Source organism: Phoenix dactylifera, chromosome 1 (genome assembly GCF_051530095.1).
Source record: "Phoenix dactylifera cultivar Ajwa chromosome 1, Ajwa_hap1_PhDact_Kaust_v1.1, whole genome shotgun sequence".
Classification (NCBI taxonomy): domain Eukaryota; kingdom Viridiplantae; phylum Streptophyta; class Magnoliopsida; order Arecales; family Arecaceae; genus Phoenix; species Phoenix dactylifera.
Genome location: NC_143190.1, coordinates 31,814,386 through 31,885,916, shown reverse-complemented (window position 1 = coordinate 31,885,916; position 71,531 = coordinate 31,814,386). Strand labels below are relative to the sequence as shown.

General features: G+C 44.1%; 4 protein-coding genes and 1 non-coding gene across 5 annotated transcripts in view; 3 read left to right on the top strand and 2 right to left on the bottom strand.

The window, feature by feature from the left end:
* The window catches only part of CRR7 (chlororespiratory reduction 7), a 3,094-nt gene extending 1,397 nt beyond the window's left edge, over positions 1-1,697 (top strand). Inside the window, exons 2-3 of the mRNA XM_008806912.6 lie at positions 102-232; positions 1,199-1,697. Coding sequence (XP_008805134.3) covers positions 102-232; positions 1,199-1,471 — 404 coding nt within the window. The 3' untranslated portion in view covers positions 1,472-1,697. The remainder of the gene's footprint in view (positions 1-101; positions 233-1,198) is intronic.
* Positions 1,698-2,270: 573 nt separating this feature from the next.
* Positions 2,271-29,787, bottom strand: LOC148715156 (uncharacterized). Its single transcript, XM_089930471.1, has 3 exons — positions 29,251-29,787; positions 28,496-29,169; positions 2,271-2,343 (listed from the first exon to the last, which is right to left on the bottom strand). Exons 1-3 carry the CDS (start codon positions 29,446-29,448, stop codon positions 2,271-2,273), a joined length of 945 nt encoding a protein of 314 aa, XP_089786597.1. The 5' UTR covers positions 29,449-29,787.
* A 9,076-nt stretch (positions 29,788-38,863) lies between these two features.
* Positions 38,864-41,756, bottom strand: LOC103708029 (premnaspirodiene oxygenase-like). The gene is made up of 3 exons (XM_039126133.2): positions 41,541-41,756; positions 39,805-40,756; positions 38,864-39,700 (listed from the first exon to the last, which is right to left on the bottom strand). Exons 2-3 carry the CDS (start codon positions 40,708-40,710, stop codon positions 39,086-39,088), a joined length of 1,521 nt encoding a protein of 506 aa, XP_038982061.2. The 5' UTR covers positions 40,711-40,756; positions 41,541-41,756; the 3' UTR covers positions 38,864-39,085.
* Positions 41,757-58,836: 17,080 nt separating this feature from the next.
* Positions 58,837-58,946, top strand: LOC120109185 (small nucleolar RNA R71). The gene has a single exon (XR_005510190.1). It is a non-coding gene; the product is annotated as a small nucleolar RNA R71 (small nucleolar RNA).
* Positions 58,947-67,184: 8,238 nt separating this feature from the next.
* Positions 67,185-71,157, top strand: LOC120104323 (uncharacterized). The gene is made up of 12 exons (XM_089930539.1): positions 67,185-68,118; positions 68,198-68,442; positions 68,559-68,762; positions 68,865-68,957; positions 69,047-69,148; positions 69,245-69,637; positions 69,745-69,809; positions 70,041-70,078; positions 70,172-70,249; positions 70,360-70,427; positions 70,539-70,704; positions 70,863-71,157. The coding sequence occupies exons 1-3, from the start codon at positions 67,950-67,952 to the stop codon at positions 68,715-68,717; spliced, it is 573 nt and encodes a 190-aa protein (XP_089786665.1). The 5' UTR covers positions 67,185-67,949; the 3' UTR covers positions 68,718-68,762; positions 68,865-68,957; positions 69,047-69,148; positions 69,245-69,637; positions 69,745-69,809; positions 70,041-70,078; positions 70,172-70,249; positions 70,360-70,427; positions 70,539-70,704; positions 70,863-71,157.
* The last annotated feature ends 374 nt before the right edge of the window (positions 71,158-71,531 follow it).

Below are 71,531 nucleotides of genomic sequence, written 5' to 3'. Positions count from 1 at the left end.
TGAGGAAAAAGCATTTACGGCTTTTTCTTTTTCTTTTTTCTGGTCCCGCATATGCCTGTTATTCTTGACATTGCTGTTATGCCATTACTTCCTCGTTGTAGGCAAGCAGTCATCAAGATTTTTCAGAAAAACATCTTTTAGACAAAGGTTATTTTGGCTAGCTGGTGATGTGTGCCCCCTGGTCAATTTAGAACTGCCACAAATGAGGGAACATCACAAGCTTCATATAAAGGTACAGCATACCTTCTGCTCAAAACTTCATCCTGATAATCGTATATCATTTGTCGCTGATCTATGAACTGTTGCTTTTTATGGAAAATAGGGTTGGTTTTTCATATGTGAGACTGGATATTGTGGTTAAGGAAATATATAAACTAGAATGGCTATGTATACATTTTGATTGCCATAAAACTTATAAGAGGTGAATGTGACCTGAATATGGTACGACTATAGATCTTACTAGAGGTATAGCTGAAGCATCTGATAGGCATACATGTGCACTTAAATGTATCTACATGTCATGAATTGTTAAATCTATAAAGTACCGCAATTAAAGTAAAAACAGAATTACACTTCAAATATTTAACAAACTTGGTTACTTGGTACATGGACTAAATTGTAGAAATAGGATTTCAGTTTTATTGCCAATCCCATGCCTGGATACTTATTTTCTTTTTAATCGAACATGTTTTTAGTTCAGTTGAATGAATAACAAAAGACATGCAAAATCTTGAGTTGGTAGAAGCTACAAAAGATGCTACATTACCATGTTTCAGGCCAAAAGCAGGTTCAAGACTGCGTTCCACTGATGGAAGACATTCAGCGTATGGTGCTGAGCCACTCAGTACCATTTTTCTTTTCATTTTTTTTCCTCCCATTTTGATGAAACTATGGATCATCCCAATAACCTGCAAGATAGAAGCTAGAACGAGTTTCGCCTGACATTTTGTTTGAATCGCTACCTCATACTCCTGGTTCTTCTTGAGGTTTTGTGCATATGTATTAAAAGTAAATCAGCATGGATAGATGAACTCTCTCTCTCTCTCTCTCTCTCTCTCTCTCTCTCTCTCTCTCTCTCTCTCTCTCCCCGTTCTTACGTGCATTTTCTGCACTCAAATTGTGTTGCTTTTGCAGATTAAAACATGTTGCTATTTCTAATTGCAACATCTCATATTACTGACTGAGAAAGCATAAGCAGGTTTCTGCAGTTAGGAGGAGAAGGGCATATTTACAATCTGATACTTATGTTCTGCTGGAACCTGGAAAAAGTGAGGAATTCGTTTCAGAGGAAGAACTTAGGGTCAGGCTGAAGGGCTGGCTGGAAAATTGGCCTGGCAATGTCTTGCCGCCTGATCTTGCAAGGTTAGATAGTATTGATGCTGCCGTTTCTCACCTTGTGAGGTCTGTTTGTGAGCTTGAGATTGACGGTGAGGCTGGCTCCATACAATGGTACAAAGTTCAGCTGGAATGAGAGGGGCCTTTAAAGCATGTCATGAACATGATACAACTGGGTGGAAAAGATCCCTATTAGGTCAGCATTCATGTATTAAAGAGTTTCAAATACATGCATGAAAGCTCATGTAATCAACAGTGGTAGCAATGGACCTTTTGGGTCTTATGCATCGTAAACCAATATGGTTATAGCTGTAAGTCCCGCATGATGCAAAATACAATAGTTTCGTTCTTTTTCAGATTCATTTATATTCTGCATGCTTTATTCCTATAATTCATTTGCATACTGGAAAGTACCATCATCCAAAAATCTTGACTTCAATTATAATACATATATTTGGACTAGAATACAGAACAGGACCTTTTTGATAGAAAATTATTGCAGATTAACGTGCATAAATGTTTTGAGAACTTAAAGAAATGCAATATACAGCAGTTTCAGAAGGCCATGTACTGACAATATCTGATAACGCAACAATTGAAGTTTCTACCCTTTGTTTCAGGCTTCACAGGAACATGGAGTACAATTAAATACTTAAATGCAAAATTTCATCGGAGAAATTTTAAAGAGCTTGGTAGTGGACTAACAGAAGTTAAATTCTGAATTACTCAAATCTGTGCCTGTGGCATACTTCAGTCCTGAAGACTTCTGCATTTCGCTATCATGAATCTAGTATCTGGAGAAAAAGAAAACAAAAACAACCGTATTTGGTTTTACCAATCAGATCATTGGCGACTGGTAACAGTTTATTAACGCCTGTTCCTGATCTGGGCTTTTCAAAACTAGTACAATAAGTAGTATTTTGCTTGTCCCGAAGTCATGCTGTTCTTAATGTTTCCAGCGCAAGAACCTTTTGACACAGGGAATTGAAATAATCTGAGCTTAAAATCCTGTTAAACCATATGAAAAATAAAGAAGAACAGGAACATAGAAAGATGAAAATAGACAAATAGTTTTCTTTCTTTTTCAGGTTGATCAGAAAATGCAACATACTGAAACTTTCTGCAAAGTCTCTACCCGTCTGGGAACTCAGATAACTGTTGGTTTCTCATGGATCTAAAAACTGAAGGTAGTTGCCGTTGAATATTAAGAGAGTGAAAATTGGGAGATGGGAGTGGTGGTCTAGGAGATGTGCATGAGTCCACCTTCAATGTGAAATTACCTGCTACTTGAAAAAAAAATAGATAGTTAGATTGTTTCACAAACAGATATCCTAAATTCCAGCAGCATGATTGTTTTTTGAATGAAATTTCTGAATGACTAAATAATTTCTGATGTTGTTAGAGGTAATAATGCCGCTTATCACATGATAGATGATATATTAATTGATATTAAATATAATAAAAAATAGAGATGGATAACATTATTGAAACTTTTGGAGTTTAAGTATGTCTCGCCAAAAGTTGAGGCGTATTGCTATAATTTTTCCAATACTTAATCCTATCCAATCTAGTTTACATTAGTTAATTATTTTATTTGTTGCATGTAAATATGTAATATATTTTCAAATATGTTAATGTAACAGTTTTTGGGTGCCTTTTTTGGAATTGAAGATCCCAGACCTATTTATGGGCTATATATCAACACTATTTACTTAGGCCCAGCCCTAGCCTGACTCAGTCTTCGAGCCTACCTTCCAGACTCAAGCTTGGCCCTTGCTCAAACTTCAGGACCATTTTTTTAATTTAAAAAAATTAAAAAAATACTTTAAAATATTTTAAAAATACTAACTATGAATAATTAAATAGTACTAATAATCTTCAACATATCTATTGTACCATTAGGTTTATATATCAACAATAATTGTTAATAAAATCTACAAGTACATCAAACATAAATAAAGAATGCAAGAAAACTAAAAAAATTCGAGCTAGGCTAGGCTTTAGTCCCCAACTTTTAGCTTGGTCTGTTTACTAATTGAGTCTATTTTCCATGATCGGCCTGACTTGCCGGGCCTAAAACCTTTGGCCCAATCCCTCTAAAAGGCTTCCTGCCCAAGTGGGCTGGGTCTAGATACCAGACGAGACAAGTAACTCGTTTATAGCTCTATCTTCCCTGTTACGCACGCAAAGAGTACTCCAAAATAGAGGTGGGAAAAATAATAAGTTGTGGAGTGATTGATTAAAACCCTATTTGATTTTGATGAGCTCAAACAATTGAGTATATCTTTTGATTACTAATGAATTCAATTGAGTGTTTCAGTGAAAATCTTGTCTAAGTGTTTCTAGACTTGGTTCAAGATATTTTGGATAAGTTAAGAAGTCAGTTTGAACCAAAGTCTGAGACTCGAGTCGACTCCGGGATATTACGAGTCGACTCCAAGCGTATCAGAATCACTGGCACGGGCTCGAGTCGACTCCGGATCATTACGAGTCGACTCCGACTGAGAACTGACAGACGAACAGAAAGACTCAACTCAAAACCTGTCAGCGAGTCGACTCCTGAAGTGCGCGAGTCGACTCCGATGAGAACCGAGTCGACTCCGGAGTAGTATGAGTCGACTCCAAGGAGTTACAGACAGAAAAGTCAGAGAGCGATTTTCGACCCTGAGATTCGAGTCGACTCCTGTGGAACGCGAGTCGACTCCGATGGTTGGCAGGTCGACTCCAAAGAAAGCGAGAGTCGACTCTCAGTGGTACACAAGGCAAAAGTCAGAGAGCAGTTTTCGGACTCTGAGATCCGAGTCGACTCCCGCAATGCGCGAGTCGACTCCGAGACAGCGCGACCCCAAAAAGACAGAAGACCGAATTATTGTCTCTGAGAGCCGAGTCAACTCCCAGACAGCTCGAGTCGACTCCAAGGCAGCGCTACATCAAAAAGGCAGAAGGCTGTGTTTCGGTAACTAAGAGCCGAGTCGACTCCGGAACAGTTCGAGTCGACTCCAAGACTGGACGAGCCAAAAGACAGAAGATCGGGAGTTCGGGCTCTGAGCGCCGAGTCGACTCCCAGGATTGTCGAGTCGACTCGAGTGGGCCAAGTTGAAAAATTAGCTCCATGGACTTCATGGGATGAGCCGACTCCGAAAATGGCAAGTCAGCTCCAGAAGTTGGCGAGTCGACTCCGGGTTAAGTCGAGTCGACTCCCACTCGCGGAGGTCACTTTAATTCAAATCCGGAATAGTTGCCGAGCCGACTCCAGAAAAGCTTGAGTCGACTCCCGCTACAGCCGAGTCGACTCCAGATCGCGCGAGTCGACTCCGACCCCAACGGACATATTGTCAGGATGTGCAGAGTATGCAGAACGGGCAGAAAAAGGTGTCTAACGGCTAGTTTCCATGGGGGATGGCTTAAATAGCCACAGAGGACTGTAGCAAGGCAGAGAAGCACTATTCCACTCAAAGAAATCAAGCATCCTATCTCTGCCAACTGGTTTTCAACAGAAAAGAAGGAAGAGCGCCATTAACTCCATCCAGCTACCTCTTCCCAGCATTTAAAGAAGTCTCCTCCTGTCTTCAAGTCGACCAGACATTCAAGAGGAGACTCACAGTTCAAGAAGCCCTTCTCTACTCCAACTCAAAAGTGTTTGAGGGCTCTTAAATTCTCTCTAGTTTATATTGCTGTATATCTGCTTTTTAGAAGCTCTGTTTTTCTGTTTGTCCTTGTTCTTTCCATCTTGTCTTTGCTTGATTCAATCAGGGGATTGAATCAAGAGTGTAGAGGTTGGTTGGTGAGCCGAGGGTAAAACCAACGTGTAAGGGTTCGATTGTGATCCCGGGAAAACAATCGGGATGGTTCTAGTCGGTGAGCCTGGAAAAACCGACCGAGTTCGTTGTGAGCTCGTAAAACAACAAGTTGGGTTGTGAGCTTGTAAAACAACCAGCTGTAATCCAAGGGGTTATAGTGAATTCCCAAGTGAGACTTGGGGAGTGGACGTAGGAGCAAGGGTTAGCTCCGAACCACTATAAACATTGTGTTTGTGATTGCTTGTGTCTCTCTCTCTCACTCTCATTTCACTCACAGCACATAGCAACTAATTAATCATCTTGCAAAAGTATTAATTAGTCATCCTCAAATGTTTTAATTGCAAAATTATTTTAAAACCCAATTCACCCCCCCTCTTGGGTTGTCTATCTGGGCAACAAGTGGTATCAGAGCCTAAACTCTTCTACCCTAAGAGTAAAAGATCAAAATGACAACCCCATTTGGATCTTCCCACATTGAGGGTCAGTCCACCCAAAGACCCCCATTCTTTAATGGATCCGACTACTCATATTGGAAGGCTAGGATGAGAATATTTATCCAAGCCCAAGACTATGAGATGTGGACCATTGTAGTAAATGGACCATACATCCCATCCATCTATGTAGAGGGTGTCACTGTACCCAAACTCGAAAAAGATTGGGATGACCATGACATGAGAAAGGCACAACTCAATTCCAAAGCAATGAATGTGCTTTACTGTGCATTAGATAGGAATGAATTCAATAGAGTCTCTACTTGCAATTCTGCAAAAGAGATTTGGGATAGACTTGAAGTGACCCATGAGGGCACGAATCAAGTCAAAGAATCCAAAATAAACATATTGGTTCATAAGTATGAACTATTTAAGATGGATTCTAATGAAACAATCACTTGCATGTTCACTAGATTTACTGACATTGTCAATGGCCTAAAAAGCCTTGGCAAAAACTATACTAACAGTGATCTTGTCAGGAAGATTCTTCGCTGTCTACCAAGGTCATGGAAAGCCAAAGTGACGGCAATCCAAGAAGCCAAGGACTTGAACAAGCTACCACTTGAGGAGCTTCTTGGATCCCTAATGACGCACGAGCTAACAATGAAGCAACACAGCGAAGAAGAGTCCTCCCATAAGAAAAAGGTAATAGCTCTCAAATCTACATCATCTAACAAAGACTTGTCTTGCAGTAGCAGCAGTGAAGAAGAAGATCACGAGGGAGAGGATGATGAGGTTCTTCTCGTACGTAAGTTCAGAAGATTCATCAACCAAAAGAAGTCCTTTCATCAAAGGAGAGGCCCCTCAAATTTCTATCGAAAGGATAAAGGTAAGGAAAGGGAAAATGAGGGGATTGGATGTTATGAGTGCAAGAAGCCGGGACACATCAGAGCTGAGTGTCCTTTACTGAAGAAGAGGAGCAAGTACAAGAAGAAGAAAGCCCTTGTCACCACCCTATCGGACTCCGACACATCATCATCATCATCGGATGAGGAACAAGGAGAAAAGGCCAATTTCTGCTTCATGGCCAATGAAAATGAGGTAACATCCGCATCACATTTAGATTTTACTTTCGATGAATTATATGATGCTTTCAATGAATTAATGGATGAATACAAAACAATAAACGTTAAAAACAAAGAACTAAAAGTAACTAACCAAACTCATCTCCGTAAGTATGATTCATTAGTTAAGGATAAAGATATTCTTATCAAAGAAAATGCAGAACTTAAAACAAGTAACCAAATCTTGATACAAAAGAATAATACCTTAACTAAAGAAAATGAAAGGCTGAACAAAGAAACATTAGAACCCAAAAACAATAAACATATAAATGAGAGTCTCACAAAAGTACTAAATGATCTAAAAGCAGAAAAACAAACACTAACTAAAGAACTTGAAAAATACAAACCCTTGGTTGAAAAATTTACATATAGTTCTGAAAAATTGAATATGATACTTAATAGTCAACGAGCGGTATTCAATAGAGCGGGTTTAGGGTATAAACCTAAACATAAGCAAAAACTTCTTAGTAACTTCTTTGTTAAAGCAGGGGAAAGTAAAACTAAGAAAATAACCTGCTTTTGTTGTGGAACTTTAGGACATAAAGCAAATGTGTGTAATTATAGGAAAGGGAAAACTAAAAGAAAAATTAAGAGGGTTTGGGTTCCAAAAGGAACCAACATTACTAACCATGAAGGACCCAAGAAAACTTGGGTACCTAAGATTATATGATTTGCTTGTGTAGGAGTGTCTTGCAGCCAAGGTCGACAAAAATTGTTGGTACTTGGATAGTGGCTGCTCAAGACACATGACGGGTGACAAGGATCAATTCTTCACCCTTGAAGCTAAGAAGGGAGGTGTTGTGACTTTTGGAGACAATAACCAAGGTCACATCATTGGTATAGGTAAAGTACAAATTACTCCTTCAACTTTTATTGATAATGTTCGATATGTTGATGGTCTTAAGCATAATTTATTAAGCATTAGTCAATTATGTGATAGAGGTTATAATGTTATGTTTAAACCATCACTATGCATCATAACAAACCCAAATGACAATAGTTTAGTTTTTAAAGGAATAAGACGTGGAAATGTGTATGTTGTAGACCTTGAGGATCTTGCCAAACACAACCCATGTTTAGTTGTTAATGAAACTAAGGATAATGATGCTAGTTGGTTATGGCATCGTAAGTTAGGTCATGCAAGCATAGACACCATATCTAAACTAGTTAAAAGAGATTCTGTGATAGGTTTGCCAAAATTAAAGTTTGAAAAGAATAAAATATGTGAAGCATGTCAATTTGGCAAACAATCAAGGAACTCCTTTAAATCTATATATTGTGTCTCTACCTCTAGACCTCTAGAACTACTACATATGGACCTATTCGGACCAACTAGAACCACAAGTCTAGGTGGAAATAAATATGGTCTAGTTATCGTAGATGATTATTCTAGATATACTTGGGTCATGTTCTTAGGCCATAAGGATCAAGCATTTTCAATTTTCAAGAAATTTCATAAAGAAGTAACAAATGCTAGAGATACTTCAGTAATAGCTATTAGAAGTGACCATGGTACCGAATTTGAAAATCATTTATTTGATGAGTTTTGTAGTAAAAAGGGGATAACACACAATTTCTCTGCACCTAGGACACCACAACAAAATGGAGTTGTGGAGAGGAAAAATAGAACTCTAGAGAAAATGGCTAGAACTATGTTGTGTGAAAGTAACCTCCCTAAGTACTTTTGGGGAGAAGCCATCAATACTTCTTGTCATATATTAAATAGAGTTTTATTAAGACCCATCATAAAGAAAACACCTTATGAACTTTGGAAAAACAGAAAACCAAAAGTGAACTATTTTCATATTTTTGGATGTAGGTGTTTTGTTCATAATAATGGGAAAGATAATCTAGAAAAATTTGACTCTAAATCTGATGAGGGTATATTCTTGGGGTACTCCACAACTAGTAAAGCCTATAGAATCTTTAATAAAAGAACCCTAGTTATAGAAGAATCCATACATGTTGTTTTTGATGATTTTAGTGATATCTCTTCTAGCAAGAGAGTTAATTTTGATGATGATGGTGAAATTCTTGAAGAGAAGATAGATGAGATGACATTACAAGATGATAATCAAAAATTAATTGGAAATGCATCATCAAGCCAAGAGGCTATTATGGATCATGGGCTGACTAAGGCTTGGAGGTTTGCTCACGGGCATCCTAAGGAATTAATTCTAGATGATCCATCTCAACCTGTTAGGACTAGAGCATCTCTTAGGAACTTAAACAATCATCTAGCTTTCGTTTCACATTTTGAGCCCAAACACATAGAAGAAGCTGAAAAAGATGTAAATTGGATAAATGCAATGCAAGAAGAATTAAACCAATTTACTAGAAACAAAGTATGGAATCTAGTTGAAAGACCTACTGAATATTCAATTATAGGTACTGTTACGGGGGAACTTAGCCACCATGCCCCACGTGACCGGCACGCGCGCCCAGGAAGACTACGGCTGCCCCTTGATCCAGCAATCCGACCTCGGGTCGGATATCTTCGGCTCCACAGTCCGACCCCGAGTCGGCCGCCCCTTAATCCAGCAATCCGACCTCGGGTCGGATATCTTCGGCTCCGCAGTCCGACCCCGAGTCGGTTGCCCCTTGATCCAGCAATCCGACCTCAGGTCGGATATCTTCGGCTCCGCAGTCCGACCCCGAGTCGGCTGCCCCTTGATCCAGCAATCCGACCTCGGGTCGGATATCTTCGGCTCCGCAGTCCGACCCCGAGTCGGCTGCCCCTTGATCCAGCAATCCGACCTCGGGTCGGATATCTTCGGCTCCGCAGTCCGACCCCGAGTCGGTTGCCCCTTGATCCAGCAATCCGACCCCGAGTCGGTTGCCCCTTGATCCAGCAATCCGACCTCGGGTCGGCAATCTCTTGACAACAACAGACTGTTCTCCTGAGGCACGCCGCGGCCCCCTGCTCCACTACTCCCTGCAACGGCCGAATCCGGCGCTGCCCCACGATCCCCTGTAACAACCGTACGAAGCAGAGCTCCACTACGCCCTGCCATGACCGTACCCGGCGCTGCCCCACGACGCCCTGTAACGGCCATGTCAGTGGCAACTCCATCGTGCCACACGATGACCAATCCCCAGAAAAACCCCCCAGCCTGATATATATGGGGCTGGGGAGGAAGGGGGAGGGTAAGCAAGATTCTCCATAGCATCATCTTACCTGCTACCTCTCCTTCTCCTTCGATTCCCTCTAACTTGATCGTCGGAGGGCCCCCACTACCCCAGTGGTGGCGCGAGGCTTGCTTGCAGGTTTTCCGGCGGAAGGTGGAGCGCAACCAAAGCAATTCAAAGGGAACCCCGTTCACACCGCTGTGCCAATCGTTCTCGGTTTGGACCCCCAGCAACAGTTGGCGCTAGAGGAAGGGCCCCGGATCTCAGAGCGATCGTAATGGCACGGCGAGGTGGTCGTGGAGCTTCCAATGCTTCCGGTCGCGGGGCCTCTCGCGCCACTGGCCGGGAGGCTGCTGCATCTCCAACACGCTCTCAGCAACACTCCACCGCCCCACCGCCCCACCGCCCATTCAGATGGTCGAAGCCGCCCAGTTCGACCAGCTAACCCAGCAGGTTCGCACCCTCGCGGAGGCGGTGCAGAATCTGCAGGGTGCGATGTCCCGGGCGCCGCAGCGGGCTCAGGAGCCGCTGCTGCCTGAGCGTTCGCCTGTCCTCCTCAACCCGCGCTCCTTCCTCTCCCATGGGGAGGAGCGCCGGCGCGAGGAGGATTCTCGAGCACGCTCCATTCTGCCGGGACCTTCCCACCGGAGCTGCGCGGGGTACGAGAGGCGGGCCCGGGCACATTCCCAGACCCCCCAGTCCTCGAGGAACCCGCGCTCCAGTCGGTCCCCCTCTCGCCGCTCCTTGTCTCCCACCCACCGGTCGCGCTCCCTGGACCGGCGGGTGGACAATCTCCACCGACAACTCCAGGTCCTGAAGGGCCATTCCAAAGATCCCTTCGCCGACTTAGAGATCTCCTCCCAGCCGGCGCTCGCCTCGAGGATCCTGCGGACCCCGAATCCGCCGGGGTTCAAAATGCCGGCGATCGAGCCCTATGACGGGGCGGCGGATCCACGGGATCACGTCGAGAGTTTCAGGACCCTTATGCTCCTCCACGGAGCATCAGATCCCCTTCTCTGCAAGGCTTTCCCGGCAACCCTCCGTGGCCCGGCGAGGGCATGGTTCGCCGGGCTAGAGGCTGACTCAATCCGGTCCTTCGACCAGTTCACTCGCCTCTTCATCACTCATTTCGCCGTCAGTAGCCGGCGGCGACTGGTCTCCGACTCCCTCTTTGATGTCCGGCAAAACGAGGGAGAAAGCCTGCGGGATTATTGTTAGATGTATGCCCTAGAAGCCAATTTGGCTGACACATTGTTGATTCTAGGGACATAATTTTGTACTTGACTATTTATTATTGAATAAATAAAAGGCATCTTTTCATTCATATTATTTATGTGTCTATGAATCGTCCAAGAAATTAATAAGATGATGATACATATTTTCAAGAGTTGAGAATTTGAGCCATGTATCATTGGTGATTAATTTCTAAATGCTCCTGATCAATGGATCATCACGAGGACGGTGATCGATCCGATCAGTGCACAGATCACTTTCCTTCTGGATGGACGAGACTTGAGTCCACAGTGTAGGGACACTGAAGTGATAGTGCAGGTGCTTGTTAGAGAACAAGGGTACTGAGCGTGACCAAGACAAGAAGTCACTTGGATGTCTATCCACTCGTCAGTAACTTGCTTGATGTTGCAGTAGTGTGACTGGTCCTTTGACCTGCGGTGCTTCGGCTACTCACAGTGAGGTTATTGTAGTTTGACTGCACACATACATGGTCTCTAGCCATATGGATCCATGCAGTGTAGATTGGCTGCAGTAGGTTCACTGTAGGAGTAGGGTATGCACCTATAAGGAATCTATCGACCTTGATAGAAGAGGAGTGATCCTATGTGATTTGTTAGACTGAGTTCTAAGACCTTGGCCAGGGCAGTAATATAAAGTGGAGAAAGAGTTTTCCACTATCGAACTCGAGTCGAATAAATCTTGACATATGACAGACGATGGGGTTTGACGAGTTGTCCATGACCTCCGTCCTATAGGGATCCACGATAGTAGGACTGTATCACATGTTAACTGCACCTAGAGGTTCATCATTCCATTCTGCTGGGTAGCCACTACATGCTGCTAGGTGTCACTGGTGGATGGTGGGACTCATAGGGATTATCTTGATGATCGATAAACCCTAATGAGTTGAGTTGGAATCGTTCCAACCCATTGAAAGGAGTTTTCAATGATATAGTGATAGAGATCACAATATATCTCACTACCAGTCAGAATAGAACCTATGGGGTCACACACACTAGAAGTATTGACTGATCCGATGGTTGAAATCGTGATTAGGAATCACAAGAAATCAATTTGATTGATAAGAAATTGAAGAAGGAACAAAGGAAATTAATTAATTGGACTTAAACACAAATCCTACTTCGGGTAGGATTCCTAGAGTCCTAATTGGATTAGGACTAGGAATCCTAGTTGGAGTAGGACTGGGATTCCTATTTGGAATAGGATTCCTACAATCCTAATGAGATTAGGAATTTTGAATTGGATTCCTACTTGGAGTAGGATTCCTAGAAATCCTAATTGGATTAGGACTTCGGATTCAAATGGAGTCCTAATTGGATTAGGACTAAAATTAAACAAATCCTAATTGGATTAGGATTCCTTAAGTCTAAATTAATTAATAATCTAATGAATCAACATGACTCCTAATTGGATTAGGATTGAAGAGTTCAATTGAGTCATGGTTCATTCAAGTCCTAATTGGATTAGGACTAGCGTAGATTGAACCCAATATGGTCAATCCTAATTAGATTAGGACTTAACCATAAGAGAGGCACCCAATCCTCTTTGGAAGAGGATTAGGGCAACACAAGAAGGAGGGATCACGCCCCTCCTCCTCTCCTTGTGTGCGGCATGAAGAGAGGGGCCGGCGCCCCCCTTCCCGCTTTGGAAGATTGTCTTGGAGCTCCTAATTGTTAGGAGCTCCACTCCTTAGAAAAGGAGGACTAGGGCCGGCCCCAAGGTAGAAGAGCTCTCCCTCTCCTTGCAGCCGTGGCCTCCTTCTCCTCCTTCTCCATCTTCAGCCGCAAGCAAGGAATCAAAAGAAGGTGATTGGCGGCCCTCCTCCATCCTTGCTTTCTTCCTCCAGCGCAAGGAAAATAAAAGGGCTGCAGTCAGGCTTTGGTTCTTCTTCAAAAGATCCTTCTTCTTCCTCCTCTCTAGTGCAATCAAGAGTTGATTGAAAGAGAGGACATCAGCCATCAAAGCTATCTTTGCAAGGGAGCTAGCACCCCGGTGAGATAGAGAGCTTGAATCGGATCCTGCTTCGTGTGGATACCCGTAGAGGCCGGACGTTTGAACGGCTTCAAGCAAACCCTCTTCCAAAACCACGAATTCAGATTTGCGGTGATCATCTATCCGCACAAGGTGAAGATCTGATCTTCCTAATAGTTTTAAAAGTCTTAATTCTTACCTAATTACGAAAGGTCTCGAAACAACGTTCATGCGATGAACGTCGATCCCGCACATGCCTCTTCCGCTGCCATCTGATTTAATTTTTGAAATATCAGCGGCATGGGCGGGTTCCCAACAGTGGTATCAGAGCCTAGGCTTCGTAGATTAAGGTAAGAATTAAATATCTAAAGGCATATTAGATCTGAAAATTGAATGATCATGCATGCTGAAAAATTCTGCATGCAGATTTTTCAGGGGTGCTGATTTTTTGCATGCTGATTTTTATGTGATAAAAAGATGATTCTAATTGCATTGTTAATGGGATTACAAAGTTTAGAATCATGATTAGCATGATCAGCGACCTATGTCATGATATAATCAGTTAGTTTTCAGATCTGAAAATTATAATTGTTGCATACGGTGATGATCATAGGATTCAAACCCTTTTGGTATCAAATGTAATGACCTGCGATGTGATCTGCGATGTCATGTAATTTTTCAGATGCTTGCATGCATCTTGTTTGATGTTTTGAGAGGCCTGCGTGCCTCCTAAAAGGAGATGTAAATTATTTTTATTTTTATTTTACATCTGGTTGTATTTCTGTGATGTGATGTACATCAACGATCAAGTTGAAGCAAAGGCATGAGATGAAAGGTGATCTAAGCGGTTGATGGCGATGGGATCAAGAGTTGATCAAGGATCGAATCAAGGAGGCTTGGAACCAATTCAAGAGTTGAAGACCACTTGATCGATTGATGTGCATGTGCTTGTAATACGACCTAATTAGAATCCATGATCATCACCTAGTTAAAGTTTAGCTTTAATTTGATGCTGCGATTATAACTGCCTGTGATGTGCCGTTTGCATGTGATGTAAATGCGAGTCGGGTAGATAGGTTTACATGTGATGTAGCAAACCCAATTGAGACCTAAATCAAAACCTCCTCAATCAAGTCGAGAGTGAACCGACATGAGCAAGTCATATTAGATTAATTGATCTAATTGGTGTCTAGAAAAGCATGAAAGGTGGTTACTTAATTAGGACCTTACTCTCTGAGTAAGGGGAGCCTCCCACCTGCTTACCTGGCCAATTGTTCGATTACCTCTTATGAAGGGCTCAAGTTGCAAACACTAAGACCTGATTAACCAATATTAAGTCAATAGGTCTTCCACTGTAGTAGAGCTGCTAAGGCCTTTCTGATGTTGATTTGTCTCGGCTGGACACAGTGGTCAAGTTGCATCGGGGGGCTGGACCTCTCTATAGACATGAGATGTTGTAGGGTAAAGGTGAGGTTGGGCACCAATAACTGTTAGGTGAGGACCCAATGACGACTTTATTCCTACGGTTATACGGTGGGTCTGACTTAACTAAGAAATGGGACCAATAACTGTTAGGTGAGTCTTCATGGCTTAGAGACCAAGTTACACTGCAACATGCTTGAGAAGCATTGTACAAGAGTTGTACACTCATCCATCTATGTGTCACCAATAACTGTTAGGTGAGGTGGCATGTAAATCGGTGGGATCGCAGTACCCACTAGAAACCCTAGTCGTGTGGGATTTCCGTTTCCCTACCAGGGGAGTGTGAGGGATTCGAGAAAATAGTGGGAGTTACATTTGTTCTAAAAGACCATAGAACAGATTAGGATCAAGTACAAAAGTCTAACTAGAATTTTTACTCTCTGCAGATACAATGTCAGCTTCAAACCCTTTGACCCGTATTCTTGAGACCAACCGACTGACCGGAACCAATTACAAAGACTGGCTTAGAAATCTCAAAATTATTTTGGACTGTGAAAAAATAGGCTACATACTCGATTCAGATATCCCTACACTACCAACACGTCCTACTGATGTTCAGCGTGAGATGCATAAAAAGTGGTTGGATGATGACATTAGAGTAAAATGCTATATGATGGCATCCATGTCTAATGAACTCCAATGCCAGCATGAAAATATGAAGACTGCTAGGGACATACTAGCACACCTGCAAGAGTTGTATGGTGAGCAAAGTCGCACAGCTCGTTTTGAAGTGTCCAAGAGACTTTTCAAAGCGAAAATGCGCGAAGGGCAGTCTGTCCATGATCACGGTCTGACCATGATCAAGGACCTAGAGGAGCTTGAGAAGCTCGGTATGGACATGCACAAGGAATTACAAGTGGATTTGATCCTACAGTCACTTCCTGATTCATTTGGACAGTTTATAGTAAACTACCACATGAATAAGATTGAATGCACTAAGACTAAACTCATAAACATGTTGGTAACTGCTGAGGGAGCCTTGAAAGGTTCAAGGGGCAATGTCCTTGCTGCTGAGTTGACTTCTGGTTCCAAAAGAAAGTCTACTTGGAAGAAAAAGAAGCCTGCTAAGAAGCAGAAGAAAGACAAGAAGCCAAAGAAGGAAGTTCAAAAGAAAAAGGCTAACGACAAAGGAAAATGTTTCCACTGCAATGTCGAAGGCCACTGGAAGAGAAACTGTCCTTCATACCTCGAGAGCTTGAAGAACAAGAAAGGTGACACGCCTTCAGAAGGTATAGACTTGCTCATAATTGAAACTAATCTAACGGTTTCTTCTACTTCTAGTTGGGTTATAGATTCTAGTTCTAGTGCTCATTTGTGCACTACCATGCAGGGTCTAAAGGAAAGTAGAAGGCTGGCAGAAGGTGCGGTAACCCTTCGGGTTGGCAACGGGGCAAAAGTTGCTGCTGTGGCTGTAGGCACCTACCATCTGCGACTACCGTCTGGATTTAGTTTATTACTTAGAGACTGCTATTATGTACCTGCTGCTAGCAGAAATTTGATTTCTGTTTCATGTCTAGCACAGGAAGGTCATGTTTTTACATTTGACAAAGACTGCTGTTCTATTTATTTAAGAAATAAAATAGTCGCACGTGGTTTCATGATTGACAGTCTCTATCATTTACATATGGATGTATCTGTGAATGTTACCGAGCAAGATGTGAGTGCCAAAGGATCCAAAAGATCCAGAGATGAGATAAACCAAAGATATTTGTGGCACCTCAGGCTTGGCCATATTGGAGAAGACAGAATGAACAAAATGGATAAAAATGGGCTTTTAGGCGCATTGACTTCCGAGTCATATCTAGTTTGCGAGTCCTGTCTTCAAGGAAAAATGGCTAGACTGCCCTTTGTAGGACATGGGGAGAGGACCACTGAAGTACTTACCCTAATACATACAGATGTATGTGGCCCATTCGATGTGCTAGCCAGGGGACGTTATTCTTACTTCATTACCTTTACCGATGATTATTCACGGTATGGGTATGTGTATCTTATGAGACACAAGTCTGAATCTTTTGAAAAGTTCAAAGAGTTCAAGAATGAAGTAGAAAAACAAACTGGAAAACCTCTTAAGGCTCTTCGATCAGATCGAGGAGGAGAATACCTTAGTGGGGAATTCCGGGACTATCTCAAAGAAAACGGCATAGTCTCACAATGGACACCTCCGGGTACACCTCAACTCAACGGGGTGTCAGAGAGGAGGAATCGGACCCTATTGGATATGGTCAGGTCCATGATGAGCTTCACTGATCTACCTATGTTCCTTTGGGGAGATGCCTTACTCATAGCGATTTATTTATTGAATAGAGTTCCCTCTAAATCCGTTCCTACCACACCGTATGAGATATGGCATGGTAAGAAACCAAGTCTGGGTCATCTCAAGATTTGGGGATGTCCGGCCCACGTCAAGAGACTACAGGCGGACAAGTTAGAGGCTAGGACCATAAGTGCTCGTTTTATAGGATATCCTAAAGAGTCATTAGGATACAATTTTTACGTCTCAGAGGATCACAATGTGTTTGTGAGCCGTCATGCCATCTTCTTGGAAAATCAGTTTATCCTTGATAGAGGCAGTGGGAGGAAAATTGAGCTTGAAGAGAAAGTCTCTGAAAAGCAACGAGTCATGGATCCTATTGAACCCATTCATATAGAGCCAGTACACGATGTCCCTCGACCACCTCGTAGATCTAGTAGGGTCTCCCATCCTCCCGATAGATACTTAGGTATACTAGAAGAGGATACCGAGGAAATGTTCCTAGTGGGAGATAGGGATCACATACAGGATCCCAAAACCTACAACGAGGCGATATCTGATATCGATTCCGAGAAATGGCTGGAAGCTATGAAGTCAGAATTAGACTCCATGCATTCCAACCAAGTCTGGACCTTAGTAGACCCACCAGAAGGTATTGTACCTATTGGATGCAAATGGATCTACAAAAGGAAGATAGGTTCGGATGGAGAGGTAGAGACCTATAAGGCAAGGCTTGTGGCGAAAGGGTATAGTCAGCGCGAAGGCATTGACTATCAGGAGACCTTTTCACCTGTAGCCATGCTAAAATCCATCCGAACATTGCTTGCCATTGCAGCATTTCATGATTATGAAATCTGGCAGATGGATGTGAAAACTGCTTTCCTGAATGGATATCTTGATGAAGATATCTATATGGAACAGCCTTTGGGTTTCACTTCCAGTGATGGAGATCACAAGGTCTGCAAGCTGCAAAGGTCCATCTATGGACTAAAGCAAGCATCTCGGAGTTGGAACACTCGTTTCGATGACGCAATCAAAACGTTTAATTTCATCAAAAACGAAGAGGAACCATGTGTTTACAAAAAGGTTAGTGGGAGTGCTGTCGTTTTTCTCGTATTGTACGTAGATGACATTCTCCTGATTGGGAATGATATTCCCATGCTAACCTCGGTCAAAGTCTGGTTGTCAAAAGAATTCTCCATGAAAGACCTTGGGGAAGCATCCTATATTTTGGGAATAAAGGTCTATAGAGATAGATCTAAAAGGATGCTTGGCCTTTCACAGAAGATGTACATAGAGGAGGTGCTGAAAAGGTTCAGCATGGAAAACTCCAAGAGGGGTCTCTTACCCCTAAGGCATGGAATTCATCTCTCCAAGAAGATGTGCCCCAACACATCTGAAGAGATTCAACGCATGAGCAAGATTCCCTATGCATCGGCAATAGGAAGCCGCATGTATGCCATGCTATGTACACGACCTGATATAGCCCTTGCTGTGAGTGTCACAAGCAGATATCAGTCGGATCCAGGCAAGAAGCACTGGATAGCTGTGAAGAACAGTCTTAAGTACTTGAGAAGAACTAAGGACATGTTCTTGGTCTTTGGGAGAAGATCAGAGTTGAAGGTAGAAGGATGCACACATATTGATGATAGAAAGTCTACATCAGAATATGTGCAATTGTGATTCAGTAAATTGGAAGAGTTTCAAACAACCGATCATTATAGATTCTACCTTAGAAGCTGAATGTTAAGCCGTATCTAAGGGTGCAGTAGAAACCTTCTGATTAAAAGTTTATTGCAGAGTTAGGTGTAATGTCATCAGATGCCATAACACTTCACTGCGATAACATTGGCACCATAGCACTAGCTATGGAGCCATGGTCTCATCAGAAGTCCAAGCACATAGAGCGGCGCTTCCATTTCATACGCGACTATGATGTAGAGGTGCAGAGAGTAGACTCCGCGGATAACGTGGCGGACCCGTTCACTAAGCAGCTGAGTCAGCAAAAGACTGAAGCCCACCTTGAGAAGATGGGCCTAAGATATATGACCAATTGGCTTTAGTGCAAGTGGGAGATTGTTAGATGTATGCCCTAGAAGCCAATTTGGCTGACACATTGTTGATTCTAGGGACATAATTTTGTACTTGACTATTTATTATTGAATAAATAAAAGGCATCTTTTTCATTCATATTATTTATGTGTCTATGAATCGTCCAAGAAATTAATAAGATGATGATACATATTCTCAAAAGTTGAGAATTTGAGCCATGTATCATTGGTGATTAATTTCTAAATGCTCATGATCAATGGATCATCACGAGGACGGTGATCGATCCGATCAGTGCACAGATCACTTTCCTTCTGGATGGACGAGACTTGAGTCCACAGTGTAGGGACACTGAAGTGATAGTGCAGGTGCTTGTTAGAGAACAAGGGTACTGAGCGTGACCAAGACAAGAAGTCACTTGGATGTCTATCCACTCGTCAGTGACTTGCTTGATGTTGCAGTAGTGTGACTGGTCCTTTGACCTGCGGTGCTTCGGCTACTCACAGTGAGGTTATTGTAGTTTGACTGCACATATACATGGTCTCTAGCCATATGGGTCCATGCAGTGTAGATTGGCTGCAGTAGGTTCACTGTAGGAGTAGGGTATGCACCTATAAGGAATCTATCGATCTTGATAGAAGAGGAGTGATCCTATGTGATTTGTTAGACTGAGTTCTAAGACCTTGGCCAGGGCAGTAATATAAAGTGGAGAAAGAGTTTTCCACTATCGAACTCGAGTCGAATAAATCTTGACATATGACAGACGATGGGGTTTGACGAGTTGTCCATGACCTCCGTCCTGTAGGGATCCACGATAGTAGGACTGTATCACATGTTAACTGCACCTAGAGGTTCATCATTCCATTCTGCTGGGTAGCCACTACATGCTGCTAGGTGTCACTGGTGGATGGTGGGACTCATAGGGATTATCTTGATGATCGATAAACCCTAATGAGTTGAGTTGGAATCGTTCCAACCCATTGAAAGGAGTTTTCAATGATATAGTGATAGAGATCACAATATATCTCACTACCAGTCAGAATAGAACCTATGGGGTCACACACACTAGAAGTATTGACTGATCCGATGGTTGAAATCGTGATTAGGAATCACAAGAAATCAATTTGATTGATAAGAAGTTGAAGAAGGAACAAAGGGAATTAATTAATTGGACTTAAACACAAATCCTACTTCGGGTAGGATTCCTAGAGTCCTAATTGGATTAGGACTAGGAATCCTAGTTGGAGTAGGACTGGGATTCCTATTTGGAATAGGATTCCTACAATCCTAATGAGATTAGGAATTTTGAATTGGATTCCTACTTGGAGTAGGATTCCTAGAAATCCTAATTGGATTAGGACTTCGGATTCAAATGGAGTCCTAATTGGATTAGGACTAAAATTAAACAAATCCTAATTGGATTAGGATTCCTTAAGTCTAAATTAATTAATAATCTAATGAATCAACATGACTCCTAATTGGATTAGGATTGAAGAGTTCAATTGAGTCATGGTTCATTCAAGTCCTAATTGGATTAGGACTAGCGTAGATTGAACCCAATATGGTCAATCCTAATTAGATTAGGACTTAACCATAAGAGAGGCACCCAATCCTCTTTGGAAGAGGATTAGGGCAACACAAGAAGGAGGGATCACGCCCCTCCTCCTCTCCTTGTGTGCGGCATGAAGAGAGGGGCCGGCGCCCCCCTTCCCTCTTTGGAAGATTGTCTTGGAGCTCCTAATTGTTAGGAGCTCCACTCCTTATAAAAGGAGGACTAGGGCCGGCCCCAAGGTAGAAGAGCTCTCCCTCTCCTTGCAGCCGTGGCCTCCTTCTCCTCCTTCTCCATCTTCAGCCGCAAGCAAGGAATCAAAAGAAGGTGATTGGCGGCCCTCCTCCATCCTTGCTTTCTTCCTCCAGCGCAAGGAAAATAAAAGGGCTGCAGTCAGGCTTTGGTTCTTCTTCAAAAGATCCTTCTTCTTCCTCCTCTCTAGTGCAATCAAGAGTTGATTGAAAGAGAGGACATCAGCCATCAAAGCTATCTTTGCAAGGGAGCTAGCACCCCGGTGAGATAGAGAGCTTGGATCGGATCCTGCTTCGTGTGGATACCCGTAGAGGCCGGACGTTTGAACGGCTTCAAGCGAACCCTCTTCCAAAACCACGAATTCAGATTTGCGGTGATCATCTACCCGCGCAAGGTGAAGATCTGATCTTCCTAATAGTTTTAAAAGTCTTAATTCTTACCTAATTACGAAAGGTCTTGAAACAACGTTCATGCGATGAACGTTGATCCCGCACATGCCTCTTCCGCTGCCATCTGATTTAATTTTTGAAATATCAGCGGCATGGGCGGGTTCCCAACAATTATCTTACCCGCTTCAACAGGGCTACGCTGGAGGTCCGGAACCTGAGTCAGGAGGTAGCTCTTTCAGCCCTGAAGCGTGGCTTCCGGAAGGGCAGACTCACCTTCTCCCTGGACAAACGCCTGCCGCGGAGCTTCCCAGAGCTGTTGTCCCGGGCGAACCAGTATGCGGACGCCGAGGAGGCGGCCGCCCACCGGAGCAAGGAGGCCGCCGCGATCCCTCAAAAGCTTGGAAAGAAAAGGCGGAAAGAGGCACGCCAGAGGAGGAGCCCGACGCCTCAGCATCGGCGCAGAAGCCCGTCGCCGGCGAAGAACCACGGCGCCCCACGCCCTCGTTCTCCGCCCCGACGTTTTCACCGGTACACCCCTCTCCTAACCCCCCGGGCCCAGATCCTTATGGAGATCAAGGGGCGGGAGGACCTCCCGGCCCCAAGACAGATGCGGAGGATCCCTGGGAAGAGGCCCTCCCGGGCGTACTGTGAGTACCACCGAGACCACGGCCACGACACGGAGGACTGCTTCCAGCTTCGGGACGAGATCGAGGCTCTCATCCGCCGGGGGCGTCTCGGTCGATATGTGAGCGACCGACGTCCCCCCGCAGACCCGCGTCCGGCCGACCCGGCCCCTCCGGAGCCTCGGGAGCAGAATCGACCCGTTGCGGGCGTGATCCACACTATCACTGGGGGCTGCCCCCGGCCCGTGAGGAACTCAGGGGGCTCGACGGAAGCGTCAGGGGCGGCCGTCGCAAAGAGGCAGAGGGTCGGCAATGTAATCACCTTTTGTGATGAGGATGTAAAGGGGGTTCAGACCCCCCACGATGACACCATGGTGATCTCCCTCACTATGGCAAACTATGATGTAAGGCGTGTTCTTGTGGATAGTGGAAGCTCAGCTGATATCTTGTTTTACGAGGCCTTCCAAAAGATGGGCTTGTCCAGACAATTGTTGCACAAAATATCCACCCCCCTCATAGGATTCACCGGTGACGCTGTCCCGGCGGAAGGTGTCGTTGAGCTGCCTGTGACTGCGGGCGTCGCACCCGCAGAAGCCACGGTGCGACTCGGGTTCTTGGTCGTCCGTGTTCCCTCGGCCTACAACGCTATCCTCGGACGACCCGGACTGAACGCCCTTCGCGCGGTGGTCTCTACGTACCACTTGCTCATGCGGTTCCCCACGGCGGTCGGGATCGGGGAGGTCCGAGGCGACCAACCGACCGCACGGCAATGTTTCCTAGCGACCCTCAAAGGGAAGAAGCCCGCAGAAGCCCTAAGCGTCGAGTCCCTTGATGCCAGAGACGAGGTGGCCTTGCGGCAGGGGGAGCCGGCCGAGGGTGTGGTCGAAGTTCCCCTCGAGGAAGGCCGCCGGGACCGGGTGGTCCGGGTCGGCGCCAATCTCGACCCGGGAGCTCGGGCCCGGTTGGTGGAATTCCTCCGAGCCAATGCCGATGTATTTGCCTGGTCGGCGGCCGATGTACCTGGGATCGACCCGGAGGTCATTTCTCACGCCCTCAACGTCGACTCGACCCACCGGCCAGTGAAGCAGAAGAAGAGACACTGTGCCCTGGATCGGATCCGGGTGGTCGACCAGGAGGTAGACAAACTCTTGGAGGCAGGATTCATAAGGGAGGTGAGTTACCCCGAGTGGCTGGCAAATGTTGTACTTGTCCGGAAGGCGAGCGGGAAGTGGAGGATGTGCGTCGACTATACCGACCTGAACAAGGCGTGCCCTAAGGATAGCTTCCCGCTTCCGCGGATAGACCAACTGGTCGACCCGACTTCCGGATATCAGCTGCTGTCTTTCATGGACGCCTTCTCCGGTTACAACCAGATAATGATGGCCCCACAGGACGAGGAGAAAACTGCCTTTATAACGGACCGGGGGCTGTACTGCTACAAGGTAATGCCCTTCGGTCTGAAGAACGCTGGCGCCACTTACCAGCGCCTCGTCAACAAAATCTTCAAAGAGCAAATCGGCCGGAACATGGAGGTATACGTGGACGATATGCTGGTGAAGAGCCACCAGGCAGACCAGCACATCGTGGATCTGGAGGAGACTTTCACCACCTTACGGAAGTTTCGCATGAAGCTGAACCCAGCGAAGTGCGCCTTTGGCGCTTCGGCCGGGAGGTTCCTTGGTTTCATTGTCAACCAACGGGGTATCGAAGCCAACCCGGACAAAATCAAGGCCATCCAAGGTATGTCCCCTCCGACCAAAGTAAAAGAAGTTCAGGAGCTCGCTGGAAGGGTCGCCGCGCTCGGACGATTTGTGGCAAAATCGGCCGAACGCTGCCAACCATTCTTCAAGGTGTTAAAACGCCCAAAAGACTTCCTCTGGACGGCCGAATGTCAAGCAGCATTCGACCAGCTCAAGGAATACCCGGCGTCTCCTCCCCTACTGTCCAAGCCGCAAGAAGGGGAGATGCTCTACCTCTATCTGGCGGTCTCCCCAACCGCGGTCAGTGCGGTGCTGGTTCGGAAAGAGGCAAAGCTCCAGAAGCCTGTGTACTACATCAGCCGGGTCCTACGGGACGCCGAGATGCGGTATACGAAGGCCGAAAAGATCGCCTTCGCGCTGCTGACCGCGACCAGGAGGCTCCGCCCCTATTTCCAGGCCCATTCTGTCACCCTCTTAACTGATCAACCGTTACGACAGATCCTCAGCAACCTCGAGAATGCGGGACGGCTGGTGAAGTGGGCAGTAGAACTCGGTGAGTTCGACATCCGCTACCAGCCTCGACCCGCCATCAAGGCCCAGGTGCTCGCGGACTTCCTCGCTGAGTGCACGGTGCAGGAGGCGGAACCTAGACCGCCGGAAATGCCCAGCCTCGACCTCCCGACCTGGACGCTTTACATCGATGGGTCGTCGAACCCCGAGGGTGGAGGGGCCGGGCTGGTCCTTACCAGTCCTGATGGAGTGATAGCCGAGTATGCCTTGAGGTTCGGATTTCCAGTTAGCAACAACGAGGCGGAATACGAGGCCCTAGTCGCAGGACTCAAACTCACCGGGGAGCTCGGCATCCGGCGTTTGAAGGTCTTCACCGACTCCCAACTGGTGGTCGGGCAGGTCCGTGGGGAGTTCGAGGCCCGGAGCCCGACCATGCAGAACTACGTCCGGAAGGTGCAAGCACTCATTCCCGACCTCGGCAGTGTCGACATCCAGCAAGTCCCCAGAAGTGAAAATGCCAGGGCCGACAGGTTGTCCCGCTTGGTGGGCGCAGAGGCGCACAACTTGTCGAGGGCAATCTACCTAGAGACCCTGGATGCCCCGAGCATCGGCGAGGCTGGAGCGGTGATGGCGATTGATCCGGAGCCGTCTTGGATGGACCCGCTCGTTGCCTACCTCGCCGAAGGGATCCTCCCTGAAGACGAAGATCAAGCTCGGCGACTCGTCAAGAAGTCCGCCCACTACGTACTCTATGAAGGGAGGCTGTATCGGACCTCGTTTACCGCCCCCCTCTTAAGGTGCCTCCGCCCCTCGGAGGCGGCCTACGTCCTCGGCGAAGTCCATGAGGGCGTCTGCGGATCGCACTCGGGGGCTAGGTCCTTGGCGCACAAGATCATGAGGCAAGGCTATTATTAGCCTACCTTGCTGGAGGACTCAAAGGATCATGTACGGAAATGCGACGCCTGCCAGCGCCACGCCAACGTCCAGAGAGTCCCTTCTGTCCCCTTGGCACCAATCACCGCACCCTGGCCCTTCGCACAGTGGGGAATGGATATCCTCGGACCATTCCCCGTCGCTTCCGCCCAGCGGAAATTCTTGATTGTTGCAATCGACTACTTCACCAAGTGGGTGGAGGCAGAGCCGCTGGCCACTATCACGGAGGCGCAAGTCCGGAAGTTCGTGAAGAAAAACATCATTGTCCGATTTGGGGTACCCCGGGTCCTCATCTCGGATAACGGTCGACAGTTCGACAACAAGCATTTCCGTGACTTCTGCGAGGAATTCGGGATCGAGCATCGGTTCACATCTGTGTCGCATCCCCAAACCAACGGTGAGGCCGAGGTGACAAACCGGACAATCCTCCAAGGAATTAAGGCGCGAATCGGTCGGACGGGGCAAGCTTGGGTCGAAGAACTCGAGAACGTCCTTTGGGCGTATCGGACCACGCATCGGACCCCTACCGGGGAGACGCCTTTCAGCCTAACCTATGGCACGGAAGCGGTTGTCCCCGTGGAGCTCGGACTCCCCTCGCCCCGGGTGGCTACGCACCGACCCGAGGCCAATTCGGAGCAGCTCCGAGGAAACTTGGACCTCTTGGAAGAAGCGAGGGAAATGGCGCAGGTTCGGATGGCGATGTATCAGCGGAGGGTGGCCCGATATTATAACTCCAAGGTCCGACCAAAACTTTTCAGAATCGGAGATCTGGTGCTAAGGCGAGCCAAAGCCTCTCAACCCGCGGAAGGTGGGAAGCTGGCGCCAAATTGGGAAGGCCCGTATAGGGTTCGCTGGGTAAACCGACCTGGCTCCTACCAGTTGGAGGCCCTAGATGGTCGAGAAATTCCAAGGAGCTGGAATTCCGCTAACCTACGGGTGTATTACCAGTAGAAAGACAAAGCCAGAATGATAGTTCAAAAAATGTATAGTCCTTTTCATTTCAATAATTCCTGGTCGCAATGGCGTGTTCGTGTGATTACAAAGAATTCCCAGAGGGGGATTGGGGAGTAAAGAAAGTAAGAAAGAGGTGGGGACTCCGTAGAGTTGAAGATCCGGGATCCCGAACTCTCCACCCGAAGCAGCTGCAATCCCACCGGGCGTGGGTGTTTCTCTCCGGAGGCGCCATCGACGCCTCACGCAAAGGACAAAGAGCCGGCGCGGACGAAGAAGAAGTGGACGAAGGAGGAGTTCACACTGCTCCTAGAGGAACGCCACCTCCAAAGGATATTCCGGCCCTCCCCAAGAGAAGGGGAGGGAAGGAATACAAGGGAGAAGAGCGCGAGGAGGCGCGATCCCGAATGAAGCGTCTGGCGCAGAGCTCAATCGGGAGGTGGGACGGAAAAGAGGGGGGATGTGATCCCGGATGAAACGCCTAGAGCGGAGTTCCACCGGGGAGAATCTCTCCGTTGATCCCAGATGAAACGGCTAGTTGGCGGAAGTCGCGAGGGGCGCACCTCCCGTTCTTCCGGTAGGGGCTTCCCAGCCACGCACCGGAGAGGAGGTCCACGATCCATGGCAACCTGAACAGCTCCGGCTTGGCAGGCTCCACCGCACCTGCACTTATATTTATAGCCAAACTGTGGCCCCCCGGTCGTTCCGATGCGGGTGGCTCCAATAAATGCGGGCGCATCGAATCCGGAGCCGTTCCGGCTCTCGAGGCGTATCCTCCCACGACCTCCTAATCGTCATTCTCCTTAATTGCATTCTTCATGCAGGACACTCCGGGCGGCGTGTATCCCACGGCACACGTATCTCCGCACGCGCCCAGGCCGCATCCGCCTCGAAGAACGCGCGTATCGCGGCCGCTTAACTGGCACTCCTCGCAAGCAGCAACTGGCCGATCCGATTTCCCAGGTAACGCCTCAATTAGCATTTAATAGCCTTCTGGTGTTCTCCAGGCGACGCGTCGAGAGGAGGAGAAAAACGATCGCAGCTGGCCACGGAGAAACCCCATCGAGCGACAAGTGATAGGCGCGCGACCAACGAGCGGAATTTCCCGAGGCTCAGTCCTCGGATGCCAGGCTAACCCGATGATCATCCCGGGAGCAGACTAGCCTGAAGCCCCGACCGGTCGCCTCGGCTTGCGCCAGCCTTGGCCGACCAACGAGCGGAATTCCCCGAGGCTCGGCCCTCGGATGCCAGGCTAACCCGATGATCATCCCGGGAGCAAACTAGCCTGAAGCCCCGACCGGTCGCCTCGGCTTGCGCCAGCCTTGGCCGACCAACGAGCGGAATTCCCCGAGGCTCGGCCCTCGGATGCCAGGCTAACCCGATGATCATCCCGGGAGCAGACTAGCCTGAAGCCCCGACCGGTCGCCTCGGCTTGCGCCAGACTTGGCCGACCAACGAGCGAAATTCCCCGAGGCTCGGCCCTCGGATGCCAGGCTAACCCGATGATCATCCCGGGAGCAGACTAGCCTGAAGCCCCGACCGGTCACCTCGGCTTGCGCCAGCCTTGGCCGACCAACGAGCGGAATTCCCCGAGGCTCAGTCCTCGGATGCCAGGCTAACCCAATGATCATCCCGGGAGCAGACTAGCCTGAAGCCCCGACCGGTCGCCTCGGCTTGCGCCAGCCTTGGCCGACCAATGAGCGGAATTTTCTGAGGCCTAACCCTCGGATGCCTGGCCTAGCGCCGGAGGAATTTCCTGAGGCTGAATCCTCGGATGCCTGGCCTAGCGCCGGAAGAATTTCCTGAGGCCTAACCCTCGGATGCCTGGCCTAGCGCCGGAAGAATTTTCTGAGGCCTAACCCTCGGATGCCTGGCCTAGCACCGGAAGAATTTCCTGAGGCCTAACCTTCGGATGCCCGGCCTAGCGCCGGAAGAATTTCCTGAGGCCTAACCTTCGGATGCCCGGCCTAGCGCCGGAAGAATTTCCTGAGGCCTAACCCTCGGATGCCTGGCCTAGCGCCGGAAGAATTTCCTGAGGCCTAACCCTCGGATGCCTGGCCTAGCGCCGGAAGAATTTTCTGAGGCCTAACCCTCGGATGCCTGGCCTAGCGCCGGAAGAATTTCCTGAGGCCTAACCCTCGGATGCCTGGCCTAGCGCCGGAAGAATTTCCTGAGGCCTAACCCTCGGATGCCTGGCCTAGCGCCGGAAGGATTTCCTGAGGCCTAACCCTCGGATGCCTGGCCTAGCGCCGGAAGGATTTCCTGAGGCCTAACCCTCGGATGCCTGGCCTAGCGCCGGAAGAATTTCCTGAGGCCTAACCCTCGGATGCCTGGCCTAGCGCCGGAAGGATTTCCTGAGGCCTAACCCTCGGATGCCAGGCCTAGTGCCGGAGGAACTTCAAGAGTCAGGAGTCGGCGAGACGCTACCAAGAGTTAAAAAGAGGAAGGACGAAAGTGAAATGAGGAAACACTTTGTTTGCATTAACTTTCGTTGCATCAGGGCCGAGACCCATACAACATGGCAAAATGCCAACATACAAAGAAAAGAACAAAGAAAAAGTACAGAGGGTCAGCTTGGAGGAACCCCTGGATCGGGAACGGCGAGCACGTCCGCGAAGGGTAGGGAGACGGTTGGAGAACCGGCAGGCAATGGCATCGGAGGGGAGTCGAGGAGGGAGACCCCACTCAGGTCAATTTCGGGGTATTTAGTGGACACCCTTGCCAGGCCTACATCGAAGCCTAAGGCAAAGGAGTCGGACCCCGCATCCGACATGTCACGGATGAACTCGGCGGACTGACGATAGGCCTGTACCGCCTGACGCCCGATTTTTGCGCTCTTCTCGGCCAGCGCCGCCTCCGCTCGCTCCGTAATCTGAGCTTTCGCTTCCATGACCTTCGCCACAATCCGCTCGTCCGCCTCGGAGGAGACTCTCAGCAGATCGGCCCGAGCCTCCATGTGCTTCGCCTCGGCAGCGATGCGAGCAGCCTCAGCCTCCTCCAGGCGCGAATGAAGCTCCTGGTTGCTCGCACGAGTCCCCTCCAAGGCCGACTCCAATTCGGCCATCTTGGCTTCAAGAGATCGGGTTCGGTTGCGGGCGTTGTCGGCCGACTGCTGGGCCTTCTCCCACCTCTCCCGGAAGTCGGCAGCCTTCCGGGACTGCTTTTCGGCTCGCTCCTCCGCCTTCCTGATCTCGCTTTCGAGACCCGAGGCAACCTTGAGTTGCTCCTGAGCCTCCAACAGTTGCCTCTCGAGGGCGGCGAAGCCGAGTGCCCGCTCTTCGGCCACCTGGAGCCTCGTCTCGAGGTCCCTGGTCGTTCTCCCCGCCGCAGCCTGGCTTCCCTCCTCTACAGCTTTCAGTCGGCTCTCGGCCTTCGCCAGGAGCCTCGCCTGTTCCTCGTGGCTCTCCTCCAGACGGATCATGTACTGGGCGAGCTAAGAGACAGGAAAAATGAGAGCGTCAGACGGGGATCAATAGATCCTATAAATGACGAAAGCGACCAAAAGAACACTCACCGACATGAGGCAGACGCAGCTGGCAGCTCCGACTTCAGGGATCCTCATCTGCCGGACCTGCCTACGGTCACCCTCCAGCAGCACCGTCTCGATGAGGTTTCGGGCGCCGGCGAAAGTGAAGGCCGACCCCGACTTTGCCCCGGAGCCGGACGGTGGTTCTGCGGCCTTACCCTTACCCATTGCTTGAGGGAGAGTCATGCCGACCGTGCTCGGGGCGGGGGCCGCGCCAGAAATCGACAGGGTCCCGCTCGGCCGAGGCCTCGGCGCGCCCCTCCTCGTATCATCCGAGGCCGACCGAGTCGAAGGCCGGGCTGGGGACCGACCGCGTCCGACCCGGCCGTCTCGGGCGCGCCCGGATGACACCTCCGGAAAAGCGGTAGTCTCATCACCGGAGGGCTGATACGGCGTCAACTGTCGGTCCGAGCCCGCGGCGTCCCCCTGATCGGTGGGCCCGGACCCGTCTGTCGGCGTCGGAGTCGCCTGCTGGCGGGGCTTCTTCGCCGGTGGGACCCCGCTCGGAGGAGTCCGTTTCTTCCTCCGGACCGCTTTCAGTAGGGACGCCCTACTAACAGCCATTGCCCTGTCCGACTGCATGACGTCGTCGATTTCTGCAAAAAGAACGAGATGGTTAGAAACTGAGAAACTGATGGAAAGAAGAAACGAAAGAGGAGAAAAGAGCTAAAAGAGAAGAAGTGATGGCGGGCTCACGGTCGGCGGGGACCGAGCTCAGACCGACGTTCACCAAGGCATCCTCAGAAATAAGGCGAGCCACCGGGGGGAGCCGGCCCTCGGCAACCAACCCCCTCAAAACGGCGACGCCATCGGACTCCTCCCTTGACAACCTTGGTAGGCCGATCGGGGACTTCATCGGCGTCTCCCAGGTTGTCCCGATTCCCTAAGAGGGATCTACGTCGATGAAAAAGAAACGCTCCTTCCAGCCATGAATGGAGGAAGGAGCATCCTTGACGAGGCCGCACCCTCGCCGCGCCGCAAAGCACCACCACCCTCTGTCCCGGGGGTGGCCGTTCAGGCCGTAGCATTCCCAAAAGACATTCAGGGTGGCGGGAACCTCGTGCATGCGGCAGAGAACCTGGAAGGCCGTCAGGGTACGCCATGAGTTTGGCACCAGTTGCGTCGGCGCCACTCTTAAACCTCGAAGCACCTGCACGACTAAGTCCGAGGGGAGAAAGCGGAACCCAGCCCGAAGGATGTCCTCATTAATGGCGACCTTCCCTGGAGGAGGATGGGACATCCTCTCCTCAGGCCCCGGGAGCGTAACGTTGCAGGCTTCGGGAAGGTGGTACCGGGCCACGAACCTATCTAGGTCTTCGGGGACCAGCTCCGACTGAATGCGGTCCGCTCTTACTTCGTCCATCCCTAACGGCCAGAGAATCTACGGTCAGGACGGGGTCAAGAGGGGAGAAGGGACCGGAACGACTGGGGTACACTAATACGAAAGGAGAAAGTACGGAGAGCCCTAAATTGAAGAGTGGGGCAACTCACCGGAAGGGAAGGAAGAACGGCTCCGATAGCGTCAAAGGAGGAGCGAACGAACAGTCCGACGGCAACGGCAACAGCACAAGGAAGAAACTCGAGGATGCCTGTGAAGAGAAAGGCGGACGGGGGAGGGCCCCCGGTTAAATAGGCAGAAAGGCGGGTGACGCCTCGGTGACGCCAGAGGACGCCTGGCTACCGAAGGATCGTTCTCGCTCCAAAGGCGAATCGACGCCATTAAGGAAGGATGTCCGCCGAAATCCGCAGACCGCCAGATCAGCGACAACCGCCATACGCCATAAAAAAAGGGGCGGGGAGCTCGGAGCGCGCGCGCCTTTCCGAGGGATGGCGGCAATCTCGAAGCATCACTCCCTTCACCCGTTCCCCTCCTGGTTCCAGGCTCGGAAGTGGGGGGCTACTGTTACGGGGGAACTTAGCCACCATGCCCCACGTGACCGGCACGCGCGCCCAGGAAGACTACGGCTGCCCCTTGATCCAGCAATCCGACCTCGGGTCGGATATCTTCGGCTCCGCAGTCCGACCCCGAGTCGGCTGCCCCTTGATCCAGCAATCCGACCTCGGGTCGGATATCTTCGGCTCCGCAGTCCGACCCCGAGTCGGCTGCCCCTTGATCCAGCAATCCGACCTCGGGTCGGATATCTTCGGCTCCGCAGTCCGACCCCGAGTCGGCTGCCCCTTGATCCAGCAATCCGACCCCGAGTCGGTTGCCCCTTGATCCAGCAATCCGACCTCGGGTCGGCAATCTCTTGACAACAACAGACTGTTCTCCTGAGGCACGCCGCGGCCCCCTGCTCCACTACTCCCTGCAACGGCCGAATCCGGCGCTGCCCCACGATCCCCTGTAACAACCGTACGAAGCGGAGCTCCACTACGCCCTGCCATGACCGTACCCGGCGCTGCCCCACGACGCCCTGTAACGGCCATGTCAGTGGCAACCCCATCGTGCCACACGATGACCAATCCCCAGAAAAACCCCCCAGCCTGATATATATGGGGCTGGGGAGGAAGGGGGAGGGTAAGCAAGATTCTCCATAGCATCATCTTACCTGCTACCTCTTCTTCTCCTTCGATTCCCTCTAACTTGATCATCGGAGGGCCCCCACTACCCCAGTGGTGGTGCGAGGCTTGCTTGCAGGTTTCTCGGCGGAAGGTGGAGCGCAACCAAAGCAATTCAAAGGGAACCCCGTTCACACCGCTGTGCCAATCGTTCTCGGTTTGGACCCCCAGCAACAGGTACCAAATGGATTTATAAAAATAAACTTGATGAAAATGGAATTGTAATAAGGAATAAGGCTAGACTAGTAGCAAAGGGTTATAATCAAGAAGAAGGTATAGATTTTGATGAAACCTTTGTTCCTGTAGCTAGACTTGAGGCAATTAGACTTTTACTAGCATTTGCATGCTCTAAGGACTTCAAATTATTTCAAATGGATGTAAAAAGTGCATTCTTAAATGGGTATATTAATGAGGAGGTATATGTAGAACAACCTCCTGGTTTTGAAAATCATCAATACCCTAATCATGTATATAAATTGAACAAGGCACTTTATGGTTTGAAACAAGCACCTAGAGCATGGTATGAGAGGCTTAGCAAATTCCTATTAGAACATGAGTTTTCTAGGGGTAAAGTAGATACAACATTGTTTCTAAAGAAGAAAAACAAAGATATGTTGTTAGTGCAGATTTATGTTGATGATATTATTTTCGGTGCTACTAACAATCGCCTCTGCGAAGAATTTGCTGACTTGATGCAGAGTGAATTTGAAATGAGCATGATGGGAGAGCTGAATTATTTTTTCGGGCTTCAAATCAAACAATCTGAAGAAGGCATCTTCATCAATCAAGCTAAATACATCAAGGAGATGCTTAAGAAGTTTGATATGGAGGGGAACAAGTCAATCAGCACCCCCATGAGCTCATCATGCAAATTAGACCAAGATGAATCAGGTAAATCTGTAGATCAGAAACTATATAGAGGTATGATAGGATCTTTATTGTATCTTACTGCAAGTAGACCTGATATCATGTTTAGTGTTTGCATGTGTGCTAGATATCAGTCTAATCCTAAGGAATCTCATCTAATTGCAGTCAAGAGAATCTTTAAATACATAATAGGAACAAAGAATATAGGGTTATGGTATTCTAAAGAATCTAGCCTAAACTTAATAGGATACACAGATTCAGACTTTGCTGGATGTAAACTTGATAGAAAAAGCACCAGCGGGTCATGTCAATTCCTAGGAGAAAACTTAATCTCATGGTTTAGCAAGAAACAAAACTCGGTTGCATTATCTACTGCTGAAGCTGAATATGTTGCAGCCGGGAGTTGTTGTGCTTAAATCTTGTGGATCAAACAACAATTGGAAGATTATGGCATTAAACAAGATAAAATTTCCATTAATTGTGATAATACAAGTGCCATTAATCTAACTAAAAATCCAATTCAGCATTCAAGAACTAAACATATTGAGATAAGACATCACTTCATAAGAGATCATGTACTGAATGGTGATGTGACACTTCAATTTGTTTGCACTGATGATCAATTAGCTGACATTTTTACAAAACCCTTAAGTGAAGAGAGATTTAGTGTGCTTAGGAGGGGATTGGGAGTGATTGATCCATTCTAGTGGTATTTTCCACTAGTTCATTGATTTTGATGATTAGATTGTGGCTAATTTAGAGTTTCTTTACAATGATCATCAAATCAGATCATAACTTAGTGATTTTTCCTCATTTGGCACGAACATAGCATGATTTTTAGGTGCGTGCCAGAGTTTGAGACGACTCGAGCAGTTTCAGAGTCGGCTCGTAACGGAGAGTCGACTCGCACATTTACGAGAATCGACTCGAGATCGATGGCAGCAGAGGGGGAGTCGACTCGCATTCAGTCGGGAGTCGACTCGAGGTCAATAGGCGCATAAGGAGAGTCGACTCGCGCATACTTTGGAGTCGACTCGAGGTCGAGTCGACTCGCGACTCAGAGGAGTCGACTCGCAGTCGGGATCCGATTTTTTAACCCTAACTTCATCGTTTACTCAACACTTCTATTCACCGCCGCCACTGTTCACAAGCCCTAGAACCGACTCCTAGAGCGTCTCTGGCCGACCTTAAGGTTTTTCCCGTCCATCTTCCTCGCTTCTTTAGGTTCCTTCCTCTTCCCTAGGTCAAAATGCCTCGTAAAGCCGTTGTCCGGAAGAGACCCCAACCCGCAACCGGTGCCGAGCGGCGTTCCAAGGCTCGGAACGATCCCGCGAGGCCACAACCTCCGGCTCATTCCCCGCCGAGGGAGGTTCCCTCGAGGCCGTGCGCCGGGAAGGCGGTCTCCACCGGGAGATACGTCGATTTTGACTATCTCTCCCGGGAGGGCTTTACTATAGGAGAGAGACTGCGGGCCCAGGGCTTAGAGTATTTTTGTTCCCTAGATCTCCCCACATACCCTGGCCTAGTTAGGGAGTTCTACGGTACTGTACATAGGGGCGATGGGGGTATCGAGGGCACGGTAGCCGGTGTCCCATTGTTCATTTCGGAGGATATCATTGCTCAGGTCCTCCATCTTCCACAAGTAGGGGTGGCTCCCACACACCCCGAGGATAGGACTGAGGCCCTTACGGCCATTCTAGGTCATCCACCTCAGTCCCCCTTAGATGAGGTGTCCGCTAGCTCACTTTCAGTTGAGATGCGGCTCCTCTTGAGTATCATCTCTAGGTCCCTCTTCCCGAAGACTGGCCGCTTCGATTTTGTATCTGAGAGAGACCTAGCTCTTATGTTCTACATCCTCCAGGACACCCCAATCAACTTTCCCAAGATGATGTATAGATACCTATGTGAGCCACTAGATAGACCTAGGCTCACCCTCCCCTATGGCATGATGTTCACTCTTCTATTTAGGGAGGCCGAGATTCCCATTCCTGAGGGGGAACCCTCTCGCGCATTGCGATGGACAGATCGCATGCGTCCGGGAACCCTACACAGGATGGGGTTTCGGAAGGTCGAGGGAACCTGGGTTAGAAAATCATCCACCTCCACACATACCACCAGACCTTCCCCCAGTCCTGACCCAAACTCAGACTATCCTACCTTTCCCTCCACTTCTGCTCCCACCACCTCAGCCGGACCCTCCTCCTCAGCTCCACCTACTCAGCCCATGGAGGTCCGGATCGCTCCTGAGCAGCTCCGGGAGTTGCGGCAAGAGATAGTTAGAGATCTCCGGGACGACCTACTTAGGGAGCTCCGGGGTTCAGTGCCTGCTCCTTCTCCTGCACCTTCTTCAGCGTTGGTCCCTTCCCTGTCAGCCGTGGCTGAGACGACGGCCCATGTGCGGGAAGAGATCTACAATGTAAGGTTCCTGATCCAAGCCCAGTTCCACAGCATGAGCGAAGTCACGAGCACCACTCGAAAGATGCGCGATGACATGCGACACGACATGGGCACCACTACCCAGGGGGCCGAGCGCTTGGCGAATGTGCTCATCGCCAAGCTTGACACACTTCAGCAGTCGGTGACCGAGCTCGATACGACACATAGCAGGGCCACCTCGGCCATTATCCGACAGCTCGAGCACGTCACTAATGCAGTCACACTACTTGCAGAGCGCATGCCCCGGGGAGCCGCATCCTCCTCAAGGAAGCCTTAGATATCTTTTTGTATTTTGACAAGTATTCTTTTTGCTTTACTTATTGTATTCACAAATGTATTTACATACACATCAATACAATGAGTAGACATATTCTCTTCAATTTTGTGCAATTTGCTCTCTAATTGATTGCGTGTTATACTCACTTCCTTTTTGATACGATGACAAAAAGGGGGAGAAATATTTAATAGATATGTAAATGGAATCAACATAAAAGAAATCAAAAATTAAAACATAATCTGTTCTTAGTGGATTTGGTACCTCGAGGCTCATTATCTCTCTGTTGGGGCTCCTAATGGAGTAATCTCCAGAATCTATTCAAGGGATATTCGGAGATTAGTTGAATCCTACTCAAGAACAAATTGACAGATTTTTCCTCTAAAAACCAAAAATTTCAGTTCAAAAACTTCAATGCATTAAAAGGAAATTCAGAGAATCAAAACAAAGTAGAATGCATATGTTGAGGGGGAGAATCTGAATTTTTAAGAAAGTCAAATCATTAAATATATATAAGCCAAACAATTGAGTGCATGACATGAAGGCTTATATAATTTCAAATAAAAGGGGGAGCTTTAACTCCAAAATTTATTGTCTCACACCTTTCAAGTTTGGATAAATTAAAAAACCAGACACTTGAATTCATTTATAGATTTCATTTTCTTATTTATTGAGCAATTCACTTTACATATACTCAATGTTTTGTCATCATCAAAAAGGGGGAGATTGTGGAGTGATTGATTAAAACCCTATTTGATTTTGATGAGCTCAAATAATTGAGTATATCTTTTGATTACTAATGAATTCAATTGAGTGTTTCAGTGAAAATCTTGTCTAAGTGTTTCTAGACTTGGTTCAAGATATTTTGGATAAGTTAAGAAGTCAGTTTGAACCAAAGTCTGAGACTCGAGTCGACTCCGGAATATTACGAGTCGACTCCAAGCGTATCAGAATCACTGGCACGGGCTCGAGTCGACTCCGGATCATTACGAGTCGACTCCGACTGAGAACTGACAGACAAACAGAAAGACTAAACTCAAAACCTGTCAACGAGTCGACTCCTGAAGTGCGCAAGTCGACTCCGATGAGAACCGAGTCGACTCCGGAGTAGTATGAGTGGACTCCAAGGAGTTACAGACAGAAAAGTAAGAGAGCGATTTTCGACCCTGAGATTCGAGTCGACTCCTGTGGAACGCGAGTCGACTCCGATGGTTGGTAGGTCGACTCCAAAGAAAGCGAGAGTCGACTCTCAGTGGTACACAAGGCAAAAGTCAGAGAGCAGTTTTCGGACTCTGAGATCCGAGTCAACTCCCGCAATGCGCGAGTCGACTCCGAGACAGCGCGACCCCAAAAAGACAGAAGACCGAATTATTGTCTCTGAGAGCCGAGTCGACTCCCAGACAGCTCGAGTCGACTCCAAGGCAGCGCTACATCAAAAAGGCAGAAGGCTGTGTTTCGGTAACTGAGAGCCGAGTCGACTCCGGAACAGTTCGAGTCGACTCCAAGACTGGACGAGCCAAAAGACAGAAGATCGGGAGTTCGGGCTTTGAGCGCCGAGTCGACTCCCAGGATTGTCGAGTCGACTCGAGTGGGCCAAGTTAAAAAATTAGCTCCATGGACTTCATGGGATGAGCCGACTCCGAAAATGGCAAGTCAGCTCCAGAAGTTGGCGAGTCGACTCCGGGTTAAGTCGAGTCGACTCCCAGTCGCGGAGGTCACTTTAATTCAAATCCGGAACAGTTGCCGAGCCGACTCCAGAAAAGCATGAGTCGACTCCCGCTACAGCCGAGTCGACTCCAGATCGCGCGAGTCGACTCCGACCCCAACGGACATATTGTCAGGATGTGCAGAGTGTGCAGAACGGGCAGAAAAAGGTGTCTAACGGCTAGTTTCCGTGGGGGATGGCTTAAATAGCCACAGAGGACTGTAGCAAGGCAGAGAAGCACTATTCCACTCAAAGAAATCAAGCATCCTATCTCTGCTAACTGGTTTTCAACAGAAAAGAAGGAAGAGCGCCATTAACTCCATCCAGCTACCTCTTCCCAGCATTTAAAGAAGTCTCCTCCTGCCTTCAAGTCGACCAGACATTCAAGAGGAGACTCACAGTTCAAGAAGCCCTTCTCTACTCCAACTCAAAAGTGTTTGAGGGCTCTTAACTTCTCTCTAGTTTATATTGCTGTATATCTGCTTTTTAGAAGCTCTGTTTTTCTGTTTGTCCTTGTTCTTTCCATCTTGTCTTTGCTTGATTCAATCAGGGGATTGAATCAAGAGTGTAGAGGTTGGTTGGTGAGCCGAGGATAAAACCAACGTGTAAGGGTTTGATTGTGATCCCGGAAAAACAATCAGGGTGGTTCTAGTCGGTGAGCCTGGGAAAACCGACCGAGTTCGTTGTGAGCTCGTAAAATAACAAGTTGGGTTGTGAGCTTGTAAAACAACCGGCTGTAATCCAAGGGGTTATAGTGAATTCCCAAGTGAGACTTGAGAAGTGGACGTAGGAGCAAGGGTTAGCTCCGAACCACTATAAACATTGTGTTTGTGATTGCTTGTGTCTATCTCTCTCACTCTCATTTCACTCACTTCACATAGCAACTAATTAATCATCTTGCAAAAGTATTAATTAGTCATCCTCAAACGTTTTAATTGCAAAATTATTTTAAAATCCAATTCACCCCCCCTCTTGGGTTGTCTATCTGGGCAACATAAGTGATTCCTACAATATGAAGCTATGGAAACATAATTATATGAAAGCCCAAAAAATGCCCAGTTAGGTGAACATAATGTTACCGAAATTAGGGTTAGCTTTGGGGGTTGGGGTTTCTCAGGAGCTCCTTCTCCCTTGCTCGTCTTGGAACAAACGCGCTTCTCCTCCACAATTTCTTCATGAATACTGGAAATGAGAGAAAACATTGCTGTTCCGACCTATTTAATCGGTATAAAATCTATTTAACTTATTTGAAACATGCTTAACCTGTTTCTGACCTGTTTAACCGACCTGCTTAACATATTTAACCTGTTTAAATCCATTTATTTTGTTAAAAACCCATTTAACCCGTTTAACCTGACTTGACCTATTTAATAAATAGGTTATGTGGATCGGGTCGGACACCGTATAATAAACAAATCAAATTCAGATATAAAAATTAATTTGTTTAATAACTAGGTCGAAGGTTTTGGTTGATAAATTTTTGACCCAACTTGTATTCCTTTCCGACCCATCTCTGCTGATCTGACCTGTTTGCCACCCCTATAAATGCGTATATAAGCAAAGGAAGTCTTAAGGTAGCTGTTTCAGTTTCTCATTTCATTAAGATACTAGCTTAAATAAATCATACTCATAACAGCCTTCCACATGAATTCATTCCCTGTATACTGTATTGTTAATTTTTCTCAGTCAACTTGCAGATTAGAGCTAATCATGTACATCTGAACACAAGACTTCAATGACTTTTCTCATCACAAAATGTAGTAAAGAAGGGTTGATTGATCCATGATTGTATTCATCCCAAGTATGAAGAGGGTGATGGTTCAGAGTAACAGTCGTACCTTGCTTGCTATCTTCGGCCATCTTTATTCATAGTTTCAAACCTTGAGGATACATGATTCATCCCAACATTAAATGCGTTATATACTAACTACGATATGATGATTGGAAAGCACAAAGGAGTAGTAAAATCCAATCAACTGACATCAGATCGGTACGTAAGGAGTAGCAATTAAGCACAAGGGGGATTTCCGGCCCACGGTTGACCCAAATGTCTCGGTCATTTCGACATCATCGGGCCCCATTCCATTGGGAAGCTTCCAATCAAAATAGTACAGTAGGTGGGATAGGAACAGCTCCATCTCGGCCAATCCAAAGTTCATCCCAGGGCAAATCCTTCTTCCCCCACCGAAAGGCACGAGCTCAAAGCTGCCACCCACGAAGTCAACCGAGCTGCCTTCGAACCTCTCTGGTTTGAAGCTTTCTGGGTCCTCCCAGTACCTTGGATCCCTTCCTATAGCCCAAGCATTGATCATAACCCGGCTTCCGACAGGAATATCGTAGCCATCCACTTGGCAACTCTTGGTGCAGACCCTCGGCAGCAGCAGCGGAGCTGGCGGGTGCAACCTCAGAGTCTCCTTGATCACCAGCTTCATGTAGTGGAATTCACTCATGTCTCCCTCCTCAATCTTGGCCTTTCCCTTCAGGACTCGCCGCACCTCCGCTTGAGCCTTCTCCATCACCTCGGGCTGCTTCAATAGCTCTGCCATCGCCCATACCATCGTTTCCGACGATGTGTCGGTCCCTGCGAAGAACATATCCTGAAAACTTACGATGAGAAACTTGATCATTCGAAGCAGCATATGTCTCTCCATAAACTCCTTCTAAATAGCGTGAAACTAAGTAATTAGTTAGGCATACTGACCATGATTACGGCCTTGATGTTGGTGTGTGTGAGAGGGAACTCAAGTCCACCATTTTCCTTCAGTCCCAGAAGAACGTCGACAAGATCTTCCTCTCGTTGATCATCCCCTTTGTTGCTATTTGTGGCGGCTCTCTTCTCTTGGTGCTCCTTGATTATGTCCTCAAGGATCTCATCCAACTCACGTCGAGCGTTCGCTGACGCGGATCTCAGTCCGCTGAGAGTGTCGATAAAGCCAAACGAGGGGAACAGATCAGCCACACAAAATCCAGAGGCCAACGCCGTCAGTTTCTTGCACGCCGAGATAATCCTCTGCCCATGCTTGCATGTCTTGCCACATGCGACTCTTGAGATCACACCATTGGTTAGTAAGGAAAGCTTCTCGGAGAGGTTAACAGGAGATTTGTTCAGCATGGAGATATTCCCCACGAGGTTCGAAATCTCTTCTTGTTGAGGCGTGGCAAAGGCCTTGACACGCTTTGCGCTTAGTAGCTCGACGATGCATATCTTTCGCAGCTGCCGCCAGTAGTTACCGTAGGGAGCGAAGGCGATGTCGGTGCAATGGTGGAGCATCTCGGGGATCAGTAGTCTGGGCCGGGTGGCGAAGATGAGATCATGGGTCTGCATGATCTCTCTCGCGGCCTCCGGAGAGGAGATGACTACATGGTCAACTTGTCCGAGCTTGAGATACATGACAGGGCCATGTCGCCGGGAGAGGTCTCTGAGGGCCCGGTGATGGACATTTCCACGCAAGTGGTGCAGGTGGCCTATGATGGGGAGCTTCCGTGGGCTTGGAGGCAGCTTCCTTGCTCTGGATTTGGCTGCCTTGAACACTACAACAAGAAACAGGAAGGAGGAGAAAAGAAAGGGGAAGGAAAGGAAGTTGAGTGGAGAGTGTGGATTTTTCATTGTACTGCTTCCTTTCTATGCTGTAAAACTTTGAAGGCGCTTCAACCTAATTAACATACATCAAATTTAACACCAGAACACCCATGTCAAATTCGCAGAAAAATGGCTTAACTATCAAAATTGACATATCAAACCATCCAAAAAATGATAGGCTTCTGAAATACAGCATTCCATTCACTCTAAAGGGATTTTCTAATACAATATTATATGCTGTCAATAGAATTCTTGAGTGCAAGTTCATGGAAGATAAAGGAAGAATTGCACACTATTCTTATGGATCTAAATAATGCAAACATTTCAATTCACAAACCCAATTCAACAGGTTCACAAGGAGACAATTATTCCTTTTTCTTTACAACAAAACCATGATCAGATCTTACAGCATAGACTTTTTACCAACATCACCATTATCATATTTTTCTTAGCATTGATCTAGGCCCATCAGCTTCTATTGAAAGAGTAAATCAAAAGAGATATAAAAGCCACCTCCTATTGCCGGCTAGTTACCATCAGGAAAAAATCTATCATCTCCCAGAATCCAACACATAAACTATCTACAATAAGATCTTGCAAAAACAGCTGATGTAATCTGTAAAAACCAATTTCTGAATTCCTAAAGCTTCAAAGTTCCAGCCTATAGTACGATAAATTGAATATTAAACAAAATATCATCATCTTTTAGAACAGCCGAAGAAAGAATTCCCAGCAGACTCAGTACTATTTTCTTGGTGATTGAACTCAGACACCAGGAAATAATGATCCCTTCCCACAAAATAAATAAAAATGTATAAATAGAACAGTTTAGAATTGCTAAAAGGAACAAGATTCACCTCCACCTTGACCCCATAAAGTGCCTGAAAGAAGATTAGTCACCGTAGAAAGAGGATAAATCAAAAAGAAAGAGATTGGCATCCAAGAGAATAAAGAGAAAAGATGAGGGTCGGAAGAAATCGAGGGTAGATGCCCAACGAAGAGCTTTGAGGGCTCTAGGATGCGACAATGTGACGGCTCAATGATTGAGCGTTGATGTACCGCTCCCTCCCCTGTTGCTGCCAAGGGTAAAAATCAATGACGCTTTGCCGTGATTGGCCCTTCTGGAAAGATTTGCTAATAAGCCCTAAAGACTTTGATATTTCGATATCAAAATATTTACTAGTAACTAGGGCTGGGGCAAATTTGGGAAGAAAAAAAAAAAAAAAAAAGGCTACTACCTTCTCTTGTCTTAAGTAGTGGGCTTCATTTAATGTTTAACCCTAGCAGAAATGGTAATTTTACCATTATAAAAATATTGTGATCATATTTCGATCAATTTGCAATTCTAATGTCATTTGACTTTAGATCATTAATATAAGTTTGCCAAGGAGAGGAGTGATGGGAAATTTCATTAATATAAGGTTATTTTTGTTTAAGATTGTTATGCTATTCGGTCATTTTCACTCAATAAAATATCTTTTTTCTACCACTCACATCACTCTTCTTGAAAATTAAACTATGATAAAAGAATCTCAAGGTTGTTGTATGATGAAGCTTGAAACCCTTGATTCTTCGGAAGAAAGAAATATTATACATAGACGAAAATATTAGTACTCCCTCCATCCTTTCTATATTCTTTATAGTTTCTATATTTAGAAGACTACAATTTTACTAATCTCTCTTTGAAATGGAATGTTTTTCCCTAAGGGAAATTAAAATTAGAGCTCTTTCCTTACTACCATATTTTCAGCCTTTTTGTGTTCCAATAAATAGGTTTGCTTTGTGTACATTGTCGAGTTTTAGTTGTTCCTTAATAATCAAGTGGCCAGCACAAAGTGTTCATTGATTGGGAACACCATATAGTATTTCTACTTTTGCACCAAAATTTTATAAAATTTGTAGTTAGACACTGGGCTTTTTATATGGTTTAAGTTGCTAAAGGGGTTATGCATATAAGAGAACATAAATTGACATAATGACAAGTTATGCCTAAAGACAGTGACAAGACGTCAAAGCACGGCACCATGTGGATGCGTTCTTTTCTAATTAATTTTGATTGCCTTTGGAAATTATTGATGTCCGGAGCCGTCACCACCTGGGTTTCCTTGCCCTGCCGTGAGAATAGTGGATATATTGTCCAAGCCTTGGCTGGGCCATGTCCCATTTACGAGTTCTCACACTCACAATTTATTATTCCTATTAACGATAAATATCTTAGAGTGCTACCTTATATCTTCCCTTTAAATTCTACATTTAAATCTGCAAAGCTCGTAAAGCTGGAGGGTTCCCCTTCCATTCCCTTATAAAAAATTTAAAAAAAATTAAAAAGGAATTGCTTTGCTCAAGAGCCTTCAATTTTCTTTGGATGTCAGCAATTTGGTCCACCTTTTAAATATCTGCACACAAGCTTCTCGTATTTATCTTACTCCACCTCGCATCCCTTGATGATTTTTCTCCTTCTGATGGGCAAAAGGTCTGCAGTGCCATGAGGGTTTTAATTTATGGAAAACACAAAGCAATTCAAGGGGGAGAAATATGTTGATATTTAATTTGTCTAGATATCCTGCAACTTCCAGCTCGGATGCTCGGTTAATGATCCTCCTTCGAGAAGGAAAAGCTTGCAGTGTCACTGGTTTTCAATTACCAGTACTATTTTGGTACGATATCAAGACAGGTTGATTCTTGGTACCATTACTCATAACATTCTTAGTACTAAGTTATTGGTTGACCGGTAGAACGGTACAATATACTTGGTACGGAATGATATGGTCTAAGGCGATGAATCATGCTTCTGTAGGCTACTCGAATGGAAGCATCAGGTAAACAAGAAAAGCAGATCAATCTCAGCAATCTTGATTTAGAGAGATTGCAACATCGTCTCAGTTTTGCAGCACATAGGACACCTGATATAAACTGATATTTGATGCTCAGGTCTAATTTTTATTATCCTTGTATGATTAATCCGGCAATAAGAACAACAGTATTTAGTTTTTTAACCAATCACTAAAATTTTGCTTGTACATTGCATATGGCCAAATAATTCCAAGCTAAAGGAGCCACAAGTTAGGAATTTCATGACTCTGCAAGCTAAAAACCTGCAGTTACCTGATCAAATCCTTGCATTGTTCGCTGGCAAAAAAATTGTAGTAATTTATTCTCATTAGTTAAACCTAGAAGCCACCTGATCACCTTCCTAAGACTTCTAATAATGCAACACATCATATCAGCACCTTATCGCAATTAGCATCAGAAGGAATAGGAAAGAAAAATATTCAAGTAATGAGGAAAAGCATAAAGCAAATGATTTCAATTACAAAATCTAGCTTAAATTTGCTAAAACTTAGAAAACTCTCCAGAAAATTATGCTGGACGGATGATGAGTAAAATACTTCATATAGTTCATAAACAGCAAATCAAGAGGCCTTCCATAAACAGCAAGGGCTTTTATATAGTTCATGACATTACTTTGTAAGAGGATGGACTCTGCCCCCAGTGAATGGAGTGGTTGATGTGTTTGATCGAATCGCATATTTGAACTCCATGGAACTCCCCCTCGCGGATTCACTTAATCTGAGTAGAACTTCATGACATTCAGTTAGGATGCTAGAGCCATACTCTCCCGGAAACAAAGCTTCTACGTCTACAAGAAGATCGTTCAGACACTCATACATATCAAGTATCCGGAACAGCTTTTCTGGCTTCGGAGGTCCAATGGCCACGGCTTCACCAAAATTGAGGAGTTGCATGATCGAATTCCTTGAGCTCTCAACAAAACAATAATCTGTCTCTGATCTTGTAATGTCTCCAAGGATAAGATCCCAGAGGTGTTTTTCACTAACAAGGTAGACCCGGATGAACACCTTCATTGCTCGGTTGCACCACTTTGTTTTGATGCTTAAGACATTCCAATCCATCCTCAGAATTTCTTCAATGCCCAATTTCTCCATACCAAGAACTGCCAGGCACTCGTCAAGTTCAGCTTTTCTGACACTGATGTAAGCTTGACAACATTCCTTGTCATAATTTGACAGGAACAATTCCTTGTCATAATTTGACAGGAACATCAACTCGGCAATGGACTTAAGAAGACTGGAAATTGCACTAGGGTGGATCCAATCAATTACAAAATCTTCTGAATCTCTACCAGCATCACTCTGAATCTTACCATCAATTGATTCATCATCAAATGAGCTGCTCGAGTAATCAGTCACAATATCCTCCTCTGTTGAATGAAAAGACATATGGTCAGGCTGCCGGTGCTGAACTAGAAGGTGGTCAAGCACCTCCTCAAGCCTTGACATTGCCATTTGAATAATACTTGGGAGCGGTTTAAGAGTTCAATTTGTTCCCCATCTTTATCACTGGACTGCAAGTTCCCTAAGTGTTCGAAGAGTTGTCGGAGTTCATCCCCAGCTTGTAAATACTTGGCCATTTCTTCAGAATCTATATGTGATGTCATGAGCTGATCAGAACCCCAGATGAGGACCTTTTCCTCCAATATGCAAAGCCGCTCTTTAATGGGATGATCATCCCAATAACCTGCAAGATAGAAGCTAGAACTATATGTCATGGAATTTGAATTATGTCTTTTCACCTGACATTTTATTTGATTTGCTACCTCATACTCCTGGTGCTTCCTGAGGTTTTGTGCATATGTATGAACAGATGTTCTAAAATAAATTTCTTTTCATCTGCAACTGTTAGATTTTCAATCTTAAAAGTAAATCAGCATGGATAGATGAACTCTCTCTCTCTCTCTCTCTGTCCACATTCTTACATGCATTTTCTGCACTCGAATTGTGTTGCTTTTGCAGATAATTAAAACAACATCTTATTGCTAATTGCAACTGATAATCTGAAAAAATGATGTATATCTATATAAAAGAATTTCAGGTTTTAAGAATTACCTGAAGGAATACCAAAAGAAAATAATTTTCCAGGATCTAGAGGTTGAATCACGTGAATAATCTCTTCCAATAAAATACTCAGGCCAAATGTTCAATCACAATGGAAAGAACACACTGATCACCGTTCAAATGCTTTTGCAAAGATAAGATGGAAGAAAGTTAATTTCTTGCTTAGAGCCCTTCCCTCTTGTTCCTCTCTTTCTTTTCTAGTATTATAAAATGTCAATTGTATGCAGATAAGAGAGGGAATGAGAGAGGAAAAAACTACCCGGTAGTTTCTTCTATCTTATAACTACTCCCTCTTTAAATTCAAACTTGGATCATATTGGTTAAAAGATTTGGTCAGGCTAGCCCAGCATGGGCGGCCCAACTAAACCCCAACACCAACATCTCCCACTCGCACATGATGGGCTTGCAAAGACCAAAAAAAAAACTTTCAACTTCCATTCAAATTCTATACGATTCATACTTAGCAAATGAACCGTGTGACCCACGAGTACACCTGCACTTGGGAGCTCAATACTATGCACCTGCTAGGGAAAAAACATAGTGGCTACTACCCAGAAGGAAAATATAATAATTAGTATAAAAATGTCTCGTTATGCCCTAGACGCATTTTGTTACATTAGTTAAAGCATATCTAATCCCTCTAAGACTATGCTTAACTTTCTTTTCCTCGCCATGTATCCACAATTATGTTCAAGCCATATCATAGCGACATAATTGGTCGACCGGTGAATACATGTGGTAGATGTAATCAATAATGGTCTTCCTTTCGAACTAATGTATCTTAGTTTCAGATCAACCGTTTTCCTAGACATATCCCATAAGGCTAAATTATTTTATTAACATTAGAAACATGCTAAAGTAACGAATATTGATCTGTCACTTTGATAACATCGTTGAAAGTCAAATAGGGCACTGAAAAAAAAGGAGGCTAAATCAGAATGTCATGCCTCAAAGAAAGGAACTCACACAGTGAGGATGCAGGGAATCCATTTATAATCACTCACTTCCTGTATGGGTCAAACCAAGCATATGTAGTATAAATTACATACTATGATGGTCTCTCTGAAAAGAGCATACGTCTATTTGTCAATAATTACCATCATACAGATCTTGACCCAGTTGCAAGCTTACATTATACAAAAACAAACAACTGGTCCAAGTTCTCTATTAGCTCATTATCAACAGCGCATCTAATAAAGTACTCGCATCTGGCTATTTATCCAGGCTAACATGATTATGGGACTATCATGTTTTCGGTCCAAAATTACATATCCATATGTTAGGTGTAGACCTCATCTTGACTCAAGTCAAGGCAACACTTATAATCCCTAAATAAATAAATTTGCTAAGTTTAGCTTACCACTGCAATGTCAAACAAGCATATTTTTTTTTATAATGCTTCATTTACAGTGTTTAACATCATAGTGTCTCATCTCAGCTCGCTTTCACAGTGCCTGAGGTGGTCGCTTGTGTGAGAAAGCCGACCTGTGTCTGTTTGTGCTGTATATAAAAAAAAATTTCCATTCATCCAGGAATAATATAAATTGAAATGAAACAAATATCTATTCATCAATGATAGAGTATTATACATTCAAATCATAGTGATCCTTCACGATGCACTTTCTTACTAAACTCTATGCAATCCCGAAGACTCAACATGAGATAAAAATACGTCTCTGGGAATAGGTTTAGTAAAAGGGTCTGCAATCATCAAACGTGTTGAAATATATTTTAGGACCACTTCCTTCTGTGCTACTATGTCTCTAACAAAATTATTTTTAGTATCAATGTGTTTCGTCCTGCCATGATACTTAGGATCTTTTACATATGCAATGGCAGCTTGGCTATCACAATGAACTGTCACGAGTTCTGCAGCACTTACTATTACACCCAAGCTTTGCAGAAATCTTCTAAGCCAAACTGCTTTCTGCACTGTAGCTGAACAAGCAATAAACTCAGCCTCCATCGTAGATAAGACTGTACATGTTTGCTTCTTGCTACGCCAAGAGATAGCACCATTATTAAGCAAGAATACATATCCTGAAGTTGATTTGCGTTCATCCAGATCTCCTGACCAATTAGCATCTGAATAACCACTTAAGCGCAAATTATCTCCTTGATAGCATAGAGAATAATCTGTAGTGCCTTTGAGATATCTGAGGATCCTTTTGACAGCTTTCCAATGCAACTTTCTAGGATTGGCTTGATAACGGCTCACTAACCCGACAGCATAACATATATAGGGTCGAGTACACATCATGGCATACATCAAACATCCAATAGCATTGGAGTAGGGAACATTAGCCATTTCCCTTTTCTCATCTGGAGTCTTAGGACACATTTTGAGATTCAGGCCTTCGCCTTTTGCTATAGGAGCGTCTATGGGGTTGCAGTTTTGCATATTAAATCGTTCAAGAATCTTTTTAATATAAGTCTCTTGCGACAATGCAAGAAGCCTCTTTGAACGATCCCTATGAATTTTAACTCCAAGCACATAAGCTGCTTCCCCCATATCCTTCATCTCAAAATTTGAGAACAACCATTTCTTTATGGTAACAACAAACTCCTTATCATTCCCAGCCAACAAAATATCGTCCACATATAATAATAAAATCACGAATTTATCGTGAAAGCATTTGACATATACACAATGGTCTTCATTGATCATCGTAAACTCATATGAAGTTATAGCTCGATGAAATTTTAAGCACCACTGTCTAGATGATTGTTTTAGGCTAGAAATAGATCGCTGGAGTTTGCAAACTTTGTGCTCCTGGCCTTTTACAACAAAACCTACAGGTTGTTCCATGTAGATTTCCTCATCCAATTCTCCATTGAGAAATGCTGTCTTAACATCCATCTGATGTAATTCCAAATCTAAATGTGCAACGATGGCTAGGATAAGGTGAATGGAGGCAAACCTAACTACTGGAGAGAAGGTTTCCTCATAGTCTATACCCTCTTGTTGGGTATATCCTTTTGCCACTAGGCGTGCCTTATATCTTTCAATAGATCCATCTGCCTTTTGCTTAATCTTGAGAACCCATTTGTTCCCAATTGTTTTACAGTCTGATGGAAGATCAACCAAGTCCCAGACATGGTTTGCATTCATAGACTCCATTTCTTCCTCCATCGTCTTTTTCCACTCTTCCTTTGCAGGGCATGAGAGAGCCTCTTTAATTGACTTTGGCTCAAAAATATCATGTGAAGCTACCATAAAAGCTTCCCCTTCGATGTCAAAACGACGACGAGGGACAATTTTACGAGCGCTTTTACGCAATTGTAATTCTTGTGGAATCAATCCACTAGTTATTATGTCGCTCCCACTAGGTCCAAGAGGTTGAGATAATTTCTCAGTCACCTCAACTTGTTGTATAGGTGCGGCACAAACATCAGGATCTTCCACCTCGAAAAATTGGAAATCCTTTATTATCTCACCCTTGCTGAAAAATCATTCTCTAAGAACATGACATCTCGTGATTCAATTTCAGTCCAACTTCTATCTGCCTGCTCACTAATAAATACATATCCTTTAGAGTATTCCGAATATCTTATAAAGATACACTTCTTTCCTCTCGGACCCAATTTTCCATATTTGTGAGAGGATTCATGAACATAGGCAGCAGACCCCCAGGGTCGTAAATTATTTAGATCATGTTTTCTACCTGTCCATAATTCATAGGGTGTTGAAGGGACCGATTTGGAGGGCACACGGTTAAGTATATAGGCTGCAGTTAAAAGAGCATCTCCCCAATATGAAATAGGAAGTTTCGCTTGTGCCATCATTGACCTAACCATCTCTAAAAGTGTTCTATTCCTTCTTTTTGCAACACCATTTTGTTGCGGAGTTCCAGGAATAGTTAATTGTCGATCTATTCCTTTCTCATCACAAAGCATTTTAAACTGCTCAGATAGATATTCACGCCCACGATCAGTTCTTAGAACTTTAATTGTTTTATCTAACTGATTCTCAACCAAAATCAAATATCATCTAAAGCAATCTAATGCTTCTGACTTATGGGAGATCAAGTAGACATGGCCAAAACGCGTGAAGTCATCTATAAAAGTGATGAAATATGAGGCTCTATGCCTCGCCCTCACATTCATTGGACCACAAATATCAGAGTGGATTAATTGCAATGGAGTTTGTGCTCTGGTTCCTTTACCAAATGGTTTTCTAGTTATTTTTCTAGCTAGGCAATGCTCACAAATGGACAGTTCTATTTTAGCGAGTGAGCCCAAAAGGCCTACTCTAGCTAGTCTATTCATTCTATCTTGTCCAATATGCCCTAATCTAGCATGCCACACATCTAGATTATTATTCACATTGCTTGAAGAAGCAATTAAAGAAAAACAGCTATCATCATAATTAACATTAGTACTGTAATCTTCATTTAATACTATAAAACCATCTGATAAATAACCAGAGCCACAATAAGTTGGCCCAAGATACACATCAACATAAATACCATGGAAATTCAAACTATATCCTAAGCTGAGAAGGGCAATTACAGAAACCAAGTTTCGTCGAATATCCGGTGCATAGAGGACATCATGTAGGAGCAAGGTACGACCACCATGTAGTACCAACTTGCAAGTGCCAATACCTTTTACTTCAACTTTAGAATTATCTCCAACATATATCCACCTAGCGCCTGGACTGATTCGTCGATACTCCACAAAAGCTCTTCTGTCTCTAGCTACATGGTCTGTGGCTCCTGAGTCTACAATCCACATAGGACGTGATTCAGTAAGCAAACAACAGCTAGAAACATAAATATAATTTAATATAATGGAGCTAGGAGATACCTTCTCTCCTGTCTTCGGCGCGGCGCATTCACGAGCGAAGTGACCCGGCTTGCCACAATTATAGCAGCACATCTTGGTCTTGTCCTTCTTTTTACCACCGCGCTTGCCTCTCTTGCGCCGGTTAGCTTTGCCGAATTTATATGCTTGCCCTTTCTCTTTACCCATTTTGAAAGATTTCCATCCTCTCTTTCGCTTAAAACCAGAAGCCTTGCGTGAGCTAGATTCAGCTATATAAGCTAGCCCAGAAGATTTAGCTGCCTCAAGGCGCTCATCTTCCAATTCCAGATGACGCGCAATATCATCAAAAGACTTTATATTGTCATTATGCATCATAGTAATTATCATATGCTCCCAGCTCTTGGGTAGAGATCTAATCACAGCTTGAACTTGCTGTTCATCAATGAGGGTATGGCCAGCAGCCTTCAACTCCCTTATCATGTTTGACATTTCCCTAAGATGCTGCCTCATTGTATTATTTGGACGCTTCTTATAGGAGTCAAACTTGATAGTGAGCCTCCTCAGCTTAGTAGCTGATGTACCCTGGTGCAAAAATAAAACTGCTCTCCCAAGTGCAGGAGAATCGCACAAGTAATATAACTCGGAAGTCCGAGGTCGAATCCTCAGGGAACGATCTATGGATTATTAGCGTAACTTTTAGATGTAATTTTTTTTTTAGTTGATTTATAGAAATGAAAAGAAAAGAATAATATGTGATTAAACAACGTTCAAGAATATAGAGATGGCTAGGGATCCGGAATTCTCCTTGACAATATTACTTTCAATAAATAAACTCGGCGATTCTTGATTAAGGATTAATATGATAAAATAGTTCTAATCATGAAGTATACAATCTGAAAACATGAATTAAACATCCAAGTATTTATCGTACCGGTTATGTCTACGACAAATCAAGCATTGAAATAATTCATGCATCAATATATATAAACCATGCAAGATCTATCAAATAAATAAATATGCAAGAACCCAAAACATACAAATGGATATAAAACAATTAGATTTAAAGTTCAGAGTGTACTTGATGAAAGCAACATGACAAGGATTCATCCATCACCCTTTGCTAAAGGATTTAGCAAGACATTATAAACATCAACATCCCTCCCTTTTCTCTCTCTCTGTTTTTTTTTTCTTCTTTTTATTTTCGGAAATAGGGCATCCCCTGTTTTCCTTTCTCTCTTTTTCTTTCGTTTGAAACCAAGGGGCCGGCTCCTCTGTTTTCATCGATGAGAGCTCCCCGTTCTTCCTCCGATCCGAGCCTTTTATAATCTCTCCCTCCAAGGATCTTTGGAATGCGCTGGAGATCAATGCTTTAGAGGCAAACGGCTGGATCTTGGGCGCGTGAGGCTGAAGCGTTGGAGGAGCTGATCTCGGCCGGATCCGGTGCCTAGAACGGACGCGATGGAGGAGGCGGACGGCTGGGCGGTGATCTTGGCTGCTGCGGCGCTTCACGAGATCGGGGCTGATCGCGGACTGCTGGGAGGTTGCCGAGATGCGGATTGAACGGCTGGGAGGCGCTGATCGCGGACGCGGACGGATGCCGGAGGTGATCGTGGACCGCTGTGGAGGAGGCGGATGCTTGGGAGAAGAGGATCGAACGCCGTGGATGGGGCTAGGGCGCTGGATACGGGAGCTAGGATCATGGAAGAATCAGTGGAGGAGGCGGATGGCTGCGTGGGAGATGATCGCGGGATGATAGGCTGCACACGAATGCTGGGAGGATTTTGGAGAAGTTGGATGTGGGAGATGCATGACACGGTGGAGACGGGATGCTGGGGGGTTGATTCCTAATCCGAAAATTGAAGGATAAAAGTGGAAGGGAGTTGTAGCACGCCTAATCTGAAAGCTGGGATGATGAAGAATAGATGGATGTGTGGGATGGTAGGCATGCTACTATGAGCTGCACGGACCGTTGGATCCTCCCGGATAATGAATCTAACTCCTTTGGTTGCTGTTCCATTAGACTGGATTTGGTCTGCTGATGCTCCTTCTGGTATGCAAATGGGGCTGACCCTATGTGCTCAGCTATTGACCTGCGGCGATGCATCTTTATAGACCCAATGCGCATTTAAATTCTGATCTGTGCCAAATAAAAAATATGAAATTAATGCAGCTCTTTTATCATTATTTGTTGGAAATAATATTAATTTAAGCTGCGTGTAGATCGCACTTTTGTGCTCTCATCACACCCCCCAACTAGCTTATTGCTAGTCTCTAGCAATTAACGAGCAAATAATAATATGAGAGTACAAAAAGTATTGGTCAATCTTTTGACTTTTTATTAAAGTTAAAGACATAAAACTAAGATATGTACCCACTTACGTAGGGCATCACGATTGCACTTAGCACGTGCAACAAGCCGTTAAACCCCTAGGTTACCCTAGTGGACGAGTGTTGTCTCGTGAGGGTTTGCAGTGATATTACCCACAAACATCATTCATAAAATGATATATAATGAAATTTAAGTTAATGCACACGTGATATATATTTTTCTCAAGCATGGCAACTATCAAAGCAAGGGTAATACTAAAGTGTAGTATGCATAAACAGATGACTTTTTTAGAGCACTAATACCTCCACCACAACATGGTACCGCTTGACTTTTAGGTGTACTACTCAAGTTCACAGGTGTTTATTACAGTTTATTGGAGCCTGATCCATCAAATTTTCAGAATATCTCATGTTGTCTAAATTTTGTCAAGAATGGTTCGCATATAAAGAAGGAGCTATCAAGCCTAGCTAAATATCCAAAGTACACAGAGTTCCAAATTAATGGAGTCAAACCAGCCATTACCACATGTCACTGGGTTCAGTCCAACCAATCTTATTCATGCTTATTTTTATTTTTAAACAAATATGATGATTACAATAGTCCAACCCCCTTAGGCTCTAGTAAGGTACATGTAGCGAGTTTTCGGCCAATGACTCCTGATCCAGTTGGCTCAAGGCATTAGGTGAAACACCCCTCGGACTTAATTACTCGAACCAGACTACGCCACGAGGTCAGACTTGTCATCTTTTTTTTTTTTTAGCAATAAAAAGAGTAGGTAAACTGAACCATATAACGTGACTGCATCGTGACTATAGGTCAACCAAGGTCGGAACATAAGGTACTTAGGTGATCTAGCCAGGGTATTCAACTTCTATCTTTATGTGAAAACCAAATCATGAACCTTATAGTACGGACAAGGATACTCGTACTTCTTTTACAGATATGGCTTAATAAAAATGCATTAAACAAACGTGAACTCCTGAAGCCTTCCTATAATCATTAAGTACATGTGCGGGGATCTAATAATAGATCTATGATCAGTCATAGTATGCATGTGTTCTTTGCTTTAATAGTTGCACAAACTCAATGCATGTGCATTTGCAATAAATCAAATACAAAAACATGTTTTTTTTTTTTTAAATCAAAATATTTTCCTCCCCCCAACTTAAACATTGCATTGTCCTCAATGTAATAGATACAAGAAAACTATATACGAGAGACAGTAGAGAAAATAATATCGGAGAGAAGAGGAATACCTTGAGCTGCTGATATCCAGAAAATAAGGCCTACAAAACTAGAAAAATAATTCTGACTAATATACACATACCTTTGCCTTCATGTTCAGTCATAAGAAGGCTCCCCCAAGGAAAAGGAATCCTCTTCATCTAAAAAATTCTCAAGAAAAGGTTTTAACCTGTGTCCATTTACCTTAAAAATTCTACCATCCCGTGGATTCTCAATCTCAACCGCCCCATGTGGAAAAACAGTTTTTATAATGTAAGGACCTGTCCATCTCGATCGCAACTTACCAGGAAACAGATGTAAGCGGGAATCATATAAAAGAACTTTTTGCAAAGGTTCAAAAGATTTTTTTAAAATTGATTTATCATGTAAGATCTTCATTCGTTCTTTGCAAATTTTAGCGTTGTCATAAGCATCTCTGCGAATCTCATTAAGCTCGTTTAATTGCAATTTTCTAGCTAGACCGGCATCTTGTAAATCAAAATTCAATTTTCTAATTGCCCAATACGATTTATGTTCTATTTCTACGGACAAATGACACGCTTTTCCATAGACTAGCCGGTAGGGAGACATGCCAAGATTGGTTTTGTATGCAGTACGATAAGCCCATAATGCATCTGATAGTTTCAAGGACCAATCTTTCCGTGATGGGTTCACCGTTTTCTCTAAAATACGTTTGATCTCTCGATTGGCTAACTCTACCTGGCCACTGGTTTGCAGATGATATGGGGTAGCAATTCTATGGGTGACACCATATTTTTTCAATAAGGTTTCGAAAGGCTTATTACAAAAGTGTTTTCCACCGTCACTAATTATGATTTTAGGCATCCCAAATCGTGAAAAAATATTTTCTTTTAAAAACTTCAGGACAGGTTTGTGATCATTGGTCTTACAAGCAACAGCTTCTACCCATTTGGACACATATTTGACACCGACTAAAATGTACTCATATCCAAAAGATGGTGGGAATGGGCCCATAAAATCGATGCCCCAACAATCGAAAATTTCGATAATAGTAATGGGTTGAAGAGGCATCATTTGCCTACGAGTTAGACTTCCAATACGTTGACATGGATCACATATTCTGCAGAACTCGTGGGCATCTTTGAACATAGTAGGCCAATAGAAACCACATTGCAAGACCTTTGCAACAGTTTTCTTAGAGGCAAAGTGTCCACCACAAGCATCAGTATGGCAGAAAGAGAGTACGCTTTGTATATCATGATCCGGTATGCATCGTCTAAAGATTTGATCATTGCAATATTTAAATAAATAGGGTTCGTCATAGTAATAATTCTTTACTTCGCGCAAGAAAATTTTTCTATCGGTCGACCCCCAATGCTTCGGCATCCGGCTTGTAACAAGAAAATTTACAATATCTGCATACCATGGTATACTAGAAAGTGCAAACAACTACTCTTCAGGGAATGAGTCCTTGATGGAAAATTGTGGCACTGAATCATGAAAAACTAATCGTGATAAATAGTCAGCAACCACATTCTCTACTCCCTTTTTATCTTTAATAGTGATGTCAAATTCTTGGAGTAGAAGTATCCATCGTATTAAGCGTGGTTTGGCCTCTTTCTTATCCAACAAATATTTTAACGCTGCATGGTCTGTGAAGATAACAATAGGAGCACCAAGGATATAAGAGCGAAATTTATCTAAGGCAAATACTACTGCAAGCAATTCCTTCTCGGTGGTGGTGTAATTCATTTGAGCATCGTTTAAGGTTTTGCTTGCATAGTAAATGACATATGGCTTATTATCCTTGCGTTGTCCTAGGACAGCTCCTATCGCATGTCGCTAGCGTCGCACATAATCTCAAACGGTAATGACCAATCGGGTGGTCGCACGATGGGTGCAGTGCTAAGCATAGACTTCAACTTTTCAAATGCCTCCAGACAGGTTTCAGTCCAATTGAACGGTGTATCAAGGGATAGGAGGTTACATAATGGTCGAGCTATGACACTAAAGTCCTTGATGAACCTCCTATAGAATCCGGCATGACCCAAAAATGATCTAACATCTCTAACCATCTTGGGTGCAGGTAGCTTAGCAATTAAATCAGTCTTAGCTCTATCTACTTCCATTCCTTTTGATGAAACAATGTGTCCTAGGACAATTCCCTTTGGCACCATGAAGTGACATTTCTCCCAATTCAGTATCAAATTCTTTTCTATACATCGAGCTAAGACTGCTTATAAATGTGACAGGCAATCATCAAATGTGTCGCCAAAAACGGAGAAGTCGTCCATGAACACTTCCAAAAATTTCTCGTTCATGTCTTCAAAGATGCTGAGCATGCATCTTTGGAATGTTGCAGGTGCATTACACAACCCGAATGGCATTCGTCGGAAAGCAAATGTGCCAAAAGGACAAGTGAAGGTAGTCTTCTCTTGATCTTCTGGTGAAATCTCAATTTGATAATATCCCGAATAGCCATCGAGAAAACAATAGAAATCATGCCCTGCAACTCTCTCCAACGCTTGGTCTAGGAAGGGTAGAGGAAAGTGATCCTTTCGTGTGACCAAATTCAGCTTTCGGTAGTCAACACACATGCGCCAACTCGTCGGGACACGAGTTGGAACTAGTTCATCTTGTTCATTTTCTACTACTGTCAAACCCGATTTCTTAGGAACGACTTGAGTAGGGCTTACCCACTTGCTGTCGGAAATTCGGTAAATAATACCCACGTCAAGTAACTTGAGGACTTCTGCCTTAACCACATCTCTCATTGTAGGATTTAACCTTCATTGCATTTGCCTTGTGGTTTTGGCATTGTCCTCCAAATATATCCGGTGCGTGCAAATTAAGGGGCTAATTCCCTTCAAATCGGCAATAGACCACCCTAAGGCTCCTTTATGATTCTTTAAAACATCAATTAATTTTCCTTCTTGGGTATGATCAAGTCCAGATGAGATGATTACAGAAAAAGTATCTTCGGGTCCAAGAAAAGCATACTTAAGTTCCTTTGGTAAGGGTTTCAATTCGAGCTTGGGTGCTTGCTCATGGGATGGTTCTATTTTCACCTCTCAAGGCGACAATCTCTCAAATTCTCCTTCTTTTGGTCTCCACCCATTGACCATCTTGATATCTAGATTATCCACAATAGGTGTGACTGACAAATTATTACCATTGGTTCCATTAGGACACCAATCAATTAAGCTATCATTGAATGGGTCGTTAATTGCTTTAGCTAACAAATAATCTTCTGCGATGGTTTCAACCCAATCAACCTCCTTACTCTCTTCGGAATCATTGGGTTGTTTGCACACATTAAAAATGTTCAGTTCTAAGGTCATATTACCGAAAGAAAGCTTCATGACACCATTCCTACAATTAATCAATGCATTAGAAGTTGCAAGGAATGGACGTCCTAAAATGACCGGAATCTGAGACTGTGAGTTCGAAGCCGGATGTGTGTCCAATACAATAAAATCGACAGGAAAGTAGAACTTGTCTACTTGGACTAATACATCCTCGACAATCCTCCTTGAAATTTTAACTGACCGGTCAGCTAATTGCAAAGTGACGGAGGTTGGCTTCAACTCACCCAAACCAAGTTGCTCATATACAGAATATGGCAACAAATTCACACTCGCCCCTAAATCTAACAATGCTCGCTCTATCCTAAAGTCACCTATGATGCATGAGATGGTTGGGCAACCTGGATCTTTATATTTAGGAAGAATGTTGTGCTGCAAAATAGCACTCACATTTTCAGTTAAAAATGCCTTCTTCTTAACATTTAATCGGCGTTTGACAGTATACAAGTCCTTCAAAAATTTGGCATATGAGGGTACTTGTTTGATTGCATCAAGAAGAGGTATGTTGATCTTTACTTGTTTAAAAAGTTCAAAAATTTCAGAATTAGGTTCGAGCTTTTGCAACAGCTTTAACCGTTGTGGAAAAGGTGGAGAAAAAGGACATTCAACTTTCTTAGTAGAAGTTGGGACCTCAACTTCTTCTTTGTCCCTTTCATCAACTTTGGGACCATCAGAATTAGAAGTGACCTGCGGTCTCAATGGGACGGTTTGATCAATGACTTTCCCATTACGCAAAGTCATGATGCTTTTTGCATGTTCTGTATGCGAACTAGAGGGAGCCGTATTATTACTACCGTGCACTTGTGGGTTAGGTTGGGGTTGAGCTGGAAGCTTACCCTTCTCTTGGGTACTTAGGACGGTAGTCAACATTGACAATTGGTTCCTTATGTCTTCAAAATTTCGAGTATTTTGAGCATTGATATTAGCTTGACCTTGTAGAAAAGTTTGTATGGATTGCAAGGTATCCTCGATATTTGGCTTTTGAGAAGGTGATGGTGCATAAGTAGGATGTGCAGGTGGAGGAGCTGAATGGTGTGACTGTTGAGGATGATCGTTTCTCTACCTAAAGTTTGGATGATTCTTCCAACCAGGGTTATAGGTATTCGAGTATGGATCGTTATAAAGCTTTTGGTAGGAGTTCATAGCATTTGCTTGATCGTGCAAGACTTCTTTGAATGCCGGTATGGTGGGACAATCTGTAGTAGTATGACCCGACATATCGCAGATACCACAACACTCGTTTCTAAGCTCTATAGTCTTGACAGGCTCAACCTTCCTAAGCTCAATTTCTTCTACCTTCCTAGTGAGGGCTGCCATTTTAGCATGAAGATCATCCTCAGTTTTGAGGTTGTAAAGGCCTCCCTGTACAGAGCTAGTGGGCTTAGGCAAAGACTTATTATTTCTATCCCCGTTATCCCAAAGTTGGGCAGTCTCAGCAAGGGAATCCAAATATTCCCATGCTTCATCAGGGTGTTTTTCTAAGAATCTACCATTGCACATGGTCTCTACAAACTGTTTCAACTGTGGAGATAAACCTTCATAAAAGAAGCTAATGGTTCTCCAAGTTTCGAACCCGTGATGAGGGCATGAGAGAAGAAGGTCTTTAAATCTTTCCCAACATTCATAAAATGTTTCATTATCTTTTTGTTGGAAATTGCTAATATGTCTTTTTAAAAAGTTGGTCCTTTGTGTGGGAAAGAACTTCTTTAAAAATTCTCTCTGCATATCTTGCCAAGTTCTTATTGATCTAGGTCGCAACGAGTTTAGCCATGTTTTGGCCTTATCCTTTAGAGAGAAAGGGAACAATGTCAACTTGAGGACATCCTCGGTGACATTTGGCACTCTAAATGTAATGCTCAATTCTTCAAAATCCTTTAAATGAAGATACGGACTCTCGGACTCTAACCCGTGGAACTTGGGCAGCAATTGGATTACCCCTGGTTTGATGTCAAAATGTCCTACATTATCAGGAAAAATTATGCATGAAGGCTGACTAGTCCTAGCCGGTTGTAGGTATTGTCTTAGAGTCATAACATGGGGTTCTCGATCTCGATTGTGGTGACTCCCCACATCTTCATTTAGATCAGCCATCTCACAAGGTGTGAGATATTGGAAAGGAATTTCAAAAAGTTAGTCCTTTGTGTGGAGAAGAACTTCTTTAAAAATTCTCTCTGCATATCTTGCCAAGTTCTTATTGATCTAGGTCGCAATGAGTTTAGCCATGTTTTGGCCTTATCCTTTAGAGAGAAAGGAAACAATGTTAACTTGAGGACATCCTCGGTGACGTTTGGCACTCTAAATGTAATGCTCAATTCTTCAAAATCCTTTAAATAAAGATACGGACTTTTGGACTCTAACCCGTGGAACTTGGGCAGCAATTGAATTACCCCTGGTATGATGTCAAAATGTCCTACATTATCAGGAAAAATTATGCATGAAGGCTGACTAGTCCTAGCCGGTTGTAGGTATTGTCTTAGAGTCATAACATGGGGTTCTCATTCTCGATTGTGGTGACTCCCCGCATCTTCATTTAGATCAGCCATCTCACAAGGTGTGAGATATTGCGAAGGAATTTCAGAGGTATGTCCAAAGGGATGATCTAAAGTTGTACGACTTAATCGACCGGTGTCGTCCCTATTCCACTTTAGCATGCAAAATATTTCCCTCTTTTTTTTTCCTTTTTTTTTAAAAAAAAAATAAATATCAACTAAAGATACCCTAAAACGACACCCTAAAATAAAAATCTATTCACAATCAAAAATGCAACAAAACATTATACCTCAATTTCTAATGTTTTTCTTAAATTTCTAGACAGCTCCTAACTGGTTTGAAGAGGACACCTAAGCCTCCAATCCGGTCTAATGAACCGAGTTGACCAGGTAAGCTCCCAGGTAAGTGGAGGGGTCACGATGCGTTCGCAAAGGTCCCACTTAAAATTCACTTACCTCGAACAGATGAACTGTCTCCCTTATAGGGACAAAGCTTGCCTAGACATCAACTAAGCCACAGAGCGAAATTGGGGCAACTTTCGGTGGTCTTCGTCCTATTGAGCTCGAATGTCCTTAGGGGCCAACGTCTAATTGATTTTAGTTAAGCTTAGGATATTTATGCACTGGGGTGATTTTTGGGCTAAGGACGAGTGATGAAATCCCGACCTTATCTTTTTAAATGGGTTCAGCCCTTAGAATATTTTATGCTGATGCCTTATACTATATGCAACAATCAAGAGATTTTTTTTTTTAATGTTTTATGACATGACATTAAATTTCATTGAATAGGTGATCAAGCAAATTAATTATTTTTTTTTAAATTTTATGAGTTGACGTTTGAAATTTGAATTCTGAAGTTTGAAATTTAAAATTTGAAATTTTAGATTTTTCCTCTTTTTTTTATTTTTGAATAATCACCCTTGATCTTTTCTTAAAGTTTTTTTCTTAAATTTTCAATTAGCAACAAGGGTTAATGAGATATAATAACAATAAACTTCTGATTCTAAAAAAAAATAAATGCAGAAAATTTAAAGGAGAAAGCAGCAAGGTTTCGTATTAATCTGATGGTCTTAAAAATATCAGAATGTCAATCAGACCGTTCAGATTATCTAACAATGTGTCTTGCACTAGCTGACCAAATTTGAGTCAAATCAGACGGCTAATTTCTATGATATCAGAGTTTGATGCAAACTGTGCAGGGAATTAAAAATAGTAGTAAAGATGCAATTTTTTTTTTCAAAAGAAAAATACTAACTACTAAGGTAAAAATTAAATCTAAAATTATACTAATAACTCAGCCGTTCCCCGGCAACGGCGCCAAAAACTTGGTGCAAAAATAAAACTGCTCTCCCAAGTGCAGGAGAATCGCACAAGTAATATAACTCGGAAGTCCGAGGTCGAATCCTCAGGGAACGATCTATGGATTATTAGCGTAACTTTTAGATGTAATTTTTTTTTTTAGTTGATTTATAGAAATGAAAAGCAAAGAATAATATGTGATTAAACAACGTTCAAGAATATAGAGATGGCTAGGGATCCGGAATCCTCCTTGACAATATTACTTTCAATAAATAAACTCGGCGATTCTTGATTAAGGATTAATATGATAAAATAGTTCTAATCATGAAGTATACAATCTGAAAACATGAATTAAACATCCAAGTATTTATCGTACCGGTTACGTCTACGACAAATCAAGCATCGAAATAATTCATGCTTCAATATATATAAACCATGCAAGATCTATCAAATAAATAAATATGCAAGAACCCAAAACATACAAATAGATATAAAACAATTAGATTTAAAGTTCAGAGTGTACTTGATGAAAGCAACATGACAAGGATTCATCCATCACCCTTTGCTAAAGGATTTAGCAAGACATTACAAACATCAACATCCCTCCCTTTTCTCTCTCTCTATTTTTTTTTTCTTCTTTTTATTTTCGGAAACAGGGCATCCCCTGTTTCCCTTTCTCTCTTTTTCTTTCGTTTGAAACCAAGGGGCCGGCTCCTCTGTTTTCGTCGATGAGAGCTCCCCGTTCTTCCTCCGATCCGAGCCTTTTATAATCTCTCCCTCCAAGGATCTTCGGAATGCGCTGGAGATCAATGCTTTAGAGGCAAACGGCTGGATCTTGGGCGCGTGAGGCTGAAGCGTTGGAGGAGCTGATCTCGGCCGGATCCGGTGCCTAGAACGGACGCGATGGAGGAGGCGGACGGCTGGGCGGTGATCTTGGCTGCTGCGGCGCTTCACGGGATCGGGGCTGATCGCGGACTGCTGGGAGGTTGCCGAGATGCGGATTGAACGGCTGGGAGGCGCTGATCGCGGACGCGAACGGATGCCGGAGGTGATCGTGGACCGCTGTGGAGGAGGCGGATGCTTGGGAGAAGGGGATCGGACGCTGTGGATGGGGCTAGGGCGCTCGATACAGGAGCTAGGATCATGGAAGAATCAGTGGAGGAGGCGGATGGCTGCGTGGGAGATGATCGCGGGATGATAGGCTGCACACGAATGCTGGGAGGATTTTGGAGAAGTTGGATGTGGGAGATGCGTGACACGGTGGAGACGGGATGCTGGGGGGTTGATTCCTAATCCGGAAATTGAAGGATAAAAGTGGAAGGGAGTTGTAGCACGCCTAATCTGAAAGCTGGGATGATGAAGAATAGATGGATGTGTGGGATGGTAGGCATGCTACTATGAGCTGCACGGACCGTTGGATCCTCCCGGATAATGAATCTAACTCCTTTGGTTGCTGTTCCATTAGACTGGATTTGGTCTGCTGATGCTCCTTCTGGTATGCAAATGGGGCTGACCCTATGTGCTCAGCTATTGACCTGCGGCAATGCATCTTTATAGACCCAATGCGCATTTAAACTCTGATCTGTGCCAAATAAAAAATATGAAATTAATGCAGCTCTTTTATCATTATTTGTTGGAAATAATATTAATTTAAGCTGCGTGTAGATCGCACTTTTGTGCTCTCATCATACCCCCAAACTTTTCTTTTAAGGCAAGCCACATTTCCTGAGCAGTATCGTACTCCTCAAACTCGAACATGAAATCGTCTTGCATACTGCTCAGCAACGTGATGCGAGCAATGCTATTCTTCCTTTTCCAGGCCAAATAAGCCTCATGATCTCTTTTGTGTTGAGTAGAAGTCTGCTCAGGCTCAGCCATAGTTTGGTTGAGTGTTTCCAAAACCTCCTGTTCTTCAAGGATGTATTGAACGTTTCGGTGCCAAATGTCATAATTGTCACCGTTCAGCTTATCACCCTTATTCAACTCAGCCACGATATTCTTGGACGCAGATGCCATTTGCACAATTACTTACAAAAAAAGAGACATAGTACACATAATGAATACTATCATAATAAAAGGAATCATCAAACACACACACACACACACACACACACACACACACACACACACACATATATATATATATAGTTTTAGCAAAAAATACGAACTAAACCGATGATAATCTAACATAAGACACGGAATCGAAAGTTCGCTATGTTCCCAATCATCTTCCATGTTCAAATGTTGAATCATCATTGATTTAGAACTATTTGCTCCAACAATTTAAGTTCTAGGTGAGAACTTTCTCAAAATTCTGCCAACCTTAGAACCCCCACTCAATCATATATCAAAACATATTATTATAATAGCTAAGGAAAGAATGCTTATTGAAAGATACAGTCCATGCCATTTATAATTTGCAAATCAAATTCATACTTTGTCACATACATAAGAGATTAAATTCATATATAGACACTTTCATAAGTGACTATTTAACATAAAATGATTAATAAGCAAATTTTCAGTGACATTCTCTATTATCAGACAAAGCATTATTTCAAAGTATAATTTCTACTTAGTCTTCTATGCTCTTGATATGATAATCTATTCCCAATGTCGAAAACCAACTGCTCTAGAACAATCTTTTGTCCCACTCTGCCTAGCCATGGATCCTTAGGATCTCTTTCACGTCCGCAAAAACCCAAATGTCTTGCGCTGCGAAGATTTGGAAACTGTGACAATATTGCTGTTCGCCTGATTCCAGATAATATACGGCGCTCCTCAGCCAACTCAAGCTCACAGGCAATTTTATAAAAGGTTTTAACTTCTCCCTTTCTATATTTCTCCCAAAGAGCGAGTGCAACAGTTTCCCATTCAGCTGTCAAGGAATTAAGCAAAGCAGTAATTTGTTCTCGAACAGAGACTAAGATGCCATAACATCTAAGAGATCTTATTAACATGTCCAATTTTCCTATGTGCATTTGCATGGTATTTTTGGAATTCATCTTATAATTTCTAAATTCTTCGAAAATAATATTCCATCCTTCGTCCATACTTCCCTTCCTTCTTTTTTTTTTTTTTTACTGAAGGAGTACCAAAAAAAAGAATATCATATATTTGTTTTTTTTTTAAAAAAAAGTGTGCTGAATGTTACACTAATATTATAACATGTAACAATGATATTTATGCCCATGGGAACTTGTAGCTGGCTACGTTGACGTGCTGGGCTTCACGCGGACTTCCACGCTCATGCTCGCTGAGGCGAAAAATCGCGCACAGTCGCGATGCACCAGCCGCGGGCCGCGCCTGACGCGCTCGCTTTGACGCACGGGGCAGCACCCTCGCGAGCACAGCGAGCGCGCTGAACGCGCGAGGACGGCCCAGCCTTGCGGGCTGCGCCGGGAGCGGGACGCAGGCCGCGCGGGACGCGTGCGCTGGGTCTCGCGGGACGCGCTGGCCTTGCCGCCTTGATGCAGACGTTAGCGCACAAGGTAGCGTAATTCTCTGTATTTATTTTTCAGAGAACCACGAATAAACTGTACAGAATCCCATGGATTTTTTTTAAAAAAAACAAATACGGAGTGTTTCAATCAAAGTGAAACACCTCTCATTTATATTATATAAAAACGAATTCAACCTTTCTATGCTATGATACCAATGATAATCTGAAAAAATGATGTATATCTATATAAAAGAATTTCAGGTTTTAAGAATTACCTGAAGGAATACCAAAAGAAAATAATTTTCCAGGATCTAGAGGTTGAATCACGTGAATAATCTCTTCCAATAAAATACTCAGGCCAAATGTTCAATCACAATGGAAAGAACACACCAATCACCGTTCAAATGCTTTTGCAAAGATAAGATGGAAGAAAGTTAATTTCTTGCTTAGAGCTCTTCCCTCTTGTTCCTCTCTTTCTTTTCTAGTATTATAAAATATCAATTGTATGCAGATAAGAGAGGGAATGAGAGAGGAAAAAACTATCCGGTAGTTTCTTCTATCTTATAACTACTCCTACTTTAAATTCAAACTTGGATCATATTGGTTAAAAGATTTGGTCAGGCTAGCCCAGCATGGGCGGCCCAACTAAACCCCAAAACCAACAGCAACATCTCGTATTACTGACTGAGAAAGCATAAGCAGGTTTCTGCAGTTAGGAGGAGAAGGGCATATTTACAATCTGATACTTATGTTCTGATGGAACGCGGAAAAAGTGAGGAATTCGTTTCAGAGGAAGAACTTAGGGTCAGGGTGAAGGGCTGGCTGGAAAATTGGCCTGGCAATGTCTTGCCACCTGATCTTGCAAGGTTCGATAGTATTAATGCTGCGGTTTCTCACCCTGTGAAGTCTGTTTGTGAGCTTGAGATTGACGGTGAGGCTGGCTCCATACAATGGTACAAAGTTCAGCTGGAATGAGAGGGCCTTTAAAGCATGTCATGAACATGATAGAACTGGGTGGAAAAGATCCCTATTAGGTCAGCATTCATGTATTAAAGAGTTTCAAATCCATGCATGAAAGCTCATGTAATCAACAGTGGTAGCAATGGACCTTTTGGGTCTTATGCGTTGTAAACCAATATAGTTATAGCTGTAAGTCGCGCATGATGCAAAATACAATAGTTTCGTTCTTTTTCAGATTCTATTATATTCTGCGTGCTTTATTCCCATAATTCATTTGCATACTGGAAAGTACCATCATCCAAAAATCTTGACTTCAATTATAATACATATATTTGGACTAGAATACAGAACATGACCTTTTTGATGGAAAATTATTGCAGATTAATGTGCATAAATGTCGTGAGAACTTAAAGAAATGCAATATACAGCAGTTTCAGAAGGCCATGTACTGACAATATCTGATAACACAGCAATTGAAGTTTCTACCCTTTGTTTCGGGCTTCACAGGAACATGGAGTACAATTAAATACTTAAATGCGAAATTTCATCTGAGAAATTTTAAAGAGATAGGTAGTGGACTAGCAGAAGTTAAAATTCTGAATTCCTCGGTCTGTGCCTGTGGCATACTTCAGTCCTGAAGACTTCAGCATTCCGCTATCATGAAGCTAGTATCTGGAGAAAAAGAAAACAAAAACAACATTATTTGGTTTCACTAATCAGATCATTGGCGACTGGTAACTGTTTATTAGCGCCTGTTCCTGATCTGGGTTTTTCAAAACTAGTACAATAAGTAGAGTTTTGCTTGTCCCGAAGTCATGCTGATCTTAATGTTTCCAGCGCAAGAACCTTTTGACACAGGGAATTGAATTAATCTGAGCTTAAAATCCTGTTAAACCATATGAAAAATAAATAAGAACAGGAACATAGAAAGATGAAAGTAGACAAATAGTTTTCTTTCTTTTTCAGGTTGATCAAAAAATACAACATACTAAAACTCTCTGTAAAGTCTCTACCTGTCTGGGAACTCAGATAACTGTTGGTTTCTCATGGATCTAAAAACTGAAGGTAGTTGCCGTTGAATATTAAGAGAGTGAAAATTGGGAGATGGGAGTGGTGGTCTAGGAGATGTGCATGAGTCCATCTTCAATGTGAAATTACCTGCTGCTTGAAAAAAAAAAAAAAGGATAGTTAGATTGCTTCACAAACAGATATCCTAAATTCCAGCAGCATGATTGTTTTTTGAATGAAATTTCTGAATGACTAAATAATTTCTGATGTTGTTAGAGGTAATAACACTACAGGAAACTGGGCCTTTTCCGACGCTTTTTTACCGACGCTAGGATGAAGCGTCGGGAAAAATTCCACCGCTCATACATTTGCCGACGCTTTCATTTAGCGTCGGCAATTCTTAGGAATAGACGACGCTTATTAGCGTCGTCGTATTTTCCGGCCTAATACGACGCTTATAAGCGTCGCCGACGCCCCCTTAAAACCCAGCGGCCGAACCCGAGCCCCCATACTTGCCCTAGCTTCTCCCGAGCCCCCCATTCTCCTCTCCGGCGCTGCCCTATAGCCTTCGTCTTCCTCGTCTCCGGCGCTGCCTTAGCCCCCATCTTCCTCCTCTCCGGCGCTGCCTTAGCCCCCATCTTCCTCCTCTCCGGCGCGGACCGTCCGACTTCTACCTCCCTCCTCTCCGGTGTCGACTGACCGACCGCAAGGTAGTTTTCTCCTCCTCCCTCCTCTCATTTCGTCTCGCTTGTTCTCCTCCTTCTCCTCCTCCTGTTGTTCGGGTGTTCGTGGGTTTTTCTCCTTCTTTAATTTGTTCGAGGTAGTCCCGATCGATCCAGGCCCGCCTCCGCCCCGCCTCCGCCCGAGGTATTTCCTAAAACTAGTCTGTCATGTTTTGTAAGAAACATTTTGTAAGTATCATGACATGACACATTTTGTAAGAAAGGATTCTAATGCTATGGACATATGTTCTATGGTATATACAAACTTCTTGTTTCAGTGGGATGCGGGCATGGTATAAGGGGTTGGTCTGTATTTATATTTGGTGTGTTGCTACCTTTGTTGTCTTTGCTAGTTTAAAAGATGACTGTAAGTGACAGATGGGAGGCCAACGGGCCATGTAGCATAGTATGTGCTGCCCACTTGCATTTACATATATCCTTCATCTTGAATACAGATATCATTTCTGTATGCTCTCCAACTGTGGTGTCAATTAATTGAGCTTGGTGGTCTCTTTCAGAGCAAAAAGAACATCTATAATGTAGCATGTCGTGTCCAATTTGAGTCATTCTTTTCAAGTCTAACAACCAAAAGTTGATGTCATTCTTTTCAAGTCTTACAACCATGCAGTAATATGTTTACGACCATGAAAGCATTAAAATTTCTAGCAAGATGATGATGCCTCTATGGCAATGGAACTTTATTTAGTATAAATTTATCATTTAACCAAATATTGATTCTTTTTTGTGCATACCAGGTAACAATATGCCCCGAGGGAGACGATTTAGAGATGTGGAGTTCCAGCATTCTCAGGTGGGATCTACTTCTGATCAGTCCCTACAGTCCCAGCAGCCATGTGAGCATCAGCAGCACGAGTCAGGATCTCAGCGCGAGCCTCCTGCTGATTGCTCGGAGGATGAGCTCCGGATCCAGGGTAATTCGATTTAAAGTTCATATTTTATGTTCATATTTGTCTTCAACTTTTTAAGACATATTTTATTTAATTTTAATAGATGGACAAGGGACGGTAAGGACGAGACGAGGACCCACTCAAGCAAAGGATGTGTGGAAGCTTCCTCCGGGTGAGAAGATCATCATCCGATGCAACGAATTGGGGCAGCCCATCAATAGAGCTGGAAGTCTTCTATCAAGTTTTTTAGGATCGGTTGCACGCAAGGGTCAGCTGTGTCCGCTCAACTATACGAAGTGGAATGACATGCTTCCTTCGTATAAGGTTAAGCTTCTTAGACTTATACAGGTAATGAATTGAATTTGTTCTTTTTAATTTGACCCCTCCTGTGTGTTAATTTGCTTATTACCATAATATTACTTTTGAGGTTCTATATTATTATAACATTCTGTATCTTGTTGTAGGGTAAGTTTGTACTCCCTCCAGAGAGCCATGATTGGGTGCTAAAGTCCCTCAACCGCAAATGGAAAGAATATAAAGCAAAATTGAAGACGGACTTCAAGCACGAGGGTATGACAGAGGAGGAGGTTGCTCGTGTGACTCCTCCTGATGTATACCCTTAGCAGTGGAGGGAGCTTGTTCACTACTGGTTTTCTGAAAAAGGACAGGTCACGTATATTGTTTCAATATTTTATATTATATTTATTATTAATATAGATTGCAAATATATACATTGAATCATATTATACTGTGTGCTTTTATTTTGGCAGACATATTCTAATATTGGCAGAGCTGCACGAGCATCTCAAGCAGTTCCTCATACTTCAGGCTCGAAGAGTTATGCGAGACGTAGAAATGAATTCGTAAGTTCTTTTGAAACTATTTGAAATTTTACTAACATATAGCACGTATCATAATATATAGTTTGCCAATATACTTTCCGTATGTGTAGATAGTAGAGCATGGAAGGGAGCCTGGTGAGGTAGAGTTTTATAAGATGACCCACACTCACCGAGATGGCAGCTTTGTCCGGGACGAGTCGAGAGATATAGTTGTATGTATTCATTTTTGCTTTGTTCAGAATATTTTTTAAAAAAAATTTAAATTTTTTTAAATATTAATGTGACATTTTTTTTTGAGAGATATATAGGAAAGAGCTACAACTCTTATTTCAGAGCGTGTCGGGGAGTCATCATCATCCGATGCGGCCAGTCGCGTCGAGGCTCAGGTCTATACCGAATTAATGGGCCCAGAATGTTATGGTCGAGTGAGGGGTTATGGTGTTGGAGTTACCCCCACTCAGTTGTCTGCAGTGAGCCGATATACCCAAGATGCTAGACAAGGTAGTAGCACTGCAGAGGTTTGTAGTCTGAAGGCAGAGATGGCACAGATAAAGCAGTCATATGAGACAAGGATAGAGGAGATGAGTCAGAGTCATAGGACCGATATGGAGGAGTTGAAGCAGAGCCAAGAGTTGAAGATACAATCTTTGCAAGATCAGCTTAACCATATTTCATCCTTTTTGCAGAGATTTGCTCCTCCGGTACATAACTAAATCTATTTGAATATTTTATGTAATTATAATGTATTCTTGTATGAGCGTGATGACTTTCGTATTTTTAGTTTCTAAAATATTTTTTTTTCTTGTAGGTTGATGATACTTCATCTACTCGTAGAGATGATGATGCCGACCCTTGATACATATTGTAGATTGTGTACTTAGGAATTTGACTTGTATGTTTTTAAAATTTTGGAGATTCCTTTGATTAATCTTGTATGATGATCATGAGATCTTTTTTGAGCAACATGATAAGTAGAATCTATCAAAACCTATGTGCCTTCTTCCGCTTCCCTTCATTGTTAGAATGGAATGCAACATCCATTCATTTGCTTTTCTAATTAATTGCTGTGAGTTCATTTTGAATCATATTTTATTCTATGAGCAGGTCACTTGACAGCTAGGAGTGATGTCTACAGCTTCGGGGTTGTCCTTCTTGAGCTCTTAACAGGACGCCGGTCTGTGGACAAGATATTCTATATTTTCTGATTGTATCAATCTTTTTTCTGAATGGAACAGGCATGGAGGCAGGGCTTATGCTTTGTGATTGCCAGCTTGTCCCAGGATCACTACAGATTGGCATTTATGGACGACTTTGTACGTACGGATCACTTGATACCATTTTCAAATTATTGATCATATTGTTTCTTGATGCATATTTAGATTGAACCTCACCCTATGTTCCCATATAACATGTTGCGTAACAGTTGAAACTACAGATGGTTTTCCTTGGCCATGACCGAGCACTTCTATAATTTTCGAAGTCCTGTGCATAGTAAGATGTATTAATGCATTGAATGTATCCAATTACATTGGTTTAATATTGTTTTCTTCAACATTTTACCATACACAGTTCTTGATGTCTGTTAACGTTTTTATTCTCCAGGCCATACAAATTCTTTCTCAAGCACTCAGCAACCAAACATCCCAATGTGTTAAGGTCCTACATATACTGGAGAACTGCTAGCAAGACTCAGATATTAACTTCTTAATGCTGAAGGTTATGCATTATCTAATGACTCTGCAAGCTAGTGTTTTACTATAGCTGACAGGTTAGCATGTGAATTTGTGAATGTTACGTTCGTGGAGATTACTTAATGTTTTATGACTCTTAGAACCCTACTTCCTCAAGGCTCATTGTAGTTTTGCAGCACACACTTTCTATTATTATATAATCTAACCCAATAAATGGTAATTTTTGTTGTTGCAGTCGCAAGAATTCTTTCAATATCTTTTAGAATGTTTAATGACAATACTCGCCCGAGCAAGGAGCAGAGCAGAGCTTAAGAAGACTCCGGTCTGTGGACAAGACTCGCTCGAGCAAGGAGCAGAGCTTGGTTGACTGGGCTTGCCCCAAGCTTAATGACAATATTGTAGAGATGATGATGCCGACCCTTGATACATATTGTAGATTGTGTACGTAGGAATTTGACTTGTATGTTTTTAGAATGTTTTTGAAGTACAATGTAATCAAATATGATAATATGAATGTAATCAAAGTTCTTATTTGTGACTCGTATTTTGTTATATATGTGATTCAGTGTATTTGTTTTTATTGTTTTGTTAGAATTTAATGTACACAGAGTATTTAAAAATTACTTTCATAAAATTTTTTTTTTTAAAAAAAATTTAATGCCGACGCTTATAAGCGTCGGAAAAAGCAACCAGAACGTAAACTATTGGCACGCCTTTAACGACACTTTTAAGCGTCGGCCTAGCACCATAGTAACCAACGTTCTCGCCGACGCTTATAAGCGTCGGAGTCTTATAAAACAAACGACGCTTAAAAGCGTCGGGATAGACCAACGTTCTCGCCGACGCTTACAAGCGTCGGAGTCTTATAAAAAAAACGACGCTTAAAAGCATCGGGATAGACCGA

Coding starts and splice junctions, on each gene's coding strand:
- LOC148715156 (XM_089930471.1), bottom strand. CDS start 29,448: ATGACTCTCCCTCAAGCAATGGGTAAGGGTAAGGCCGCAGAACCACCG. Junction 29,170..29,250: donor GCTGCGTCTGCCTCATGTCG/GTGAGTGTTCTT, acceptor CCTGTCTCTTAG/CTCGCCCAGTACATGATCCG. Junction 2,344..28,495: donor CGTGACATGTCGGATGCGGG/GTCCGACTCCTT, acceptor ATGGTTTAACAG/GATTTTAAGCTCAGATTATT.
- LOC103708029 (XM_039126133.2), bottom strand. CDS start 40,710: ATGAAAAATCCACACTCTCCACTCAACTTCCTTTCCTTCCCCTTTCTT. Junction 39,701..39,804: donor ACATCAAGGCCGTAATCATG/GTCAGTATGCCT, acceptor GTAAGTTTTCAG/GATATGTTCTTCGCAGGGAC.
- LOC120104323 (XM_089930539.1), top strand. CDS start 67,950: ATGCCCCGAGGGAGACGATTTAGAGATGTGGAGTTCCAGCATTCTCAG. Junction 68,119..68,197: donor GGATGAGCTCCGGATCCAGG/GTAATTCGATTT, acceptor TAATTTTAATAG/ATGGACAAGGGACGGTAAGG. Junction 68,443..68,558: donor AGCTTCTTAGACTTATACAG/GTAATGAATTGA, acceptor ATCTTGTTGTAG/GGTAAGTTTGTACTCCCTCC.